This window comes from Anomaloglossus baeobatrachus, chromosome 1, assembly GCF_048569485.1.
Source record: "Anomaloglossus baeobatrachus isolate aAnoBae1 chromosome 1, aAnoBae1.hap1, whole genome shotgun sequence".
NCBI lineage: Eukaryota > Metazoa > Chordata > Amphibia > Anura > Aromobatidae > Anomaloglossus > Anomaloglossus baeobatrachus.
Genome location: NC_134353.1, coordinates 644,501,589 through 644,573,677, shown reverse-complemented (window position 1 = coordinate 644,573,677; position 72,089 = coordinate 644,501,589). Strand labels below are relative to the sequence as shown.

At 43.7% G+C, this 72,089-nt stretch overlaps 1 protein-coding gene across 1 annotated transcript; it reads left to right on the top strand.

The window, feature by feature from the left end:
• The first annotated feature begins 19,250 nt into the window (after nucleotides 1-19,250).
• On the top strand, nucleotides 19,251-68,035 carry LOC142244659 (platelet glycoprotein VI-like). The gene is made up of 7 exons (XM_075316942.1): nucleotides 19,251-19,277; nucleotides 30,229-30,270; nucleotides 30,394-30,438; nucleotides 39,887-40,174; nucleotides 52,844-53,131; nucleotides 63,611-63,685; nucleotides 67,956-68,035. Exons 1-7 carry the CDS (start codon nucleotides 19,268-19,270, stop codon nucleotides 68,033-68,035), a joined length of 828 nt encoding a protein of 275 aa, XP_075173057.1. The 5' UTR covers nucleotides 19,251-19,267.
• The last annotated feature ends 4,054 nt before the right edge of the window (nucleotides 68,036-72,089 follow it).

Below are 72,089 nucleotides of genomic sequence, written 5' to 3'. Positions count from 1 at the left end.
GCCCAGTCAGCGACATGTAACGTCCCTATCCATGCTTACTGGTCCAAGTATCGGTGGTGAAATGCACCTGTTCACACACAGAGTTTCTCAAGGAAGCGGTGATGTTGTGTGCGACATGCTGGTGTAGCGCAGGCACACCTTTCTTAGAGAAGTAGTGGCGACTGGGCATCTGGTACTGGGGCACAGTGACAGACATAAGGTCTCTAAAATCCTGTGTGTCCACCATGCGGAAAGGCAGCATTTCCGTAGCCAAGAGCTTACAGAGGGATAAAGTCAACCTCTTAGCTTTGTCATGGGTCGCAGGAAATGGCCTTTTATTTGTCCACATCTGAGGGACAGAGATCTGGCTGCTGTCTGTAGACGGTGTTGAGTAGGGTGCCCTGGAAAAATGCAGGTTTGTGAGGAAAGTGTAGGCGGAGACATGATGTTGCCTTCATCTTGCCTTCAGATCTGTTCATCTTGTATCATTTTTAAAAAACACAGCAAGCAAGGGTTACTCCAAGCGGAGCCTCCCTTTTTTCCAAAAATTGTGCCCCACACACACCCACCCATTCAGTGGCAGCACTTGTGCCCTAGTTGCAAACAGGATGTTTTGATTTGCATCAAGCACATTCCAAATCCACAAGCATTTACTCTCCCCAGGATGACACAGGGGTAGTAAATTCCTTGTGGATCCATGACTTGTTCATTTTGATGAACGTCAGTCTGTCCACATTGTCACTGGACAGACGCGTGCGCTTATCTGTCAGCACACACCCAGCAGCACTGAAGACACGTTCAGAGACAACGCTGGCAGCTGGACACGACAAAATCTTCAAGGCGTAACTGGAGAGCTCTGGACATTTTTCTAGATTTGAAGCCCAAAAGGAGCAAGGCTCCATTTGAAAAGTCATTGCATCGATGTTCATTTGGAGATACTCCTGTATCATCCTCTCCATCCGTTGACTATGTGTCAGACTTGCTGTCTCTGGTGGCCTTGCAAAGGAGGGTCTAAAAAAATTATTAAAAGATTCCATAAAATTGCTGTTACCAGCACCAGATCCGGTCCTACTGGTACGGGTAGACTGTTGAAGATGACGAGGCCGTCCCATGTTTGTCAAGTTACAACTGGAAGAATCACTCCCTTCACCTGCACGGTTGTTTGGTGGAAAAGCCGAGCTAAGATCGAGTAACAGCTTCTGCTGAGACTCCTGCATACGTGCGTCCCTTTCTATGGGTGGAATTATGTCACAAAATTTGGACTTGTACCGGGGATCTAATAGTGTGGCAAGCTAGTAGTCATCATCACTTCTAATTTTGACAATACGAGGGTCATGTTGGAGGTAGTGCAACAAGAAGGCACTCATGTGTCTTGCGCAGCCATGCGGGCCAAGTCCACGCTGTGTTTGTGGCATAGAGGTGCTAACCATTCTTTCTTCCTCTGACATCTCCCCCCAACCTCTTTCAACTGAAATTTGACCAAGCTCCCCCTCATCTGCTGAGTCTTCCATGTCCATGGACAGTTCGTCCTCCATATCTTCATGTCCTCCTGCACCTTCCTCAACATCTCGCCTGCTACCATGCGCCCTTGTTGATCCCTGTCCCCCATGGTCCAATGCCTGCCGCGTTGGTGATGATGAACGTCTGGACCTTGGTGATGTTGTTGTGTCTTGCGCATATGAATCCTCCTGTAGTTCCTCCCCTTCCTGTTGTCCCACCCCCTGACTCCGAATAGTGTTTAGCGTGTGCTCCAGCATGTAAATGACTGGAATCGTCATGATGATAATGGCATTGTCAGCGCTAAACATATTCGTCGCCATGTCGAAACTGTGCAGAAGGGTGCATAGGTCCTTGATCTGAGATCACTCCATCAGGGTGATCTGCCCCACCTCTGCATCTCGTTGGCCCAGGCTATACGTCATGACGTATTGCACCATGGCTCTGCGGTGCTGCCACAGTCGCTGTAACATGTGGAGAGTTGAATTCCAGCGTGTCGCCACATCGCATTTCAGGCGATGAACCGGCAGGCCGAAAGACTTCTGGAGCGATGCAAGTCGCTCAGCTGCGGCGCTTGAACGGCGGAAGTGAGCAGACAGTTTTCGTGCCCTGTTCAAAAGGCCATCTAGGCCGGGATAGTGTGTTAAAAATTGCTGGACGACAAGGTTCAACACGTGAGCCATACAAGGTACGTGTGTCACCTTGCCCAGGCGAAGGGCCGCACCCAGGTTTGCAGCATTGTCGCACACGGCCTTACCAAGCTGCAGGTTGAGTGGAGACAACCATTTATTAAACTCGGACCGCAGAGCTGACCACAACTCTTCAGCTGTGTGACTCTTATTCCCAAGACATGTCAAGCTAAAGACCGCCTGATGCCGTTGCGCTCTGCTGCCAGCATAGTAATGAGGGTTGCGTGATTCCTTCTGCGCAGTGAGAACGCTGGTGGCCTGACCAGGCAGGCTTGGGGCGGAGGTGGAGGACCCAGATGAGGTGGAGGATGCAGAAGCAGTGGCGGAACTTGGACAGACAGAGGATTGACACACAAGTCGTGGGGACGGCAAGACTTGTGCAGCCGACCCTTCACCATCTATCACCATAGTTACCCAGTGGCCAGTCAGCGACATGTAACGTCCCTGTCCATGCTTACTGGTCCAAGTATCGGTGGTGAAATGCACCCGTTCACACACAGAGTTTCTCAAGGAAGCGGTGATGTTGTGTGTGACATGCTGGTGTAGCGCGGGCACACCTTTCTTAGAGAAGTAGTGGCGACTAGGCATCTGGTACTGGGGCACAGCGACAGACATAAGGTCTCTAAAATCCTGTGTGTCCACTAGGCGGAAAGGCAGCATTTCGGTAGCCAACAGCTTACAGAGGGATAGAGTCAACCACTTAGCTTTGTCATGGGTCGCAGGAAGTGGCCTTTTATTTGACCACATCTGAGGGACAGAGATCTGGCTGCTGTGTGTAGACGGTGTTGAGTAGGGTGTCCCTGGAAAAATGCAGGTTTGTGAGGAAAGTGCAGGCGGAGACATGATGTTGCCTTCATCCAACGTTGGTGCTATCGATGTTTGAGAGAGCTGTACACAATCACTTGTTTCCCCTTCCAAACCAACTGACGACCTACCAAGCAAACTGCCTGTTGCGATTACAGTGGTGGAAGTTGTGGGTGGAAAAACAGGTGTGACAGCTGTCCCCACAGTCCTAGAAGATGACGAGCGCGCGGATGCACTGGAAGGGGCAGGCGGTGGATGGTTGGCTCCGCTAGGCTGCATTGCAGCACGGTGAGCTTCCCACCAGGCCATATGATATTTATTCATGTGACGATTCATGGAAGAAGTTGTCAAACTGCTGAGGTTTTGACCTCTACTAAGATAACCATGCCAAATGTTACAGATCACATAATTAGGGCGATCTTTTTTTATGTCAAAAAAGCACCAGGCTAGGCAAGGCTTAGAGGCCATGCGACCTGTTGATCCACCCCGAATAATGCTCAGAGGCAGAGTGGTGGCTGAGGATGCAGTTGTAGACGTGCTACCAGTGCTCCGACTGTGTCCAGGAAGGCGCAAGGTTACTTCGACGTCGGTTGCATCCTCCTCCACCGCCTCTGTTGACCTCCTCGAGTGTCTGACTGTGGGTTGACAGTAGGTGGGATCTAGGACTTCATCATCAATTGTTGTGTTTGCACTCCCCTCCCCCTCAGACCGAGCCTCTTCTTGCCCTGACCGAATATTTAAGTTGTCATCCCAATCGGGTATCTGCGTCTCATCTTCATCAGTATGTTCCTCATTGTCTATAACCACAGTTGTTGGAAAGGCAGCATTTTGGTAGCCAACAGTTTGCAGATGATGAAAGTCAACCTCCAAGCCATGCCATGCCCTTCTAAAAGCATGTAAAACACAGCGAGGGGACTCCAACCACAGTCTCCCTCGTTTCCACTAACTGGGCCACACACACCCCACTTGACTGGCATCGGTTGAGCCCCCTTTTGAAAATGAAAAAGATGCTTTGCATGAAGCACTCTCAAAAATACGCGTGCCTTTCCCGTCCCCTGGCTGACCCAGGGGAAGAAAAGTCCTCTGAGAGCCATGACTTGTTCATCTTGGTTCTTTTAGAGACACAGCGAGGGGACTCCAACCACAGTCTCCCTCGTGTCCACTAACTGGGCCACACACACCCCACTTGACTGGCATCGGTTGAGCCCCCTTTTGAAAAAGAAAAAGATGCTTTGCATGAAGCACTCTCAAAAATACGCGTGCCTTTCCCGTCCCCTGGCTGACCCAGGGGAAGAAAAGTCCTCTGAGAGCCATGACTTGTTCATCTTGGTTCTTTTAGAGACACAGCGAGGGGACTCCAACCACAGTCTCCCTCGTTTCCACTAACTGGGCCACACACACCCCACTTGACTGGCATCGGTTGAGCCCCCTTTTGAAAAAGAAAAAGATGCTTTGCATGAAGCACTCTCAAAAATACGCGTGCCTTTCCCGTCCCCTGGCTGACCCAGGGGAAGAAAAGTCCTCTGAGAGCCATGACTTGTTCATCTTGGTTCTTTTAGAGACACAGCGAGGGGACTCCAACCACAGTCTCCCTCGTTTCCACTAAATGGGCCACACACACCCCACTTGACTGGCATCGGTTGAGCCCCCTTTTGAAAAAGAAAAAGATGCTTTGCATGAAGCACTCTCAAAAATACGCGTGCCTTTCCCGTCCCCTGGCTGACCCAGGGGAAGAAAAGTCCTCTGAGAGCCATGTCCACATTGTCAGTGGACAGACACGTGTGCTTATCTGCCAGCAGACCCCCAGCAGCACTGAAGACAGGTTCCGAGAGAACGCTGGCTGCAGGACACGACAAGATCCCCAAGACGTACGTGGCGAGCTCAGGCAATTTATCAAGATTGGAAGCCTAAAATGAGCAGGGCTCAAGTTGCACAATAATGGAATCGATGTTTCCTTGGATATACTCATATATCTGTGTGTCCTCCTCTTTTTCCTTGTCCAGCTCTTTTGTTTTCACATGAGTATATGTCCTTGTCACTTTCCCATGTGTTGTGAGTTGTTTGTCACCTTTTGGACACCTTTGAGGGTGTTTTCTAGGTGTTTTTCTGTGTTTGTGATTGCCTGCCATTGTTTCCTATGTAGTTCGAGTTCGGTTCGTCGAACGTTCGACGAGCCGAACTCGAACGGAAGCTCCGTTCGGCGAACCGACCTCGAGCCGAACCGGGACCGGTTCGCTCATCTCTAAACATAACTACATTGTAAATAACAGATTATATAATTGACTTTCTCCATAGTAATGTTTGGTCCTTATGAATGTTATTTTCCATGCCAGTGGACAAATCAAACTTATAGAGAAAACATTAGAGAGCGGTTTTACTGAAAGTTCCTTCAGGATCCTGTGAAGTTCTCCAAAATTTGGACCAGACAGAACTGAAAGGGATAAATCCAAAGACAAACACTCCCATATTATGAATAAAATTAATTTTTCTTTACTGCATAACACTCATAAAAAACATTAAAATCAATAGAAGATATGGAAATTGATACAAAAAAAGACACCAGGGCAGTAATTGTAGACAAGTATTATTACAGATTGATAAATTTACGGAATTATGCGTGGTAGATAATAATTATACAAAAACTTTACAAGACATTTTTAATATTGTTGGTTTGGTCTCCTGATGAATCAATATAAATATGCCTATTTCAAAATACAATCAATTATGTCAAAATTACATATAAAAAATGTATTGATTCATATAGAAAATACACTAATAAAAAATTCAATAAGGATATGTTTTAAATAGTACGATATTAGTATAAATAATTACCATATATCAAAAAATGCAAATGCAATAAATTATATCAATTTAAAATTAGTGTACATCTATTAAGTATCATATAGTACAAAAGAGAACCTAGAACCCAGTGTAGGATAAAAGGAGTAAATGGAAATTTGTATATAAAAAGATCAAATCACATAAATTTAAGAGCAGTAAAAGTAGCCCCCTAAAAAAGCCCTTAGAACTCACTTATAAATGAGGTGCAAGTATAATATGGTATAAAAAAATATATATAAATATATGTCAATGAGCACCAAATAAATATAAAATAAATAAATATTTATATCAAACTATATAAATGAGAAAGTTTTTTTGTTTTCCAGGACTCTCCAGGGTGATACAATGACAGCTCAATAAATATGTGAACCATCAATCTATCCCACTCCTTAATTAGCTAGAACACCAATATATGCCTGCATACAATCAAATGAGTCTCCAGGGCAAGAAATGGGGAGGAACACAGCATAAAAAATATATATAAATTCAGGGTAATCCCATAACAAAATAACTGCTGTGCTCCACCTCACCGTGTCCGAGAACACTCCAGGTAATTATCCCACAGTCATACAAGAAAACACCAATACATTACCACTGCATTTCTCTGCCACAGGTGACCCCCTAATGTCCATTGCGTATTACCACTTCACCAGAGAGGTCAACTGAAAGGGAACCTGAAGCATCCAGAGGGCACTGTTACGAGGGGGACCCGGGGAAGCGTGCCAAGATGGGAAATGGACTGCTTCCGCCGGTCAAGGTCCACTGTGCGGTGTAAGGGACCGCCGCTATGGTGGGTGAAGAGTGAGCGGGTTGCTGCTAGCGATCGTCTGGAATGTCACAGACGATCTATGTACACCGATCTGCCCTAACCCGTGAGGGTTGTATGGCACAGATCTCACGGCTCGGTGTACCTGTTGCACGGGGAAGCACAGAGGTGCCCACGCACGTGTGCCAGTGGAAGTCACGAGAATATGGCACGAGGGTAGCACAGAGGTGCCCACGCACGTGTGCTTTCAATAACCAGGTGAGTCCAATGGAGACTTGAGGAGCTCACCTGGGACAGGAACACGGCCTGTTGACGGGGGTACTGCCGGAGCAGCAAGGCAGGAACACGGCCTGCAAACGAGGTACTGCCGGAGCAGCAAGGGCCAAGCCCACAAGAGACAGTGATGCCTGAGCAGTGGCGTGGCAGCACGCTGCCAGACATCCAAACATAGAAGGACGGTCGCACACCGCCATGATGGCAGGGGGAGCTTTTAAGGAGGTGCAGCTCCACCCGAGGGCGGGCGCGAGGCGGAGATGACGGACTTGACCCAATCAGGGTCCACGACGTCCCAGCCTGGCCAGTCAGGATTCACCACGTCACCAGCCTTGTCATCAAGCCGTGTGACGTCAGTGAGCGAATCAGGACCCACCACGCATTGCACATGCTCACCCTCCTGCCTCTGGGAAATAGAGGCGGGATCCTCGGTCTCACAATGTGGAGAGATAACGGGAATCTCACTGCTTCCCTGAGCAGTAAACCTCTGCACATTGCGCAGCCTCGCAGACCTTCGGGGCCGCTGAGCAGGAGAGTCTGCGGCAGGCCAGGAATGGGAGACCGCTTCACTCCTTGTAACAGGAGAACCACTAGGTGTCACCCTTCTGCTGCCTCTCTGAGAAGGTATCTCCTGCACACTGCGCAGTCTGGCAGACCTTCGGCGCTGCTGAGCAGGAGTGCTCGTGGCAGGCAAGGAATGGGAGACTGCCTCAGTCCTTGCCTCAGGAGAGCCACGAGATGTAACAGGGCACCTGTTGTAATGGCGTCATGGCTAGCAGACTGTGTTGTTACTGTTACTTGTTACATGACTGTATTCTCCACATCCAAGAAAAATTGTCTGATTATCCTAATCAGACAGACCAGACTGTCATCAGGGTTTGATCAGAGTTAGGGGTACTTTGCACACTACGACATCGCAAGTCGATGCTGCGATGTCGAGTGCAATAGTCCCCGCCCCCGTCGCAGCAGCGATATCTTGTGATTGCTGCCGTAGCAAACATTATCGCTACGGCAGCTTCACATGCAGTCACCTGCCCTGCAACGTCGCTCTGGCCGGCAACCCGCCTCCTTCCTAAGAGGGTGTGTCGTGTGGCGTCACACGGCAGGCGGCCAATAGAAGCAGAGGGGCGGAGATGAGCGAGACGTAAACATCCTGCCCACCTCCTTCCTTCCTCATTGCAGTTGGGACGCAGGTAAGGAGATGTTCCTCGCTCCTGCGGTGTCACACACAGCGATGTGTGCTGCCTGCTGGAACGAGGAACAACATCGTACCGTTGCTGCTGCAAAATTATGGAAATGTCGGACCCTACACCGATCATACGATAACGACGCTTTTGCGCTCGTTAATCGTATGTAAAAGGATTTACATACTGCGATGTCGACAGCGACACTGGATGTGCATCACTTTCGATTTGACCCCACCGACATCGCACCTGCGATGTCGCAACGTGCAAAGTACCCCTTAGAGTTTCTCTATTTTGTTAGTTTGTGTGAATCGTACCATACTCAGATATCATATGGTCTGATTATTTTCACTGACCCAAAACTTGAATGTTCGAGTGCCATCAGATTCTTGGAGGCAAGTCGTGCATACTGCAAATTTTTAACCTCAGACCACAAGGTCCGTGGGAAAAAAATTGTACATGTGCACACAGGGCCTCATTTAATAACATTTGTTTAAGTATGATTTTTTAATGAATAGCACTTTGACCAATATACGGCTATCTGTAAGCCTGCAAATTCTATGCGTGTGTCACAGCAGATACATTAGATATATTTAAGAGACTGTGAATACCTGTATAAAGGGAATCTGTAAATTCCTTTTGCTATATTAAACTGCCCCCATGTCTTGTTAGTGATGCAAATATAAAGAATACCCCGCCACACTATTACTCCCAAAAAAAGAAAATCATGCGACTGTTCATATGCAAATTTCTTTTTATTGATCAAATTGTGCTGTAAATTATGAAGTATGATTCGTCCAAATAAGTCGACGTTTCGGCTGTGGGCCTTCGTCAGACTGGACTTTATCACTGTTGGTATGACAGTATGAAATCACATCAAGGCGTGAGCCAAAGAATAAATGGCGGAGGACAATACGTCAATTGTGACATGTACTGTTATAGAGTTTATATGATCATGCTGATAGTAAATGTTAACCAAGGACTATTATGTAGATGTTGGAAATGCATGTGTCACATGCTATGTCAATGAAGATATCACCCCAGAGGGTTAATAGCAGGTTCCAGGACCTAGTGTTAAATGTACAAAGGATCACCTTCACATGCCTCACATATCACAGCCGGACTGTTGTGGGGTCCATATTCTGCAGGTCAGTGGGAGGGGGTGTGACTGGAGATTGCTGGGGTGCAGACCAGTGTATGGTATGTAATATAAGTGAGCTCTATATTCAGGCCGATTATATGTAATGAAACCGAAAAAAGAGTGTTTCTGCATATAAGGATTTGTCAAAGAATCCATTCAATATCCATCATGATTAGAAAAATATCAAATTTTATTCAATCATAATTAATGATTATATTATATGTAATATCACCGGTAGGACCGGAGACGCCAGAGGCCGTTACCTGATCATATATCTGTAGCGGCGAATTAGTGATGCTAACCAGTAAGAGATATCAGGCCGTTTATGTATAATATCACCGGTAGGACCGGAATCGCCAAAGGCCGTTACCACACTGGTGCTGGACGTGCGGTCTGTGAGTGCAGGATCCTCCACTCACAGACCGCACGTCCAGCACCAGTGTGGTACTGAGGTGCAGTACCTCTGTGGCGACGGAAGCCTTAGGGGCGCCACATATGTCTCCAACTTCATTTCATATATGTGTATTCTCCTGAGCCGTCGGGAGTCAGTGACTATCTGAAGTCTTCTTGTGAGCACGCATGCTATGCTCTACATTCTGCTCTCACTGCTCTGCTCGCAGCTCTGGCGAATGCGCATATATGAAATGAAGCTGAGGACATACACCCTGACTCAGTGAGCATGCCTGGATCGCTGATGGCCAGTGCACAAGCACTGGTATATCTGGTCACAATATTAATGCACTAGCACTGGTATATCTGGTCACAATATTAATGCACTACAAGATGCAGAAGACCCCCATGATAAAGGTGAATGGTGCTAAATACTAATGAACAACCACTCACATATACAGTATCATCCATCAGGTATGTGATAATACTATGAGCATGGCACTGCGGCTTAGTCATCATTCCAAAGTGAATTCCATTTTTTCTATTCATTTTAAGATAAATATTACACTGTATCCATTTTACAAATCTGTTGCTGTTTTATTTAAATAAAAACAGAACTTTTGGGGCACAATGCCAAACAATATGTTTGGCGTAAAAGCAACACAGCTCATCACCCTGAACACACCATCCCCACTGTCAAACATAGTGATGGCAGCATTATGGTTTGGACCTGCTTTTCTTCAGCAGGGACAGGGAAGATGATTAAAATTGATGGAAAGATGGATGGAGCCAAATACAGGACCATTCTTGAAGAAAACCTGTTTGGAGTCTGCAAAAGACCTGAGACTGGGACGAAGATTTGTCTTCCAACAAGACAATGATCCAAAAAATAAAGCAAATGGAATTCTACAATGGAATGGTTCACAAATAAATGTATCCAGGTGTTAGAATGGCCACGTCAAAGTCCAGACCTTAATCCAATCAAGAATTTGTGGAAAAAGCTGAAAACTGCTGCTCACAAACGCTCTCCATCCAACCTCATTCAGTTTGAGCTGTTTGCAAAGGAAGAATGGGAAAGAATTTCAGTCTCTCGATGTGCAAAACTGATAGAGACATACCCCAAGCGACTTGCAGCTGTAATCACAGCAAAAGGTGGTGCTACAAAGTATTAACTTAAAGGGGCTGAATAATATTGCACGCCCCAATTTTCAGTTTATTATTTTTTATAAAAGTTTAAAATAAGCAATACATTTTGTTCCACTTCACAATTGTGTCCCACTTGTTGTTGATTCTTCACCATAAAATTAATTTTTTTTATCTTTATGTTTAAAGCCTGAAATGTGGGAAAAGGTTGAAAAATTCAAGGGGGCCGAATACTTTCGCAAGGCACTGTACCTGTTGGAAGGTCAATCATTACTATGATGTGATGTGTTCATCATGCATAGAACATTGTAACGATGTGACTAAAGGATAGGGAGGGACAGAGGCTTCTATGCTGTTCCTCATGTTGGGGAACCGTAGGCTATCCCTAACCTCAGGGTTACCTCTAATAGTGGAGATGCTTGAATCTTGTGCCTGACTTTGCTCCTGACCAGAACTAATCTGATCCCCCCTTCACACCTGGAAAGGAAGGGGCAGAAGTGAGATGGAAATACAGATAAAGCTATACAGGGGAAAACCAAAACTCACATTGCAAACTCACAAGGAACAAATACTGAGAGACTCCAGAAAAAAAGCAAGAGCAGGAAGATAGCAGCAAAAGACAACAAGGGTTAACATCACAAACAAACACAACACCAAGTAGTACAACCACCTGACACTCTGGATCAAAACATCTCACCAGACCAGCTAAATTAAACTATAGCTGGCATAGAAGAAAGGATCTAGCCAGCATACATAGGAGGGGAGCAGATGTGATAGGCTCCGCCACAACATGTGATCAAAGGAGCCTAACAAGCAGACCAGCAGAAATTAACTTTTGCTAGCCTGCTAAAGAACTACCACTCGGTTGGTCGACGCCCAAGTCTGTCAGCTCTGATCACAGACATCAGAGTAATTATCAGGTGGCGTGTCAAAATCTTTGCCATCAAGCATGAGGTTTTCTTCTTTTTAAGTATTTTCAGTTGTCTCAGCCTCAGTATATGTCTTAGCTTTTAGACGTTTGGTGATAAGGACAGGAGTAACAGAGCCCTTGTCCATGGCCTGCATGGTTCTGGCATTTGACGACTGAGCGAGTGTTGGGGAATCTTTTGACAAGGAGTCGATTTGGTGGCAATTGTTGTAGCAGTAGAAGCAGAAGCAGCAGCTATGGAGGTGGCATTGTTGCCTTGTTTTTTTTTCTTTTTTAGGTACAGTCGTCAAACTTGAAATTTTAACAAATGCACTGATGCTAGGAATGTCAATCATTGTGATCAGAGAGTCTGCGTGCGTTGTTACTTTACTGCCATTCACTGTGAGATCTGCAGTGATGGAGCCTTCGCTTATCAGGAGTGCCAAGACAAGCAGCAGCCAGGAGATTCCGAGTCTCCACGATGTCTCAGTGGCAGCCATGATGCACTAGGAACGGCTGTGTTGGTAGATACCCGGCTGTATGACGTCACACACCAGCCTCTATGTAAACATGTGTAAACATGATGCAGTAGGAAGGGCCATGTTGGCAGATACCCGGAAATACAACGTCACACAGTATCCTCTATGTAAACTACATGTCAGAATCTGTAATCTGAACAGATCTCGACGACGCCATGACAGTCAGCGATGATTGTAGCAACCTCTGTGTGACAACATGTAGAGTTTACAAGTGATTACAAGGAACATAAAAGGCAACCTACAACTCACTGTCACTCTAGTCATTATCACATACAGGCATCTCTCCATTTTTTAAATTCCAAGAAAAGTTGCTAAGCTTTCTGGATTCTTAACACCAGAATTGGAGGCCGTAAAATATTTCTTGTACTCATTAAGTACAATATAACTGATAAATTTCATCTTTCAAACAAATCCTATTTATGAAAAAATATGAAAAACTGTACCTACTATTGAATCATTTAGGAAATATTGTTCTTTTAACTTTTTTTGATGTTTCTATTTATCTTCCAAAAATGGTAATAATTGCACTTAACCAACGTCTGTTATCTCTGTTCCTTATTTAGAAGCTGAACATTAAAACAAATTGCATGTGTTAAACCTTTTGCGGCTGAGCCAAAAGAAGGAAATAAAAATGCTCATGTCTATCTACAGAAGCAAGTGAATCGCTTGTAGAAGGCCTTCTTTTAACAGTTTAATCTCAGCAATACACTCAGCTCCAGAAAACTGAAAACTAGAAGCCATTAATCGGTGAGTAAATGCAATATCTCAATATTTTCTTACAATATCGTGTTTCTATTATGATAGTAAGTTAAGATATATATGTATGTGTAAAATGTATAGAGAAATATACCATTGTATATATATATATATATATATATATATATATATATACATATATATATATATATATATATATATATATATATATATATATATATATGTATACATATACATATATAATGATATATTTCTCTATACATTTTATTTTCCTTACTGTATGTTTATTTATATGTTAAAGTTGCATTTGACTTTTATGTAAATATAGCCGAATATTAAAACTATATCTTATTATCATTTGATAATTGCAATTTATTTACATAAGTCTAAATAACTCTTACATTACCTTTTTCTTTTTGTTATTTATAGTCTCTTACATATTGTCTACACCTTTTTATCCCCATATAAAGTGAGATTTAGAGTTATTTTACAGGTCTTGACAAATAACAGTTATTTCCACCTGTAACTGGTTGAAAATCTGCTCTGCTTAATATGTAAGCAGTTGATTTGGGAAGATACTTTATATTAGTGTAGTCCGTTAATTCCTCTCAGTCTACGGGATCCGGTATCATTGTGGCAATCATAACAGTTGAACAGTCAGAACCAAATTGATTTTCTTTTCTATATTTGCACGATTTTTGTGAAAACTTATGTCAAATTAGTTGGTGAAATGTCTTCATTTTTATGGGACAATCTAGTACCAAAGTGTAGTTGTTTATGCTCATTAACAGGCATGATGTAAAAAAAAAAAATTACAAGTCCACCCTTCAAGGAGTTACTTGGCACCGCTGACTTCTGATTGCGAACATGGACTTGGGCTCAACTGGTGGGTATCCTGCATCCGTACATTAAAATAGGACACATGCATGATACATGCTAATCATGCATTTGTTGTGGTGGGTATCTGCTGATCAAGCAACCGTCAGCGTTATCAGAAGAATCTCACCTACTAGCTCAAGTGAGCGGCACAGAGAGAAGCCTCTAAAGGCAGAATCAGTTTTGGCCTTAAAGCGGTTGTCTGGTGGTTGGATTTGGTACACACAATAAAATAAAGCATTGCCACCTGTGGTCCTTGCCATGCCATTCAACCAGATACAGGACCTCTGTAGTTTGTGATAGACTGCAGCAGTCAGGGGACGTGAACTGGGCATTATCAGATGTTTTCTGATGATAAACAGTTTGTGACCTGATCGGTGCAGCCTATCATGAGCTATAGCGATACTGTTGTTTCCGGTGCTGGCACAGAATTTGGAATGGCCTGAGGTGGACACAGGAGAGTGACAACTGATGAATATGGTTTACTTATTATCTTTACAGAATCATACCCTCACAGGGTTATAAGAACCCAGACAAACCCTTTAAAGGAGCTCTCCAAGAATTGTTATCAATTAAATATATAATTCACAACTAAATATTTGTTTTTCTAAATATCTTTATTTAACAAAAAGGTATGCTTTCCCTAGTCAACTCTGCCAGGATCTTAAAGATGGCAACTGCCATAAATGTGTGTGGCCCATCCTAGAATTCAGAGGAAATGCAGAAGGGCAAGTTGGATAATGAGCAGCTGCTTGAGACAGATGTAAGGTCACAGCCGCGTCCTGTCAGGCAACGTGAACTTGCATTTCTCTGTTCAGTCAGCCTGACACGTCACTGAGAGGAGTGGACTAAAGGAGAAGATAGACACCTCTTTTTTTTTTTAGCTGACTGAAAATGAACATCTAGCTTAGTCAGCCTGACAGTTTTAGTGCATTACAGGGAGTACTGCTGTCTCTCTCTTCTTCCAATCTAGGACACTATTAGATGGAAGCTGCTATCTTTAATATCCTGGCAGAGTGCACTACATAAAGCATACTTTTTAACTTTCATAAAGTAAATGTTCATAGACTTTGTAGTCTGTTCTTTCCACTGAATCCATACTCTGCTCTGTGTGCGCATTCAGACAGGAGCCGTGCTCTCTAATCTCTACAGCCAAGTCTATCAGTGGGAGTCTCAAGACGCAGACCTTCACCGATCTGGACACAATTACGGTAAATTTCATGTAAAGCACCAGTCCAGCATGAATAACTTCTTGTGAAAAGATTCCTTTATTCCAAAGTACATATTAGCATGTAAAAACTATAGATAACCACAGCTTCATGGTGATTTTAAAAACAGACACGTTTCAGCATTACAACCATATTCACTGTAAATGAACATTGTAAATGAGGGAGAAAGCTAAATATACTTCTTATGTTAATCAAATTACATCCTCATAGTAGGGAGCAAGTCCTTTGGAGCTGTATCTATCTACATGTGGTAGGTTTAACAAGATTAGAGAATATCACTATTTGAGTAAGGATCATCTGAATAGTTTATATAGTCTTAATGTAAACCTGATTAACACTTGTAAATGATTTTCAATCATAGTAATAAATTAAATTCTGGCAGACATTAATGTACTCAGGAACTCTGGTCTTTAAAGGGAACCTGTCAAGTCCCCTGTGTCCCCAGAATCACTAGCAATTCTGTGCAGATATCTATGATCCCTGCCTATGGGTGCACGCCCACGATCAGGGTTCACAGAGGTTTCGACACAGCATGGGATTTATAGAAATTCCATGCCCACTGTGTGTGTACTGCCCACAGCGTAAACTGACCTGCAGTGCGGCTTTCCAAGCCACAGCATATCAATTCTTTCCGATAAGTCACCCACTAAGCATGTTATCACGCCCTTGTAGATGTGATTGTCGCGGGCGGGGAGGGCGCTGCGCTCACCACGCTCGGGTCCGGCGCTGCTGCTGCTCGGTGGCTCGAGCGGTGGGTTGGATCCGGGGACTCGAGCGGCGCTCCTCGCCCGTGAGTGAAAGGGATGGTTTGGTTTGGGGATGTAGACCGTGACGCCACCCACAGTTTGTGGTGATAATGGGACACCACCGCTGCTCTGGACAGGGATCCCGGGAGCGATGACAGGGAGCAGCTGAGATGTTTCTCTCCCCTCCATGGGTAGGGGGTTTGATGGTCCCGGGGACCGGTGATAGCGATTGGAGAGTGTATGGCAGGAGTTGGGGAGGTGCAGGGTCGCGGGGGCAGCGCAGTGCCAGACGGCATGGTGGTACTCTCTCAGCCAGTAACGTACACAGAGTCTCTGGTAAAACAAACGTCTGGATGGACGGGTCCCACAGATGGCTGCGGTGGTCACTCCCGGTAGGTTGGCGGTGACTGTCTCTCCCTGCACCTTTGATGTGTTTTCGGCCCCGATGGCTTCCCACCGGTGACCCGCTCCCCAGCGGTGTATTTGCCAGAGGAGCCCCTTTTGCCCGCAGACGCTGGCCCTGGGAACTCTAGCTGTGGCGGCAGCTGTATTTCCCTTCACGGTTGAGTGGTTGCCTTCAGTCGGGTCTTTGCTGCTGGGAAACCCCGGAGGTTTGACCGGTTTAACGGCGACTCCAAGCCTGGTCGGGGTCCGTAGGCCCTGCCGAAGGGGGCTGGCTTCTCTTCGCTCCCCGGTCCGGTACCGGCGGGCCACCGGTCCTTACGGTTGTGTGTCAATCGGCCTCGCCTGCAGACGGTCACCACCGTCTGCCAACCTTGCTGTAGGTGCCCGGGCCACGTACCCGGACACGGTCAGACTGCTCCTTTACTACTTCACTCCTTCACTCTCCCTGTCTCTCACTGTTCTCCCTTCCTTTTCCCGCCTCCAGGACTGTGAACTCCACGGTGGGTGGAGCCAACAGCCTGGCTCCGCCCCACCTGGTGTGGACATCAGCCCCTGGAGGGAGGCAACAAGGATTTGTGTGTGACTCTGGTGTTCCTAACCGGGGCGTGGGGTGTGTTGTTGCTGTACCTGTGACGTCCTGGCTTGTCCAGGGCGCCACATGATGACCTGCTGTGCAGCAGCCACCATCATTGGGAGCGCGATGCAAAGCTGCACATGCGCAAAGTTTTGTACTCCTCAGCATTGAGCTTTTCTGATTCCGGATGTATGCGTCCAGCTTCAGAGAGGGTCTGTACATGATCAGAAGCTGTCCGCACTTCTGGTCAAGCGCACTACTCTGAATCTGAGTGTGTGAGTCCCAGCTTCATAGAGTGTGCGCATTACCGTAAGTGTGGATGACTTTTGATCATGTGCAGTGAGCCTACACTCAGCATCTGAAAAGCTCAATGCTGAGATGTACAAAGCAGTGCGCGTGCACAGCTTTGTATTCGTGCTTCCAATAACACTGGCTGATGTAAAGCACGTTATCACTCCCACAGGGGTGTGATAATAACATGCTTGGTGGGTGACTAGTTTGGGAGCAAACAGCTTTCAACTAGTCACAAGCCTAATTAGCATCTCATAAACGGTCTTTAGAAATACCTTTTTTAAAGATCTATCTATGTATGCTACTAGATGAAGGGACTGTTTGCAGGAAATATAGATACGTGCACAGAACTACTCGTGGTTCTGGGTACACAGGGGACCTGATAAGTTCCCTTTAACTGGTAAATTTGGCACGTTTCCCTATTTGTGAGTTTTCTATTTATGTCATCATCATGAAGGGAGATTTAATCCTTTCAATACTTTTGACTTCAAAAGAAGACACATTGCCATCATGACTATTGATAAAGTGCTTTGATATTACAGAGCTTTTATGTGTAATTGTATTTGTCGCATCTGACAGATGATTCAAATAAATGTCCTGCCAAAGGTGAAAAATTGGCTACTTTTTAAGGATACAGTTTATATCTATTAACCCCTTCATGACAGATGAATTACATGTACAGTTAAAACCAGAAATTTCCATACACTCTCTAAAAAGACCCATCTGCAAGTTTTTCTCACTATCTAACATAAAATCAGAATAAACCTTTCCTTTTTTAGGTCAATTAGGAACCAAAATTATTTATATTTCCCAAATGCCAGAATAATGAGAGAGAGAATCTTTTAACCCCTTCATCCCCAGGTGATTTTCAGATTTTCGTTTTTTGTTCCCCTTATTCCGAGAGCCGTAACTTTTTTATTTTTTCGGCAATCTTGCCATATAAGGGTTTATTTTTTGCGGGATAAGTTGTACTTTTAAATGAAACCATGAGTTTTACCATATAGTGTACTGGAAAATGGTAAAAAAAAAGTCCAAGTGCGGAAAAATTGCAAAAAAAATGCAGTCGCACAATTGTTTTGGCGATATTTTATTCACCGTGTTCACTATATGGTAAAACTGATGTGTCGGTGTCACGACGAAGTTGCAGATTCCAAACATGTATAGGTTTAATTTTATCTAAGGGCTTAAAAAAAATTCAGAAGTTTGCCCCAAAAAAGTGGCGCACTTTTTGCTCCATCTTCCGCAACCATTTTAACTTTCCAGGATATGGGGCTCAGTGATGATTTCTTTTTTGCATCTCAAGGTGACATTTTTAACGGTACCATTTTTGCGCAGATGTTAAGTTTCGATTGCCTGTTATTGCATTTTGCTCAAAATTTGCAACTACCAAAAAACGTAATTTTGACATTTGGAATTTTTATGTCGCTACGCCGTTTACAGATCAAATTAATTGATTTTATATTTTGATAGATCGGGCATTTCTGAAAGCAGCAATACCAAATGTGTGTAGTTTTTTTTATTTTTTTAACACTTTAATTTTCAATGGGGCGAATGGGGGTGATTTAAAACTTTTAGTTTTTTTTTCTTTTTTAAAACTTTTTTTGGTTCCTTTTTTTTTTTACTTTACTTTATAGTTCCCCTAGGGGACTATAAGGATCAGCAGTCTGATTGCTTGTTAATTTGTGTTGATCAGAGCTGCACAGCTCTAATCACCAGAAAGCAGCCTTCCTGTTAGAGCTGCTGCTCTGTCGGCTGTAACAGGAACTACATCATAATAGCGACAGGAGTCATTCCATGACCTGCACTACCATGGCAACCATTGGTTCCCCATGATTGCATCATAGGGCCTCCAATTTAAATTGCGCTGTCACATTTTTCTCCATCCACGCCTGTTAGCCGCATGTCTGTTTAAATTAGAAGACATGTGTAGGGATCGCTGCCAGCTCACTGCAGCAGTTTAACCCTTTGTCAGATATAAATTTTCTATTCAAATATTTAATATATTATTAACATAACCTTTTATTAAATTTTGCTAATATTCACCCATAAACAAACAAAATCATATTGATATAATTAGGTATTAATATACATATCGGAGCTGATATAATAATCAGACATATAGATATACACTTAAATCCCCAGAAGTTGATATCACTGCTACCATTAACCCCCAATCATACCTAAATTGTCCAACAACCCAATCCCCTTTAAACCTCCATTGGCTTCACACAGTAGTTCAATAAAGAGATATTGATAGAAAAAAGAAGGGGAAAGAAATGAATGAAGGTAAGAGACGATTAGGTTAGTGAGAACATCTGGTATAAAAGACCTTATTGTACAAATATATACTTTTTTGGACAAAAGTTATAAGGCAAAAAATAATTTAACCTCTTTGAACTGTCTCAATATACATAGATGTAATACCCAATTAATGATAATTAATTACAGTGATTACCCGTTCATGATTTAGGACATACTGTTACGTCCTCTGTTGTGAAGGGGTTAAAGCAAAGTCAAAAGTGTATATACATTTCATTAGTATTTCGTACCATTGCCCTTAAACTGTATGACTTGGCTAATGACACATTCTTACCAGCTTCCACCAGCATCTTCACAATGTCATTTGCTTTTGTTCTTGGGTTGATATGCACGTCTGACCAAAGCACGTTCATCTCTGGTACACAGAACCCATCTTCTTTCTGAATGGTATGATGGCTGGACATTCCCATCTTGTTTGTACTTGCATATAATTGTTTGTACAGATGAATGAGGCACCTTCAGCTATCAGGAAATATAACCTAAGGATGAACTAGGCTTGTGCAAGACCACAATTCTCTTCCTGAGATCTTGGCTTATTTCTTTTGACTTTCACATAATGCTACACAAAGAAGCAGTGTGTTGCATCCCCAGGTGTGTCTCTAATTAACTCAGATGTTGCCAATCAACCTATCAGAAACTTCCAAAAACATGACATATGTGCTGTCCCATATTGTTTAAAGGCATAGTACTCTAAGGGGTACTTTGCACGCTGCGACATCGCTAGCCGATGCTAGCGATGCTGATCGCGATAGTACTCGCCCCCGTCGCACATGCAATATCTTGTGATAGCTGCTGTAGCAAACATTATCGCTACGGCAGCTTCACACGCACTTACCTGCCCTGCGACGTCGCTCTGGCCAGCAACCCGCCTCCTTCCTAAGAGGGCAGGTCGTGCGGTGTCACAGCGACGTCACACGGCAGGCGGCCAATAGAAGCGGAGGGGCGGAGATGAGCGGGACGTAAACATCCCGCCCACCTCCTTCCTTACGCATTCGCGGTGGAGGCAGGTAAGGAGATGTTCCTCACTCCTGCGGCTTCACACACAGCGATGTGTGCTGCCGCAGGATTGAGGAACAACATCGTATCTCCTATTGGTGTGACAATATGAAAATGTCTGATGCTACACAGATCGCCAATTTTCAACGCTTTTGCGATCGTTTATCGGCACATCTAGGCTTTACATGTTGCAACATCGTTACCAGCGCCAGATGTGCATCACTTTCGATTTGACCCCTGACGATATCGCAGTAGCGATGTCGCAACGTGCAAAGTACCCCTTAGAGTTTGTAGACGTTTGACTTTACAGAAAGTAATAAAAATGCCTTAAAACATTCTGTCTCTCTATCATTATTCTGGCATTTGAAAAAAATATAAATAACTAGCTGTAGTACCCAGACGTTGCCCAGGATAGTAGCTGTGTCTCTGTCTCTCTTTGAGTTTCTGTCTGTCTCTGTCTGTCTGTATCAGTTTCTCTGTCGGTCTCTGTATCAGTTTCTCTGTCTTTCTCTCTCTATCTCTGTGTCTCTCTATCTCTATGTTTCTCTCTTTCTCTGTGTCTGTCTGTGTCTGTCTGTTTCTCTCTATCTGTCTGTCAGTCTCTTTTCCTGTCTGTCTCGTTCCAGGTCTGTCTCTTTCCCTGTATGTCTCTTTCCCCATCTCTTTCCCCGTCTTTCTTTCCCCGTCTGTCTCTTTCCCCATCTGTCTCTTTCCCTGTCTGTCTCTTTCCCCGTCTGTCTCTTTCCCCGTCTGTCTCTTTCCACATCTGTCTCGTTCCCCGTCTGTCTCGTTCCCCGTCTGTCTCGTTCCAGGTCTGTCTCGTTCCAGGTCTGTCTCATTCCAGGTCTGTCTCTTCCCCCGTCTGTCTCTTTCCAGGTCTGTCTCTTTCCAGGTCTGTCTCTTTCCAAGTCTGTCTCGTTCCAGGTCTGTCTCTTTCCATATCTGTCTCTTTTCCCATCTGTCTCTTTCCCCGTCTGTCTCTTTACCTGTCTGTCTCTGTCTCTTTCCCTGTCTCTTTATTTCTTTCTGTTTCTTTCCCTGTCTAGTTACTTGTCTCTGTCTCTTTCCTTGTCTCTGTCTCTTTCCCTGTCTCTTTCCTTGTCTCTGTCTCTTTACCTGTCTCTTTCCCTGTCTGGCTGTCTCTTTCCCTGTCTGCCTGTGTCTTTCCCTGTCTGTCTGCGCCTGTCTCTCTGTCTGTCTCTTTCTTTGTCTCTGTCTCTTTCCCTGTCTGGCTCTTTCCCTGTCTGTCTCTCTCTCTCTGTCTTTCTGTCTGTCTCTTTTCCTGTCTGGCTGTCTCTTTCCCTGTCTGTCTATGTCTCTCTGTCTGTCTCTTTCCCTGTCTGCCTGTGTATTTCCCTGTCTGTCTGTCTACCTCTGTCTGTCTCTATGACTGTCTGTCTCTGTCTGTCTCTTTCTGTCTCTATCTATCCATCTCCCCACCGACATCATATTACCTTACACATAAGCTTCTTATACTAACAATTAATTTTATTCCTATAGCAACCACTCACAGCTCCTATTAATAACCTAATAGCTCGCAACTCCATTGACTTTAATGGAGGCAGGATTTTTGGAGAGTATCTGTAAAGCACAGGGTTAAATTTTCCCACCCAAACATAGTTTATAACATTCCCTGAGTCACATAGAGTGTCTGTGCAAAATTTCGTGATTGTAAATGCAACGGTGCGGATTCCTTTAGCGGACATACATACACACATACATACATACACACATACACTCAGCTTTATATATTAGATTTTGGTAATCCTAATTGACCTAAAACGGTAAAGGTCCATTCTGATTTCTTGTCAGATAGTGAGAAAAACATGTTTATGTGTCTTTTTAGATAATGTATGTAAACTTCCGGTTTCAACTGTACATCATTGACTGTGTGCCTAGATGGATAGATAGATAGATAGATAGATAGATAGATAGATACAGTACCGACCAAAAGTTTAGCATTTTTTTTACAGCGTCATTACTTCTGGTTGTTGTGATGACAATTTCCTGGTGATGTATTGAAAGTGTATGTAAACTTCTGGTTTTAATTGTACCTACGATAGAAATTATAGATATCTCCATTTTTTGTAGTGGGGAAAACTTGCAAAATTGTCAGTGTATCAAACTTATTTTTCTCACGGTAGATATGTAGATAGATTTTATGGTTATTAACTAAATAAATAAATAATTAATTGAAAAAAGGACAAGGCACCCCCATTTTTTAATAACCAGGAAAGGTAAAGCAGACAGCTGAGAGCCAATATTATCAGACTGGGAAGGCTCATGGTTATTGGGTCCTTCCCAGGCTACACAAAAAAACAGCCTGCAACTATCCCAATCCTGGTGCTTCACCTTGGCTTTTCCCAATTGCCCTGATGCATTGGCAGTCGGATGTTGATGTCAGTTGATGTCAGCTGTGCAGTGTCAGCTGGCATCAAGCCCTGGTTTTACCAATGGAGTGGCATCTCTCAGACATCTCCATTACCAAACCAGTAATCCAAAAATAACATTCACGTGAAAAAATAATTGATTTCAGCAAACACTCCCCGAAACTTTCCCTCATTTACCATTTAATTAAGAAATACAAAACAATACAGCTATGCCATAGTCCAGGGAATCCGACGTAGTCCACCGAATCCGTCTTAGTCCAAAAAAGGATATCTGAAAAAATGCACAAACATACAAACAGAGAGAAAGAAAACAAGACATTTATTTTTCTTCAGCACTTTACTCAAAAGAAGAAAATAATTCCCAGCTGATCAAATGTAGTCCAGGGATTCTGACGAACAAAGTTTATGGAGCTTCATTCTGACACTCCATAGACTTTGCTTACAAACAATTCTGGGTCACCCTATGCAGAGTGACAATCGGCAAATCTGAAGAACGGTGACATCAGTAATGTTACTGCTGTTCAGGTTACTCTAGGTCACGTAGCGCTACATGAGACCTGATGCCTGTCAAGAGCAGTGACATGATTAATGTTACCACTCATCAAAGTGACTGAGTGATCCAGAGTGACCTAGCAACCCTGAACAGCGGTCACGTTACTGATGTCATCGCTCATCAGAGGTGTCGGGTCTCAGGCAGTGCAGTGTGACTGTAATACTTATATATGTTCTGAGGATTTCGATAGCGTAGGGCAATGACAATCAGAGACGAGTTCCTGGTACAAGATGTTTTATAATATGTAACCACGGTAGATACACAACGGAAAACACAGCAGTACAAATACACAAAATACCTTTCCGAAACGGAGCGAAGGGAATTCCCGGGGCCACGCACCGGACTCCCCCAGGGAGACCACCAGAGCGAACCCCTATACAGGGACTGTCCGGCAATCACCCCGGAAGGCCTAAATGCGCCGCAGCCGGGACACAAGGGGCAAGCGGTAAAAGTCCAGGAGTGTCCGTACGGAATGATTGTCCAGAGTGGTTACGAACCAGAGAGAACCGGGCAGAGTGCTGACCGAAGATGGCAGACGGAATCCGGGCACAGCTTAGAGAAACCGGGTAAGGTCCAGAGTCGGTCGGTCGGTAGTCTTTAGGAGGATCCAAAGGCAATCAGGATTAGCAGCAGCAAAGCAGGAGCACACAGCAAGCAGTATACTCAGGCACTGGACTAGGCTTAGAGGCGGCCTTTTAAGCAGCTGGACAGGAAGTAGGGCAACAGAACAGTAAACTCCATGTTAACCGAGGGCAAGCTCATTCAAAAGAGAACTGGAAAACCTGGAAACCTGACATTACTCCCCCCCCCAGAGACGGCCTCAGGACGGATCAGGGCCTGGCTTGTCCGGGAAACGTCGATGAAACTGGGCAATCTTCCGGGGTGCCCGAATGCTACCCACCGGTTCCCAGGAATCGTCCTCGGGGGCGTACCCCTGCCAACGTACCAGATACTGGAGCCGACGACGATGGAGCCGGGAGTCAATAATGTCCTCAACCACGAACTGCTCCTCGCCGTCGACCATCACAGGCGGAGGAGGGGGCACAACACGACCATGAAACGTATTAGGGGAAACGGGTTTGAGGAGAGACACATGAAAGACCGGGTGTACCTTTAGATGGTGCGGTAACCGTAGCCGACAGGCCACAGGGCTCACGATCCCGGTGATCTTGAACGGACCGATGAATTTTTGACCCAGCTTCTGCGAAGGAACACCCAATCTCAGGTTTTTGGTGGATAACCATACAGAGTCCCCTACCTTGTACATGGGTGCCGGTTTCCGGTGAGTGTCTGCCGACCTCTTGTAACGCTCCTGGGCCATAGCCACAGTGTCCTTTAGAACCTCCAGATTTTGTCGTAGTTCTGTCAATCTGTCCTCCACCGCTGGCACCGAAACGGCAACCGGTGACCTAGGCAAAACAGTCGGATGGTAACCCAGGTTAGCGAAAAAGGGCGTTACCTTAGTGGAGCTGCTCTGAGTGTTGTTATATGAGAACTCCGCCAATGGAAGCATCTTCAACCAATCGTCTTGGAGATGGCTGACATAACATCGAAGGTATTGTTCCAGGGTTTGATTCGTCCGTTCGGTTTGCCCATTTGTCTGAGGATGGTATGCAGAAGACAAACAGACATCAATCTGGAGTGCCGTACAAAACCCCTTCCAGAATCTAGACGTGAACTGCACGCCCCGGTCAGAGATGATCTCGTCTGGTACCCCATGCAATCGGAATACGTTCTGGATAACCAAATCCACTGTCTCTGCGGCTGAGGGAAGACCGGTACACGGAATGAAGTGAGCCGCTTTAGTCAATCGATCCACCACCACTAAAATGGTATTGTGCCCGCCTGAGACTGGCAACTCCACAATGAAATCCATGGAGATAGACCCCCAAGGGCGAGATGGCACGGGTAACGGTTGGAGGAGTCCCGTAGGAGCCACACGAGGGACCTTGCACCGGGCACAAACCACACATGAGTGGACATAGTCCTTCACATCTTTTAAACAGGTAGGCCACCAGAAGAAACGGCTCAGAAATTCCTGCGTCTTCTGTACCCCCCTATGACCAGCCAACACGGAGTCATGGACCAACTTGAGAACCCGAAGTCTTACGGCCTCCGGGACATAAATGCGTCGCTCTCTCAACCACACACCATTCCGAAGAACAAGTGTTACATCATTCGGGGGGGCAGCAAGAAATACGTCACCATCATAGGCCAGCTTGATGTCCTTCCACAAGTCCTGGTCCTGGATTACTCCAACGAAATTGGCATCCGATAACACGGTCTGAGACGGGGTTCCAGGTACGGAGTCCACGGCGTGGATTCGGGACAAGGCATCGGCTTTCCCATTACGTGAACCTGGACGGTATGTAACGATAAAATTGAATTGGTTAAGAAATAGGCTCCAACGGGGTTGCCGTGGAGACAGGCACCTGGCAGACTTAAGAAATTCCAGATTACGATGATCTGTGAGTACTATCACTTGCTGCGCGGCTCCCTGTAAGTGGTGTCTCCATTCCTTGAAAGCGGAAATAATCGCCAATAATTCCTTGTCCGCAATGTCATAGTTCCTTTCTGCAGGGGACAACCGGCGGGAAAAGAAGGCACACGGATACAAGAGACTCTTGTCCCCGGTCCTTTGAGAAAGAATGGCCCCTAATGCATAGTCGGAAGCGTCGACCTCCACGATAAAGGGAAGTGCGGGATTCGGATGTACTAATATTGGCGCTGAGGTAAAACATACCTTGAGACGATGGAATGCTTCCTGGGCCTGGGCGGACCACACAAACTTCTGTCCTTTCTTGGTCAACAGAGTGATGGGACGAACAATCTCCGAAAAGTTACGGATAAAGCGTCGGTAAAAGTTGGCAAAACCGACAAAGCGTTGTACCTCTTTGATGTTTCCCGGTTCCGGCCAGTCTAGAATGGCTTGTATCTTGCTAGATTCCATGTTCAGTCCCTGAGGAGAGATGACATAACCTAAGAATTGTATTTGTGAGCAGTGGAACTCGCATTTCTCCAGTTTAATGTATAGGCGGTTTTCCCTCAGACGGGTAAGTACGGTCTTGACGTGCTCCTGGTGGTCCTGTAGAGAATCAGAAAAGATTAGGATATCGTCCAGATAGATCACCATGAATTGGTCCATGATATCCCTAAAAATATCGTTAACTAGATGTTGAAATGCCGCTTGAGCGTTACAAAGTCCAAAAGGCATCACTAGGTACTCAAAATGTCCGTACCGACATCGGAACGCGGTCTTCCACTCGTCTCCGGGACGTATACGAAGCAGATTATATGCCCCACGGAGGTCTAATTTGGTGAATATTTTTGCCTGTTGGACCCTCTCCAATAGCTCAGGAATCAACGGTAACGGATACCGGTTCCGGATGGTTATCTTATTCAGTTCCCGGTAGTCAATACAGGGTCTTAGAGTCCCCTCCTTCTTTTTCACGAAAAAGATGGGTGCCCCTGCGGGTGAGGTAGACGGACGAATAAATCCCTTGGCTAGGCTTTCATCAATATACTCTTTTAGTGCTTCTAGCTCAGGTGCCGCCAACGGGTAGACATGACCAAACGGAATCTCCGCCCCTGGGAGTAAGTCTATGGGGCAATCATACGGTCTATGCGGGGGAAGCTGATCGGCTTTTCTTTTGTCGCATATATCAGCGAAGTCACGGTAAACCGGGGGTAAAACAGGTACCTGTACAGTGCCCTCCGTATTTGGTGTTACTGGAACCAGAACGGCTGGACAAATGGTCGGACCACTCTGCGGTGGGAAGGATATTTCCTTAGTCTCCCAATCGATGACCGGATTTGTAGACCGTAGCCACGGAATACCTAAAATAATCGGAAAATGAGGAGAAGAAATTATCATGAAAACAAGGGTCCCCTGCTGACCTGGCTTCATCACGCATTCGAGCGGTACTGTTTCCCGATCCACTGGTCCAGAGATTAACGGAGATCCGTCTACCGTCTCCATGGTAACCGGTGAGGATCTTTGCTGAGTCCGGATACCGTGTTTCCTGGCAAAGGAAGAGTCCATGAAATTTCCCCCTGCCCCGGAGTCTATCATTGCAGAGGTAGGAATTAGCTGTCCCTCCCAACGGATCTGAATGGGGAGTAAGCAATGGGTATATTTCCCCTCTGAGTCCTTCGGTGAGGTAGACATTACAGTCAAGGGAAATACCGCATCCAAGTGTCCACTTGCCTCAGAGATATCGGACTCTGCATCCGTGTTGTCACACTCTGCCATGGCTGCCAATACCTTATTTGGGCGATTTGGACGTTTCGGGCAGTCGATCAAGAAATGGTCCGATTGACCGCAATAGAAACACAAACGCTCACGGAGCCGGTGTTCACGACGTTCGTTGGTCTCTCGTTTTTGCAAAGAGTCCACTTGCATAGGTACGTCCTCGGCCTCCCGTGGCGTCCTGAGAGCGGGTTCTCTGGAAGGAAACGCAATATTGTTTACACGGTTTACAGCTGCCCATTTTTCCTGTCTACGTTCCGTCAAACGAGTATCAATGCGCACACAGTGCTGGAGAAACAGTTCAAAATCCCCTGGAGATTCGGAACGGGCTAACTCGTCCTTGATGGTACTGGACAAACCTTTTCTGAAAACAGATAATAATGCATTGTTTCCCCAGTCGGTGTCTACCACTAACCTCTTGAACTCAGTGGCATATTCAACGACAGAACGCTTTCCCTGACGTAAGGAAAGGAGAGCCGATTCAGCGGTAGCACGGCGATTCGGATCATCAAACATTTGCGCCATTGCGGTCAGAAAGTCATCCAGGTGGTTCAAACGGATGTCCCGATTCTCTATCATGGGATTAGCCCAAGCCAGTGCTCGTGAGGTTAATAACATGATGATACATAACACCTTTGACCGATCAGAACGGTAATAATCAGAATGTACATCGAAAAACAGTATACATTGGTTAACAAATCCACGGAACTGACTACGATCACCATTGAAACAGAATGGGGGTAACCTAGGCATACCGGCAGCTGATACGGACGTAGTGGGGACGGCTTCCTGAGCCTCCACTCTGACTTGCAAATCCTGTATAGCCGGCCCCAGTACCTGGTGATCATGGCCCAGCTGTGCCTCCACATCTCTAAGTTTATTCTGCACCGCCTCCATCTCCTGCTGCAGGGAGTTAATCATGGAGAAGAGCTGATCTACTCGTGTCTCAGTCATTGCCCCAGCGAAATCCTCCTATGGCCTGAGTATAATGTAATACTTATATATGTTCTGAGGATTTCGATAGCGTAGGGCAATGACAATCAGAGACGAGTTCCTGGTACAAGATGTTTTATAATATGTAACCACGGTAGATACACAACGGAAAACACAGCAGTACAAATACACAAAATACCTTTCCGAAACGGAGCGAAGGGAATTCCCGGGGCCACGCACCGGACTCCCCCAGGGAGACCACCAGAGCGAACCCCTATACAGGGACTGTCCGGCAATCACCCCGGAAGGCCTAAATGCGCCGCAGCCGGGACACAAGGGGCAAGCGGTAAAAGTCCAGGAGTGTCCGTACGGAATGATTGTCCAGAGTGGTTACGAACCAGAGAGAACCGGGCAGAGTGCTGACCGAAGATGGCAGACGGAATCCGGGCACAGCTTAGAGAAACCGGGTAAGGTCCAGAGTCGGTCGGTCGGTAGTCTTTAGGAGGATCCAAAGGCAATCAGGATTAGCAGCAGCAAAGCAGGAGCACACAGCAAGCAGTATACTCAGGCACTGGACTAGGCGTAGAGGCGGCCTTTTAAGCAGCTGGACAGGAAGTAGGGCAACAGAACAGTAAACTCCATGTTAACCGAGGGCAAGCTCATTCAAAAGAGAACTGGAAAACCTGGAAACCTGACAGTGACCTAGAATTGCCTGTATGCAAAGTCTATGGTGTGTCAGAAAGATGTTACATAGACTTGTTCGTCGGAATCCATGGACTACGTCGGACCAACTTGTAATTTTTTTTCTTTTTAATAAATTGGTGAACAAGGGCGTCTTGTATTATTTCTCTGTGTTTGTCTGTGGGGGGGTTTTCTGATATGCTTTTTTTGGACTATGGAAGATTCTCTTGACTATGGCGGAGCTGCATGGGTTTTTTTTCTTTAATAAAAGTTTGAAATTTTAAAGTTTAATTTTTTTTGCGTGTGTTTTTTTTTGGGGTGGCATTATTGTGTTAGTAATGAGGGGTGCCTGATAGACAACTCTCCATTACTAACTCCTGGACTTGATGCCAGCTGAGACTACACAGATGACATAAACCTCGTAAGTCATTACCCCAATTGCCAACGCACCAGGGTAATCAGGACGAGCCAAGGTGAAGCACCAGAATTAAATGCACCACTTCTAGGGCAGCTGCAGGCTGATATTTTTATCATTTATCATCTATCGTTGCATAACCTTAATACCTAAAAAAATTAATTTAAATGTCATGCATTTTTTCCAGTATGTGTCACACTGATGTCACACACGCACACGGATGGCACACAGATAGCACACTAATGACACATGGATGACACCTACATACTCACAGATGGTCACTCGAATGGTCAAAATGGAAAGTGCCGCACTTGCAATTTTTTGCAGGAACGCGTGAAGGGGGCCTTAGGTGGATTTTGAAGCTTCAGGGCCCAAATGCCTTATCGAAAACACACTCCTCCACCTTATTTGTGTCTCATTTATTATTACAATCTTTTTATGAGAAGTATTTGGAACCTATTGCTTGGTTGCGACTGCTTCTCCTGCACCCTATAGCTACCCTCTTGGCAATTTTACATCCAAGTATGGTTAAAAATACAAAGGCAAACTGAAATTCTGGAATTTTAACAAAAGGGAACTCACACAACAGCAGTCTATATTTTTATTTTAGCTTGAATAAATGAAAAATCAGCTCATTATAAGTAGAATGTAATCTTCCTTTATAAGATCTATACCAAAATCTTCTTTTTTTTTTATTACAGGTTGCCATAGCAGAATGAATATACACATTGACATAATAATGAGTAAGTAAAGCCTACTAAAGTTTATGGTGATGGCAGGAGTTTATCTAATGGAATAGCAGATATACTACATATGGCACAGCTTGTATACAATCACAACAATGCTTTGTATGCTCTTTGTTTCAGCTGCACTTTGCATGGGGATCCTTATGACGAGCAGTGGTGCTGGACGTAAGTTCTTATAATATTTCCAATGATTATAATACTCGTAGGCGAGTTCACAGTCTTTGGTGACATTTACTGGACGGTTTAAGCTTCTTTAAACTACGTTTCCACAATGAGTATTTTGTGAGTTTTTAATTTTCTATATTTGCTGCACTTACCGGCTACATTAGGTTAATTGCGTTTTCTTATATGCGTTTTTATTGCATTTTTATCCCTGCGTTTTTTGTCTCATTTTGATGTCATGTTTTAAACCACATCTACAGCTTTTTTTTAACTTTTATTTTACTTTTTAAATTTCTCTGTTAGGGATCACGTATGTAAGTGTAGTGCATGTAGTTATATACTCACTGGTCGACATTTACGTCTGTTTTTAGCCTCACTTCGCCATAATGTAATGGATTTTCAAATCTGTTGCATTATTTAGGCATCTCTGAAAAGTCACTTTTCCAGTACAAGTCTATTCAGAAGCCTCATTTTTAATTCCCATAGGCTGGGATTGAAAAGATTTTAAAATTTGATCTGCGCTTCACACATCTGCATCAGCCTTGTGATTTGGCAGATCACAATTGCAGTCGTGTTGTACCACAATGTAACTGAGGACAGTGTCACACTTGCTTGTGACTCTCTGGACAGGAGTGTGCAGCTGCATAGAAATACAGTGTCCGGACAGTGGCTGGCCATGACGGGTGATGTGACTCGATTCTCGCGTGAGTCACTCGCAAATGATTGATTGCTCTCAGTGAAACAAAATCATAATCTTCTGGTTCTGATTCCTTTTAATGGCTAACTAAAATAAAATAAATGATGTAACAAAGCAAGCTTTCGAGACTTGTTAGGTCTCTTCATCAGGCATCATTATCGTGCCTGATGAAGAAACCTGAGAAGTCTGGAAAGCTTGCTTTGTAACATCATTTATTTTATTTTAGTTTGCCATGAAAAGGTATCTCAACTACAAAAATTATAATTTTGTTTCTCTCACTGAGAGCAATCAATTATTTTTCAACTGGCTAACACGGTACCCAAACCTTTTTTATTTTCACTCGCAAATGTGACACCGGCCTGAAAGCGAGTGTAGACGGCTACAGGTGAATATAAAACTACATGCATTACACTTACACACATGATCACTAACAAGGAGATAAAAAAAAAAATGGATACATCCCGGAATTTGGCTCTGACAAATCTTTATTCATATAGTCATTTGTGAATAACATTTGCTGAAATGCAGTAACAACACAAATAAGTTTTTTACCTGTGGATTTTCTGTATCTAATACAATTCTATGGGGAAAACTGCAAACAAAACTAAGCATACCCAAAAGAGAAATGAGCATGCTATAGATTTCAAAAATTTGCCTCAGGTCAGTTTTCACAGCATAATAAAAAAGCACAGTGGGCATGTAATTTCTAGAAACCCATCCACCTTGTTAGAACTGAAACAACCGATTAATGAACAAATAATGTAAAGGCTAACTCCAAATTCAAAAACTCTTACAAAATTATACAGAGTTGATAGCCAAAAATAATTAGAAAAATTAGATCTTCATTGAAACGATTTATAAAAACACAATAAAAGGGTATACGGGGATAAGAAAAAAAAACCATTCCTTTCTCATAGCTTCCTTTTAGTAGACACGTACATCAAGGGACTATATAATCATCAATAACATGGATGTTCAGAAACTGTCCACTAGGGGTCACCAGTATACAGAGTAAATGAAAAGGTATAAAGCAATGAACAACCACTAACCATGTAAGTATATGTGGGTTAGTGCAAAATAGTTCATATCTATCTAACCAAAAATACAAAAAGAAAAATTCCTTTTTTTTTTTAAATGAAAGAAATATAACTATTGCACAGCCCAGAATGCAAAAATATGGAAGAATATTGCACAAAAACGAGCACATAGGCAAATAATATACAAGCAAGAAACAATCACATAACCTTCCTAACAGTGCATATATAATAAAAAATATTATGTGTAATATATAGAAAAATGTATAATGGTCTCTATATTAGCCTCCAAACTCTATAATGGCCCCATATTAGCCTCGTTAAAAACTGTATAATGGCCCCACACTTTGAGGGCATTCAACATTAGTCCCTATAATGTATGAGGGTCTCTCCCACACTTTGAGGGCATTCAACAGTAGTCCCTATAATGTATGAGGGTCTCTCCCACACTTTTCAGGGCCCATTACAGTAGCCCCCACAATGTATGTTGGTCCCCAATTGTTTTTCTATGCCCCTGCAACCCACCACAAGTTTTAATTAAAATAAAAAACTTTATATACTCACCTAATCCACTTTGACGTCCTGTGTGTGCGCCTGTGTCTCAGCCATTGTATCTACTGTTGTACTATAGACTACAGACTTAAATGCCCTGCGGTCTACAGAACAGATAGTGGTAGTGCAGGGAGATGCTGTCCTGTAATTTGCATGAAAAGCAGCAAAAAAGTATCCTGTGAGCATAGCCTAAGACACTGTATTTTTGGTGCAGTGAATATATGCAGCATCAAAAACTCATCAAAAACTTATTGAGGGAACTTAACCTTAAAAAAACTAAATTAATATCTGTATAGAATGATATACACCTACCTTATCATTTATTTATTGCATGGAAATACAGTCATGGCCAAAAGCAATGGCAGCAGGCTGGTGTGAGTGCTTCTGCACGCACTGTGAGGCGGAGACTGCTTGAGCAAGGCCTGGTTTCAAGGAGGGCAGCAAAGAAGCCACTTCTCTCCAGAAAAAAAATCAGGGACCGACTGATATTCTGCAAAAGGTACAGGGAGTGGACTGCTGAGGACTGGGGTAAAGTCATTTTCTCAGATGAATCCCCTTTTCGATTGTTTGGGACATCTGGAAAACAGCTTATTAGGAGAAGAGGAGGTGAGCGCTACCACCAGTCTTGTCTCATGCCAACTGTTAAGCATCCTGAAACGATTCATGTGTGGGGTTGCTTCTCAGCCAAGGGAATCGACTCACTCACAGTCTTGCCTAAAAACACAGCCATGAATAAACAATGGTACCAGAATGTCCTCCAAGAGCAACTTCTCCCAACTGTCCAAGAGCAGTTTGGCGCCCAACAATGCCTTTTCCAGCATGATGGAGCACCTTGCCATAAAGCAAAGGTGATCACTAAATGGCTCATGGAACAAAACATAGAGATTTTGGGTCCATGGCCAGGAAACTCCCCAGATCTTAATCCCATTGAGAACTTGTGGGCAATCATCAAGAGACGGGTGGACAAACAAAAACCAACAAATTCTGGCAAAATGCAAGCATTGCTTATGCAAGAATGGACAGCTATCAGTCAGGATTTGATCCAGAAGTTGATTGAGAGCATGCCAGTGAGAATTGCAGAGGTCCTGAAGAAGAAGGGTCAACACTGCAAATATTGACTTGCTGCATTAACTCATTCTAACTGTCAATATAACCTTTTGATACTCATAATATGATTGCAATTATACTTCTGTATGTGATGTAAACATCAGACAAGCACAATTAAAAAACAGAGGGCAACAGATCATGTGAAAATATAATTTTGATGTCATTCTCAAAACTTTTGGCCATGACTGTACAGTTTAGGAAGTGAGTACATAGAGAAGTAGGTTCAGTATCAGTTACCATGACACTATTGTAGTACAAAACTTATTTGTGGAAAAACCACAAAACATAAAAAAAATCCTCTCACACACATTGTAGTAAAAAAATTGCTGTGGCATTTGAGACATTTCCATGACCCCAGACCGTGAAGCCCATATAAGTCAATGGGAACCCAAACTTCTGTGCTGTAAAATGGCCATAGTACGTGATAAGGGGCTGCACAAGGAACCAAAATGGGGCAATTGCCCTGCAAACAGATATGGAATGAAAATTTTTAAAAAATGATGTGGGGTATTTCTCATAACCAACGCAGATAAAGCAGAAAATTGCAGGCTGCAACCCCCAGCAGTCTGCTTCACCTTGGCTGGTTATCAAAAATAGATAGAATCCCAAGCTGATTTTAACATTATTTAAGTACATAAGAAAAAAAAACAGCCTGGGCTCTGCCTTTTTTTTTGATAACCAGCCAAGGTAAAGCAGACAACTGGGGGCTACTATTATGAGGCTGGGAGGGCACATGGTTATTTGTCCCTTCCCAGCCTAAAAATAGCAGCCCACATCAGCCCCAGAAGTGGCAAATCCATTAGATGTGCTGATTCTGGTGCTTGGAATTTCAGAAAGACCTTCCATGTAACAGCAATAGGGTCATTCCATGATAACTTACGTTACATTCTCAAGTCAAAAACTGAGTTAATAATGGCTGCAGACTGTTCTTTGAAGGCAGGCACAAAAATGAATGAATGTATATTGTACATTGAATTATTCTCAATAGATTTCAACACAGTTTGATTTTTCAAAAATACAAATTAAATACAAAATGCATTGTTATTACTTGGTAACTTACATTCCTTTTTGTGTAATGTAAGTTACCAAGTAATAACATTGTATTTTGTATTTAATTTGTATTGTTGAAAAATCAAACTGTGTTGAAATCTATTGAGAATAGTTCAATGTGCAATATACATTTACTCATTTTTGTGCCTGCCTTCAAAGAACAGTCTGCAGCCATTATTAACTTTATTTACTTATTATTTTGGCCTGTGGATGTAACGTAAGTTACCATGGAATGACCCAATAGGCAAATGCTACACGTGCAAGTCAAAACACCACCACTAAAACAAAGGAAAATATCATAAAATAAATATTTTATTAAATATTATTAAAAAATAGAAATAAAAATAATACAAATAGAAAATATTTCTCAAGTGAAATTACATTATCTAGGGTCAATATATTGGAAGATAGGGTTTCTCAAGAATTGCAACAACAGAAATTGATGATAAATAGAAGACCTCAACAGGAACTACATTATAAATAAACCCAAAAAATGTTTGTAACAGCAATCACATGAAATAGTATGAAACTTAGTAATAAATCAGTGATATGTAAGACTATAAAATTAAACTTAGAGATTCATGTGGTGCTGTTATAGTATGAAGCCATCAGTGTAAGTAATTGTCCTGTGACAAAAATGGCATGTTTACATAGGAAGGGGTTAAAGTATTAATTACCTGGATCGAAGTCTGTTAAGACTGTGTGCCTGCGACCCGACGTGCATTTCGTCGTAATATGAGTTACTCCGGGGGGGGAGGTTGATGTGAAAATGAGTGTGGGTTGTCAGGACTCGTGCTTTTAAACACGATTATATTTAGCGCACGTGCGGAGGGATTTCAAATTGCCGCTGTGTGGTTACCGGATATCAATCAAAAAAGACTGCTGGAACACCATTGTAAATATGAACAGGGTGCTAGCCAAAATATACACAATGAACAAGCATAACTGCTTTATAATACATAAGGAATGAAAAATACAATTAGCCATATGAAAAATTGAAAACTTGAAATGCGACATTGCATAACTGCTGAGGATTATTTGAAAAAAAAAAGAGATATTTAGCTAATGTATTGATCAATTCATTACTGCCCCATAACCACTTCATGGTAATCTCTTATTTATGGGGTCCCTAACCAAATATTACCTCTATATGCGGTTGAAACCTGCTTATGTGTATGGGCACCTAACCAAAAGTTACCTCTATGTGTGGTTGAAACCTGCTTGTGTATGGGAAGCCAGGGACCTGGCTATATAGGAAATTGAATAAACATGGCTAAAGGGCAGCACTGGGTTCTCAGACAGAAAGAACTGCATAACAATCAAAAAAGACTGCTGGAACACCATTGTAAATGTAAACAGAATGCAAGCCAAAATATACACAATCTATATAAAGTGAAAGCTGCACACCAAATTCAGAGAAATATGAACAAACATAACTGCTTTATAATACATAAGGAATGAAAAATACAATTAGCCATATGAAAAATTGAAATGTGACATTGCATAACTGATGAGGATTATTTGAAAAAAAGAGATATTTAGCCAATGTATTGATCAATTCATTACTGCCCCATAACCACTTCACGGTAATCTCTTATTTATGGGGTCTCTAACCAAATGTTACCTCTATATGCACTTAAAACCTGCTTGTGTGTAAGGGTACCTAACAAAAGGTTACCTCTATGTTGCATTCAGACGTGCCCCCAGCCTAGCACACAGGCTGGGGGCACATCTGACTGCAACCAATCACAGATACCAGATGGGGAAAGCAGTGCATCTGAAATGAAGGTAATGAGGGGCCCAGGAAGTGAAGGATAGGCCTCAAAAACAGTGCACAGCATGCGCAAGAGCAGTGTGACAGCTGCCCTGGTGAATCGGTGAGTATGAAGCACTTGCTCCTACCCCTTTGCACCAGATTCCAAATGTATTTTTCGAAACGTGGTGTTTGTGGGAAAACTGAACGCCAACTTTGAAGTGTTATGCTCGTGTTTGCCGAGCCAGAACGAACAAGCTCAGGCTCGTACTGAACCTGAGTTTCACGAGCCTTTATTGAACAGGTTCGCTCATCTCTAATCCTGTACACAAGTAACAATTTATAACTTGTAAGATTATGTTATACATGGCTATATTAAAGAGGTTGTCTACTACTTTAACATTGATGACCTATCCTTGGGCTTGGTCATCAATGTCTGATCGGCCAAAAATCGGCACCCCCACCGTTTGGCTGTGTAAGTGCCGTGGTGGCAGCAATTGGCAAGAAGTGCTCAATTCCGGATCTGCTCCATCTTCTGATAGCGAGTACTGCACATCACTACACTGATTTGAATAGAAGGCGGATGTGCAGTACTCAGCCGCAACCACTGTCAGAAGGCAGAGCAGATCGGTAACTGAGCACTTTGGCCTGCCTACTGCTGCTGTCGGCACCTAGTACATCCGACTTGCGGGGGTTCTACAGCAATCAATTGTATCACATGAACCTTCAATTTTCCTTCAGTCCGTAACAATAGTAAGGAATTGCTGGGGGTTGTTTCTATCAATAATTACCAAATTACGGACCATACAGGAACCACAGTGCTGAGGTGCAGGCAGATTGACAAATAAACATTTACATCTAGGTACCTTAGGTGACATCTCTGACGAGACATTCTTCTTTTCTCCTCTATCTTGTCCAGACGCTATGATGACTTTTCTCTGGTCTGCAGCACATCCCGATACAGTATCCTTAAAAATTACATTGTGATTATAATAATCCTGAAGAAAAATATCTGCCCTACTCTATACCTTTCAATAAATAATTGCTCCCTGCATAAAATATGACCCCCACACTATCCCTCTTATGGTACATGGCCTTCACACTTTCCACTCCGTTCCATACTGGGCTCTCTCTTCAGTGTGTCCTTCCTACATGTCTCAGTCTTTATACTGTTCACTCATCTTACACTCCCCCTACTTGGCATACTGTCCCCTTCTTATTGTGCCCTCACACTGGCCTCCCATGCTGCCCTTTTTCTATACTAGTCTACCCTCATACTTTTTTACCAACATGTCCACTCACACTTTTCTCCCACCATACCTTTCTCCAACATACTGTCTCTCACACATCCCCCTGCTCCCCATACTTTCTCCTCACATTTCCCTCCTCATTTGTCATACTGTCTCCCCACACATTCCTCCCCCTTGTTCACCATATTGTCTCCTTACACATTTCCCTTCTCATACTGTCTTCTCAAACTCCTCACATCCAACCCTTATGCTGTACTCTTACTATAAAGTACTTTACAATAAGTCTTTGGGTTCTTCAGCTCCATTGGAGAGGTTGCCAGACTGACATTCATTGTCCCTATGCGGCACAGCAGAGTGACGTCAGTAGCATGATCTGCAGACCTGATCATGCTGCTGATATCACCCTGACCTGGAAGTGTCAGTGGTCAGGTTTTCAATTATAATTGGGCCTGAAAGATGCAACTACAATTGAAAGCTGGCAGGCAGTGTATTATATCTTCTCTGAGTTGGCTGTCAGCTTGACAGCTCTGAGAACAGCGGAATCCCATTCCCAGGGCTGGCAAAATACAGCCGCCAGGAAGACACCTCTTAACGCCACATTAGGCAGCCCGATGGCACCTTCCTGCTGGCTGTGCCTGGGCAAATGCCTCACCTGCCCCCTCGTAGATACACCTCTGAACCATATCAAGTGGCAGATTTTAGCCTTCAGCTACATTACAAGCAATCATTGTGGAAGAATCAAGTGGCTTTCCTGGGGTATAGTACAATCATTATCTGCTTCAGAACATTAATGATTATAGAAATAAACTGAACAGCAACAACTGAGAGGTCATATAGCACAAAGAGGCACTATATGTACAAAAATTATAAGGCTATGTTCCCATGTTGAAGATTTAGGTGCAGATTTTCTGCATCTAAAACTGCATCTCTTAGCAGGAAAAACGCTGCCGAAAAAATGTGCATTTTTTGCCACGTTTAGGCACTTTTTCATGGCTTTTTTGTCTATTGAGATAGGGAAAAAGCTGGGAAAAATGAAACAATTGATATGCTGCTTCTTTTTTCAGCACCAAAATCTGCTAAGAAAAAAGAAGCAACGTGGGCACAGCAAGTCAGGATTCTCATAGACTTTGCTGGGATGCGTTTTTCCTTGCAGTATTGATTAAAATCTGCAAGAAAAAAAAACGCATGAGAAGCACAGTAAAAACGCAGTGTGTGTACAAGGCCTAACAGTTATCACAGCTGCTCTTTACTCAAGATACTTCTTTAACAGCAGAAACCTGTAGTTGTGTACCTCAACAATGGTTAGGTTAGTGAAAATCTCAGTTGGGTTGGTGAAAGCCTAAGTGGAAAACCTCCAAAAAATGTAACACTGTCAAATGATTAGTAAAAGACTTTCATTGGGTCAGCCCTTTTAAATGTAACGTAACATGTTGAATGTAAAGCACTCTAATATTTGTCTTTTCCAGATAATATGTCTTCCCCAATCCTCAGTGCATCACCTAACCATTCATTATACTATGAAGGAGAAACTGTGACTCTGACATGTGCCGTCCAAGGAAACTACAGAAATCCTTACTTTAAATTTTATAAGAGCTCTCAATACATCCCAACCGATAAAACGCACATCTATAAGATCCATGGCATGACTTTATCTGATATTGGGAGCTATTCCTGTGATTTCTGGACTGGCAGTCAGTCATCTCCCAGAAGTAATGAAGTTTTACTAGCATTTTATGGTAACGATCTACTAATTTATTCAATAGAGAATAAAACTAAACAAAATCTTGTCTATGCAATATTAGGTTTTCACTACTGTAATATAAATAATATACAGTAATATGTGTTGCATTAATGTGTTTCATTAGTCACTGCCAGAGGTTTCTGATTTTATGCATCCTATAATAAGTACTTTCCAAAGAGGGACAAGGAAACTAGTCTAGATACTGTATATACCGTAGTTTATGTCTTTTATTCATCCAAGGTCATAGACTAACACTTTATTTTACAGACAAGTTGCCACCGCCAATTATTTCTCTGGATCCTTCACTCTCTGTGTACAATATGGGAGACTCAATCACCATATTATGTTCTCCTCCTAAGCCCTTGAAGGTGAAGATGATTCAGTTTTACAAGGAGGGATATATACCACCCTTAAAGGAGGCAGAAGATAACACGTATGTGATCCCAATATCCAACAAAGGGAATGGTGGGAGATATTCATGTACCTACAGCACAGAAATACAAGAGAAATTGATGACTTCATTGTCTAGTGAACACGTAATAGTGAATGTATCTGGTAAGTAGTCAACAAACAATGGTACTAAAAAAAGTCTATAAAATAATAGTTGTGGTATTGTGCCAGGTATTCCTTACCACCTGAAGGGATTGCAGAGAGATATTCAGCACAGAAATACCAGATGGATCATTTATTTATGTAGTAAATCTAAATTAGTGAATATTTCCGGTAGGTTTCTAAAACGTATTGGTAAGAGGGAAGGAAATGTGCACTAATAGCACCAACAACTCAGTATAATGGAAAAAATAAAAGCTGAAAGTTAAAAAAATAAAAAATACTTTTTTTCTGAAAATCACAATACAGGTGCAGATAGTAGTTAAAAACATTTAAAAACAGACAATCACATAACTCCTTATGACATAAACAAGGGGTGAAAACCAATACTCCCTAGAATCCAGAGAACAATAATAAGTCTAGAAACAAATATACAGTTTGGTCTAGAAATATATGGACAGTGACACAATTTTTGTCATTTTAACTGTTAACCAAAACATGTTCAAGATACAGTTATATAGTTAATATGGGCTTAAGGTGCAGACTATCAGCGTCAATTTGAGGGGATTCCAATCCTAATTTGAGTAAAGGGTGCTTTACACGCTGCGACATCGCTAGCGATTGCTAGCGATGTCGGATGCGATAGCACCCGCCCCGTCGTACGTGCGACATTTGGTGATCGCTACCATAGCGAACATTATCGCTATGGCAGCGTCACATGCACATACCTGCGCAGCAACGTCGCTGTGACCACCGAACAATCCCTCCTTCAAGGGGGAGGTGAGTTCGGCGTCACAGCGACGTCACCGTGACATCACTAAGCGGCCGTCCAATAGAAACGGAGGGGCGGAGATGAGCGGGACGTAACATCCCGCCAACCTCCTTCCTTCCACATTGCCGGTGGACACAGGTAAGGAGATGTTCGTTGTTCCTGCGGTGTCACACATAGCTATGTGTGCTGCCGCAGAAACGACAAAGAACATCATACCTGCAGCAGCAACGATATTAAGGAAAGAAGGAATGTGTCAACGATAACCGTTTTTGGATGATTTTGCGATCATTGATCATCGCTCCTTGGTGTCACACGCTGCAATGTCGCTACCAGCGCCGGATGTGCGTCACTAACGACATGACCCCGACGATATATCGGTAGCAATGTCGCAGCGTGTAAAGCACCCTTAAGAGTTTATGTAGCTGATTTTTTTCAAAAGACCAAAAGTAATTGGGCAAGTATATTAAAAGCTCTTTAATGGGCTGCATGAGTTATTCTCTCATTAATCCATCATCCATTAAGCAGGTAAAAGGTCTGAAGCTGATTCCAGGTGCGGCTTTTGTATTTGGAAGCTGTTGCTTTGAAGCCACAACATGCAGTCAAAGGTGCTCTAAATGGAAGAGAAACAAATCAACAATAGGCTAACAAAAAGAAGAAATCCATCAGATAGATAGCAATAATGTTAGTTATTGCCAAATCAACAGTTTGGTACACTCTGCAAAAAAAAGAACACACTGGTGAACACAGAAAGTCTTGCACAGCCACAGAAAACCACAGGGGTGGTTGATTGCAGAATCCTTTCCATGCTGAAAAAAACACTTCACAACATGCACATAAATGACAAATACTCTCAAGGAATTAAGTGTTTTAGTATCTAAATCTACCATAAAGAGAAAACTTCATGATAGCAAATACAGGAAGTTCACTTAAAGGGGTAAATTATTAATCAGGCTTAAAATTAGAAAGGTCAGAGTACTCATTGCCAAACAACCTCTAAAAAAGCCAGTCCAGATCTGGAAAAGCATTCTTTTTACAGATGAAACTAAGATCAACCTGTACCAGAATGATGGGAAGAAGAAAGTATGCAGAAGGCTTGGAATTGCACACGATCCTAGGTGTCGCGGATGGGTGCCTCTTCCGCTGCGGCAACTGGGGCTGCTCAAGTGACGCTCGGATCCGGGATCGCGTCTGGGGCTCGAGTGGTGACCGGACCCGGGGCTTGTGCAACCGCCCATCCTTGCAACAGTGAAAAGGGGGGCTATTTACAGGGGAGATTGTCTGTGACGCCACTCGTGGTTTGTGGTGATTGGATGGTGGCACCGCCGCTGCCTCTCTGGGCCGGTGTCCAGGACCGATGATGTGGGGGCAGCAAGGTGGTATCCCCTCTACAGGTAGGGGGGAGGTGTAGTCCTGGGGCCCAGGTGTAGGTAGGGGAGCAGGGCTGGGGAGCCGTCGGCAGGTTGGACCGGGTGACACCAGTGTGCTCACACTTAGGAAGAATTCAGACAGAGTCTGTATTGTAAGCCAAGGCCGGATGCCGGTTGCCTCTGGAGGAGTGTGCTGGTCCCGCACACAGGTTGGCAATGTAGGTGCCCTTCCTCTTGCACTTGTGTCTTGCTGTGTGTTGATTAAACCCGCTTGGAACAGGAAAAATCCACTCTCCTGCAGCTTTGGATGAAGATGGAGCCGTTGCCCGCAGACTCTGACCCGTGGGATCTCAATGGGTTCTTGGCAGACACCCTATCCCCCGCATTGGGCTGCCGGTCTGCTCTATCTGGGCTTCTCTCCTTGGAAACAAGGCCTCGTATCTTGTTCCTCTGGTCAATTAACAAGGGGCTTGAAGCTTGCCTCATCCTAGGTTCCAGGTACCCCGCCTGTGCACGGCCTCCGGACTGGAATCCCGCTGTCAGTACCGGGGGGCTACAAACCTGCCCCGGTACATTTCAGGTCTTCCGCGACCGGATCTCCATCGCCTGTGGCCCTACAATGTCATCTGCCACCTAGTCGGTCCTCCCGTGGTCCAAGGGCTCCAACCCTGACCACACTGCACTTCAGCTCACTATCCTATCCACTGAAACTTAACCGAAAACTGACTGGTTCCCACCCCTTGTCACATCAAGTCCCCTAGGTTGGGGTTCCCATCCGCCTGGTCCCGCCCACTGGTGTGTCCTGGCTGCCATGGGGGGGCGACTAGGATTTGTGGCTGGTGTTCCTATGTGTGGGACGTGTGGTGTTACTTCCCAAGGAGGAGGCGATTCCTGTACCCTTGGTGGGGGGTACAGTCATCTGTGACTACCTGGTTTTACCAGGGCGTCACACTAGGCACACCACATCCTCTGTAAAACATAGTGGAGGCAGTGTCATGGTCGGGCATTCAAGGCTTCCAAAGGCACTGGATCCCTAGTGTTTATTGATGATGTGACTGAAGACATAAGCAGCCAGATACATTTTGAAGTGTATAATGATTTTACTTCCTGCTTAGATTCAACCAAATGCAGCAAGGTTGATTGGATGGCTCATCACAGTACAGATGGACAATGACTTAAAACAATGACCCAAACCAACCCAGGAGTTATTTTTAAGGCAAAAAAGTGGGATATTCTTCAATGGCGGAGTCAATCATCAGATCTGAACCCCATCAAACATGCATTTCACATACTTAAGACAAAACCTAAGACAGAAAAACCCACAAACAAGCATCAACTGAAGTCAGCTGCATTAAAGGCCAGCAAAGCATCACAAAGTAGGAAACCCGACGTTTAGTGATGTCCATTGCTTCCAGACTTCGGGTAATCATTGCCTGCAAAGAATTCTGTACAAAGTTTTAAAAATGAACATTGTATTTATGGTAATGTAAATTTGTCCAATTACTTTTGAGCCCCTGAAATGAGGAGAGATTGTAGAAAAATGGCTGTGATTCCTAAACGTTTCACAGAATACTTTTGTTCAACCCCTTCAATTAAACCTGAAAGTCTCCACTTCAATTACATCTCAGTTGTTTCATTTTAAAATAAAAAAAGTGTGACATACAGAGCCCAAATCTCAAAGATTCTGTCACTGTCCAAATATTTCTGGACCTAACTGTAGGTAGCAATATGGGTATGGTCACAAGAAATAAATGCCATTGAAGATATAAGCAATCATTATAATAAAAAGCTAAGTACATATGTCGTGGGCGGGGAGGAGGCCGCCGCCGCTGCGCTCTCGCTGACGCTCGGGTCCGGTGCTGCTGCTGCTCTGTGGCTCGAGCGGTGGGCCGGACCCGGGGACTCGAGCGGCGCTCCTCGCCCGTGAGTGAAAAGGGGATAGTTTTTGGGGTTTGGGTAGTCAGTCCGTGACGCCACCCACGGTTTGTGGTGAGGTTGGGACACCACCGCTGCTCTGGACGGGGATCCCGGGAGCGATGACAGGGAGCAGTCGAGATGTTTCTCTCCCCTCCGTGGATAGGGGGTTTTGGTGGTCCCGGGGCCCGGTGAGGGTAACTGGAACGTGGATGGCAGGGTTTGGGTGAGGTGCAGGGTCGCGGGGGCAGTGCGGTACCAGACGGCACGGTGGTACTCACTCAGCCAATAAAGTATACGGAGTCTCTGGTAAAACAAATGGCTGGATGGACGGGTCCCGCAGCTGGCTGCGGTGGTCACTCCCGGTAGGTTGGCGGTGACTGCCTTTCCCTGCACCTGTAGTGTGTTTTCGGCCCCGATGGCTTCCCACCGGTAACCCGCTCCCCAGCGTGGATAGATGCCGAGGGAGCCCCTTTTGCCCGCAGGCTCTGGCCCTGGGAGCTGTAGCCTTGGTGGTGACTGTACTTCCCTTCACGGTTGAGCGGTTGCCTTCAATCGGGTCTTTGCTGCTGGGAAACCCTGGAGGTTCCCGTCGCTAACGGATTTGACCGGTTTTACGGCGACTCCAAGCCTGGTCGGGGTCAGTAGGCCCTGCCGGATGGTGCTGGTTTCTCTTCGCTCCCCGGTTTGGTACTGGTGGGCCACCGCCCATCCCCGGTCCTACAGTTCCGCGTCGATCGGCCTCTCCTGCAGACGGTCACCACCGTCTGCCAACCTTGCTGTATGTGCCCGGGCCACGTACCCAGACACGGTCAGACTGCTCCTCTCCTACCCCTTACTCCTTCCACTTCTCCCTAACTCAACTCCTGTCCTTTTCCGCCTCCAGGACTGTGAACTCCTCGATGGGTGGGGCCAACCACCTGGCTCCACCCCACCTGGTGTGGACATCAGCTCTTGGAGGGAGGCAACAAGGATTTGTGTGTGACTGATGTGCCTAACCGGGGTGTGGGGTGTGTTGTTGCAGTACCTGTGACGTCCTGGCTTGTCCAGGGCACCACACATATAATCCAGATGAAAAATAAATCATAAAGTGGTGGAAAAAATTCATGAAGAGATTACATAGATACTTAGACCAGAATAGATATGTGGCCTGCACAGCAATGACCCATAAAAGAGTAGGGAAAAAGGTTAAGAAGCTTCTTATGGTCTGATTGTTTTGATCAGACTTTAATCAGAGTTTGAATGTCTGGTCCAAGAGTCATCCATTTTTCTTGTGCGTGCAGAAAAAAAAGTTTCCACTTTCTTCTATTTGACAGTTTGTGAAAATCAGACTGCACTCAGATGGCATCCAAGTGTGGTCAGATTTTTACATGGACCCACAGACTTGCATTACCAATTTTGATGTGACCCTCAGATCAAAATCGAACATGTTTTCACAATTTTCTGTGGACCTTTGAAAATATGAGTGACCACAGAGTATCACAGGTATGAATACTATGTGAAAAACATAAGACAGCACTCTGACACGAAAATCACACATCTGAATGAGGCCATGGACACCCGATGGAGTGTACAAGTAGCCTTTGTTTTATTTTGATTTGTGCAACAAAAGGCATTGGAAAAAAATTTTAGGATAAATTTATCAAGGTTTGGTCTTAGCCAGTTACATCCAAAAAAGAAAAGTCCACAGCACCTTGGTAAAAAAAAACCTATGTGCCTGTGCAACAGCACAATCAGCACCTCAGGAGCGCACGTCCATGATCAAGGGATCACTTGAAATAACATACCAATAGTAAAGATGACAGCGCTCCTCCGGGTGAAAAAACATGCAATTCTTTATTCCATCAGTTGTGTAACAGCAACGTTTCGACCTGGTGGTCTTTATCAAGCATGCTTGATAAAGACCACCAGGTCGAAACGTTGCTGTTACACAACTGATGGAATAAAGAATTGCATGTTTTTTCACCCGAAGGAGCGCTGTCATCCTTACTATTGGTCTTAGCCAGTTGTCTGAATGTCGGGTGAAGTGGATAAAGACTCACTGAGCATGACTAAGTAAACATATCACATTTTTAAAGAGTATAATTCCCTCCCTATTCACAACTCTTTTATGCTCAGTACAAGGGTGTACATAGACATCATGGGCACAGCAAAAGTCCTAATTGTGCCCCCCCCAGCCCCACCCAAAAAAAGGCAGCAGAGTAAGCAGGGTCAAAGCCCCTAACACATAGTTAAGGTCATTCAAAGCTCTCCACACTTTATGATGCCATCACACACCACTAGACATAGTATGATGACCCCCACAGTATATCTCCACACATAGAATAGCAGCCCCATGCAAGTACTCATTAATAATATTTAAAAAAAAAGAGAGCGAAAACCACTCACCTCACCCCACTAACCCATTACTATGCACTCAGCAGCATGTGGACTGAATCGCTACACAGCAGCCACAATGTAGTGACATTATCATGCTTGTTGCAGTGAAAGTCAAAGTTGAGCCTGACAGATGGAATGGTGGAACAGTGACCTGTCCTATCATTCTGTAAGGGACTTGTTTTCACAGCAAACCACCATGCAGTCATTAGCCAGAGAGCAAGATAATTGGAAGGTCTTACACCTTCACAAAGCAGTTTCATACTGAACACGTGGATCATCAAAAGGGGAAACTGGAGAAAAACAGGTTTCTTTGCCGCGCTGAAGACCATGAACATCGATGTCAGATAAACAATTCTTTTATTTCATTCCTACGTGTTTCGGAGACCCCAACTGTTTCATTCTTCAGGGAAAGGAATTTTTCTCCTTTCCCTGAAGAAGGAGACAGTTGGGGTCTCCGAAACACGTAGGAATGAAATAAAAAAATTGTTTATCTGACATCGATGTTCATGGTCTTCAGCGCGGCAAAGAAACCTGTTTTTTTCCAGTTTCCCCTTTTGATGATCCACTTTGCAACAGGGCTGCTGCTGGACCGTTTAGGTACTCACTTATGCCATTGAAGGAGTTGTGACTGGCACAACCCGATCTTCCTTATTACTTTCACCCAGTAAACCGCGTAAGACCCTATTGCACCTTTTCTCTCCCGCTTTATACTGAACACGTGAGAGATATAGAATTTAGAATTGTCTGGAGACATGGAGAACGTTAGCTACATGGTCCAGCATGTCCATTTTGGCAGTGAGTCAGTGATGGCCTGATGAAACATATCCATGTAAGGTCCAGTAAAGTTCCACATGATATACAGCAATATTCTGACTGATGTTAGGTTCCAGAATGAAATCCACCATTGTTAAACCTTGCTGCTCTGGGTTCCTACTGGTGCAGGACTTTGCCGGGTTTCATGAGACAATAGTGTGTAGACAGTTCCTAGTTGATGACGGCATTGATGCCATTGATTAGCCCATAAATACCCTAGATCTGTATCCAATTTTGAACCTGTGGAGCAGAATGTATTGGTGCATCTGGCAATAAAAAGTGATCCATAGAATGTCTAGGAATTCAGTGATGACCTGATCCAGATCTGGGAGGAGATCCCCAGAACAACATCTCATATATGATGCAAATAATGAATTCACACAAATTGGATCAACCTGTAATTTTTCATTTTTCTATTTTTATTTTTGCGCAATATGTAATCTAGGCAATGGGATGTTGAGTCTTTAGTAGTGGAGGAACACATAGATTTTAGTTGGTGTTGCTGAGATATGGTTACATTCTTTACATAATTGCCTTGTAAACTACTGACCCTCAACATCTCTGAGGAGTTGGAGGATCGACTGCACAAACAAAGGGTGCATGCTAAACAGGCTGGTACAATAGTGTTTGGATATGTTAGATGGTCATATATTGACTGGTGTCAGGGTTCTGTTATCGCTGCAAAAATTTGAAGGTTTCTCCTTCTTGCAGGATTATTTTATAAGCCAGTTTATGAAAGATTAATAAAAATACTTTTCTGGATCTGGTCTATTCTAACAATGCAGAGATTGTTGAAAATGTCACTGTTCGTGAAAACAAGTGATCAGCGAACCCACGGATATTGGTGATCGGCGAGCAAACTTGACTCCGAACTTAACCCCGAACAATGAACCCCATAAAAGTGAATGGGAAGCCCAAGTTCAGGGCTGTAAAATGGTTTGTAGTAAGGGCTAGCGGGCTGCAAAAGGAACCTGAACAGAGATGGATTTTAGAGATTCTTCAAAGACCTACAATTCAAAAAAAACAAAACATACAGAGCCTGTATTCCCAATTCAACCACACAGTCAAGACTGCTAGACTTCCCCCACAGAGGAATAAGTTTAACCAATTTCCCCTATATAGCCTGTATCATCAGTTTACCCACACAGTCAGGACCAGAGCCGGCTTCAGGTTTTTGTAGGCCCTGGGCGAAAGTGTCTCAGTGAGCCCCATCCACATATAGACATGCACAGATATATACACATACAGGCATACGTACACATACATATTTAAAGGGAAATTCACAAAAACCACATATAAATAGACAAAAATCTATACACAGTCATATACACTGACATACATAGATACACATCATACATGCACACACAGACACATGAGAGATTTCTAATATTGGGAAGCCGGCAACAGCCTCATTCACCTCCCCTGCTTGTCTCCATCCAGCTCCTCCTGGGCATGTGTCTGTGCCACGCTGATTGGTGGTCGTCACTAACAGACATGGCCGCACATAGAGAACACTAACACTGCTGTATATACATCACAAGAGAGGCTGGGGACATACACATTACTTGGGGGCATACATATAACTGAGGAAAGGGATATACAGCAATGGGAGCCATACAGCTCCAGAGGGGGGCATACAGCTCTAGAGGGGGGCAGTGGCTCTGGGGTGGGGGGACAAACAGCTCTAAGGTAGTAAGGTAACATGCAGCTCTGGGGGGTATACAAAGCTCTGAGGGGGTATACAGCACTGGGGTGGAGGGGACATACAACTATGGGGGTATAGCAGTATGCAGCCCTCATATTCCTCCATATAGTGTTATGAAGCCCCCATAGTTATCTATGCAGCCCCCATATGGCACTATGCAACCCCCATATAACATTAAGCAGCCCCCATTTAGCACAATGCTGACCCATACAGCATTAGGCACCCTCATGTAGTATACAGCCGCCATACAGCACAATGCAGACCTAGATAGCATTAGGCACACTCATGTAGTATACAGCCGCCATATAGCACAGTGCAGACGCACATAGCATTGGGCACCTTCATGTAGTATACAGCTGCCATATAGCACAGTGCTGACCCAGATAGCATTATGCACCTTCATGAAATATACAGCCCGTATATAGCATAGTGCAGACCCAGATAGCATTAGGCACCCTCATGTAGTATACAGCCGCCATACAGCACAATGCAGACCTAGATAGCATTAGGCACCCTCATGTAGTTTACAGCTACCATATAGTACAGTGCAGACCCAGATAGCATTAGGCACCCTCATATAGTATACAGCCCGTATATAGCACAGTGCAGACCCACATAGCATTAGGCACCCACATGTAGTATACAGCCACCATATAGCACAGTGCAGACCCAGATAGCATTATGCACCTTAATGTAGTATACAGCCCGTATATAGCACAGTGCAGCCCTAGATAGCATTAGGCACCATCATGTAGTATACAGCCGCCATACAGCACAATACAGACCTAGGTAGCATTAGGCACCCTCATGTAGTTTACAGCCGCCATACAGTACAGTGCAGACCCAGATAGCATTAGGCACCCTCATGTAGTATATAGCCCGTATATAGCACAGTGCAGCCCCAGATAGCATTAGGCACCCTCATGTAGTATACAGCCGCCATATAGCACAGTGCAGACCCAGATAGCATTAATTAAGCACCCTCATGTAGTATGCAGCCAACATATAGCACAGAGCAGAGCCAGATAGCATTAGGCATCCTCATGTAGTATACAGCCCCTATATAGTACAGTGCAGATCCTGATAGCATTAGGCACCTCCATGTAGTATACAGGCTGCATATAGCACAGTGCAGAGCCATATAGCATCAGGTACCTCCATGTAGTACACAGCACCTATATAGCACAGTGCAGACCCTGATAGCATCTCCATGGTTGTCTGGCCACCACGATTACATAAATACTCACTTCTCTTCGTTCCCCCGCTGTTCCTGTCTCCTCGGCGTGTTCACCGCTGTCGCTCTGACCTCTCAGCAGGCGCACAGTGATGACGTCACCGCGCTCTGCTGCTGAGCTGTCAGAGGCTCAGAACGCTAACAGTGTCAGACATAGTGGGGAGAATAGTGAGAGAGGGAGCGTGCCGATCCGTCTCTCATCATTGTTTTCAATTGTATCGGCAACTGCGAAGCCGATACAATTGAAAGTGCGATCCTCAGCAGGGGGAAAGCCTGTGACAGTGTGACAGCGCGGGCATCGGGCCCCCCTGCCACCGCGAGTGGGCCACCCGGTAGCCCAGGGCCCCGGCATTTGATCAGGTTTGCCGGGTGCTGATGCCGGGCCTGGTCAAGACTATCAGTTTAACCAAAGAGTATAAATTTCAAACAGAGCCACTTTCAACAGTTGCCCCTACTATAAAGGAGAAACTGTGACTCTGACATGTGCCGTCCAGGAAAAATACAGAAATCCTTACTTTACGGTAATTTTTATAAGGACTCTAAATACATCTCAACCAATAACACGCACATCTATAAGACCCATGGCAAGATTGTATCTGATATTGGGAGCTATTTCTGTGATTGCTGGACTGGCAATCAGTCATCTCCCAGAACTAATGAAGTTTTACTATCATTTTCTGGTAATTTTTTGTTAATTTATTCGATAGAGAGTAAAACTAAAAAAAAATATTGTCTATGCTACATTAGGTTTTAACTACTGTAATATAAATAATATACAGCAATATGTGTTGCATTAATGTGTTTGATTAGCCATTGTCAGAGGTTTCTAATTTTATGCATCCTATAATACACCATGTTCCAAATTATTATGTAAATTGATTTTAAGTGTCATAGTCATTAATTTTTTTTTTTTTTCAATGAAACTCATTGATGGTATTGTGTCTCAGGGTTCTTTGGATTACTGAAATCAATCTCAGATACTTGTGATAATTAGTTTGCTAGATGAGCCCTAAAAAAGGAAAACTGGATGTTCCACAATATTAAGCAGGCCACAGTTTTCAAGTAACATGGGAAAGAAAAGGGATCTCTATGCTGCCAAAAAGCATCAAATAGTGCAGTGCCTTGGACAAGGGATGAAAACATTAGATATTTCACGAAAACGTAAGCGTGATCATCGTGAAGAGACCTGTAGCTGATTCAGAGCACATACGTGTTCGTGCTGATAAAGGCAGAATGAGGAAGGTTTCTGCCAAGTAAGTCCATCTGATTAAGAGAGCAGCTGCTAAAAAGCCATTACAAACCAGCAAACAGATATTTGAAACTACTGGTGCCTCTGGAGTCCCTCGAACCTCAAGGTGTAGAATCCTTCAAAGGCTTGCTGTGGTGCATAAACCTAATATTCGCCCACCCCTAACCAGTGCTCACAAGCAGAAACAGTTGCAGTGGGCTCAGACATACATGGAGACTAAATTTCAAACAGTCTTGTTTAGTGATGAGTGTCGAGCAACCCTGGATGTTCCAGATGGATGGAGTAGTGGATGGTTGGTGGATGGCCATCATGTCCCAACAAAGCTGTGATGTGAGCAAGGTGGTGGAGGAGTCATGTTTTGGGCTGGATTCATGGGGAGACATGTGGTAGGCCCCTTTAGGGTTCCTGAAGGTGTGAAAATGACTTCTGCAAAGTATATAGAGTTTCTGACTGACAACTTTCTTCCAAAAAGCAGAAACATGCCTTCAGAAGCAAAATCATCTTCATCCAGACAATGCACCATCTCATGCTGCAAAGAATACCTCTGTGTCATTGGCTGCTATGGGCATAAAAGGAGATAAACTCATGGTGTGGCCACCATCTTCCCCTGACCTCAACCCTATAGAGAACCTTTGGAGTATCATCAAGCAAAAGATCTATGAGGGTGGGAGGCAGTTCACATCTAAACAGCAGCTCTGGGAGGCTATTCTGACATCATGCAAAGAAATTCAAGCAGAAACTCTCCAAAAACTCACAAGTTCAATGGATGCAAGAATTGTGAAGGTGATATCAAAGAAGGGTTCCTATGCTGACATGTAACTTAGTCTGTTAGGATGTTTTGGATTTAAATATCTTTTTATTTCAGTGGATTTGACCTCCTAATGCTGCAAATTCCACAAATGAGCATGTTCAGTTCTTTAAAATGTTTAGAAACTCTTCTGTGCCTAATAATTTAGAACAGAGCATTTTGAGGGTTTTTTTTTAATTTTGAAGATTATACTGTTATCATTGGGAGGTTTCTTCAATAAAATTCAATGTATACTCTAACGGGTGATGACTTTTATTAGACTGACTGTCATTTCCACCGACCATTTAGGAAAATCATAGAAAAATATAATTTGCATAATATTTTGGAACATGGTGTAAGTACTTTCCAAAAAGGAACAAGGAAACTAGTCTCGATATTATATAGTTTATGTGTTTCACTCATCCAAACTCATAGACTAATGCTTTATTTTACAGACAAGTTGCCACCTCCAATTATTTCTCTGGATCCTTCACTCTCTGTGTACAATATGGGAGACTCAATCACCATATTATGTTCTCCTCCTAAGCTCTTGAAGGTGAAGATGATTCAATTTTACAAGGAGGGATATATACCACCCTTAAAGGAGGCAGAAGATAACACATATGTGATCACTATATCCAACAAAGAGAATGGTGGGAGATATTCATGTGCTTACAGCACAGAAATACAAGAGAGATTGATGACTTCATTGTCTAGTGAACACGTAATAGTGAATGTATCTGGTAAGTATTCAACAACCAATGGTACTAAAAAGTATATAAAATAACAATTGTGGTATGAGAAGTGGTAGTATGCCAAATATTAGTACTATTTATCACCTGAAGGGATTGCGGGGAGACATTCATTCATTTACAGCACAGAAATACAAGATGGATCATTTAATTATGTAGCAAATCTGTAGTAATAAATATTTCTGGTAGGTTTCTAAAATTCATTGTAAGAAGGAAGGAAATGTGCACTATTAATACCAGCAACTCAGTATTATGGAGAAAAATAAAATCTGCCAGTTGAAAAAAATACAAATTACTTTTTTCTGAAAATCACAATCCAGATGCAGATAGTTAAAAACATTTAAAAACAGACAATCACATAACCCCTTATGACATAAACAAGAGGTGAAAAACAATACTCCCTAGCAACCAAAGAATAATAATAATAATAATAACAATAATAATAATAATGCTGGAAACAAACATATACAGTTTATCCAGAAATATTTGGTCAGTGACACAAATTTTAGCTGTTTACCAAAACATATTCAAGATACAGTTGAATAATTAATATGGACTTTAAGTGCAGACTATCAGCTTCAATTTGATGGGATTCACATCCAAATTGGAGCAAGGGTTTAGGAATTACAGTTCTAAAAATGTAGCTGTCTTTTTTTTTCAAAAGACCAAAAGTAATTGGACAATTATCTTAAAAGCTATTTAATGGGCTGCATAAGGTATTCCCTCATTAATCCATCATCCATTCAGCAGATGAAAGGTCTGGAGCTGATTCCAGGTGCAGCATTTGTATTTGGAAGCTGTTGATTTGAAGCCACAACATGCAGTCAATGGAGCTCTAAATGGAAGAAAAAGATCCACCATAGGGTAAAAAAAAAAAAAAAATAGGAAATCCATTAGATAGATAGCAATAATGTTAGTGATGGCCAAATCAACAGTTTTACATGAAAAAAAGGGGAAACTGAGCTTTTTATGGCCACACATAGTAAATAAATAGAGGGTGCAACTATATTGTATATAAATTAATTAATTTTATTAATACCAAAATACAGTAAGAAGCACTGTCATATTACATAAGTCAAGTTGGTAAAAACACACAGGATGAATGGAGATATAGAGATCAGAGTATTCCCTACTTAGGACCTCAGCAGCATATAAATATAATGGGTAAGCAAAGTGGCCCCATGTATTAATAAGTGGCCAGAAAGCATGCATAGGGAGATCTGTTAAAGAAGCCCAAGAGGGCATACATATGGAAAGAATCTTTCCCCTATGAAATACAAGGGACAACGCTTACCCATGAATAAGGTGCATGTGCAAATGCTGGATTGAAAGTCCTGTGGAGAGAAGGGGGAGCCCCGACGCGTTTCACAAATGCTTCCTCGGGGGACACGATTCTTTCCATATGTATGCCCTCTTGGGCTTCTTTAACAGATCTCCCTATGCATGCTTTCTGGCCACTTATTAATACTTGGGGCCACTTTGCTTACCCATTATCTTTATATGCTGCTGAGGTCCTAAGTAGGGAATACTCTGATCTCTATATCTCCATTCATCCTGTGTGTTTTTACCAACTTGACTTATGTAATATGATAGTGCTTCTTACTGTATTTTGGTATTAATAAAATTAATTAATTTATATACAATATAGTTGCACCCTCTATTTATTTACTATGTGTGGCCATAAAAAGCTTAGTTTCTCCTTTTTTTCATGTAACATTATTCTGAGTGGCTCTTTACATGATATTGAATATCCATCTTTTATCCTTTTTTTCTGCTTATCAAATCAACAGTTTGGTACATTCTGCAAAAAAAAGCACACTGGTGAGCTTGGGAACTCAAAAACTCCTGCATGTCCACAGAAAAACTCAGGGATGGTTGATTGCAGAATGCTTTCCATGTTGAAGAAAAAGGTCTTCACAGCATCCATATAAGGGACAAATACTCTCAAGGAATTAAGTGTTTCAGTATCTAAGTCTACCATAAAGAGAAGACTTCATAAGAGCAAATACAGAAGGTTCACTTAAAGGTGTAAACCACTAATCAGGCTTAAAAATAGAAAGGTTAGAGTAAATATTGCCAAAAAACCTCTAAAAAAAGCCAGCCCAGATCTAGAAAAGCATTTTTTTACACATGAAAGATCAACCTGTACCAGAATGATGGGAAGTAGAAAGTATGCAGAAGGCTTGGAATTGCTCATGATCCAAAGCACACCACATCCTCTGTAAGAAATGGTGGAGGCAGTGTGATGGTCTGGCATACATGGCTTTCAATGTCACTGGCTCACTAGTATTTATTGATGATGTGACTTAAGACAGAAGCAGCCAGATGAATTCTGAAATGTACAGGGCTATATGTTCTGCTTAGATTCAACCAAATGCAGCAAAGTTTATTGGATGGCGCATCACAGTACAGATGGACAATGACCCAAAACAATGACCCAAAGCAACCCAGGAGTTTTTTTTAAGGCAAAGACGTGGAATATTCTTCAGTGGCTGAGTCAGTCACCACATCTGAACCCCATCAAACATGCATTTCACATACTTAAGACAAATCCAAAGGCAGAAAGACCCACAACAAGCATCCTCTGAAGTCAGCTGCATTAAAGGCCAGCAAAGCATCACAAAGGATGAAACCCAATGTTTAGTGACGTCCATGTCCAAGTCCTTGCTGTGTTTGTGGCGGTGAGGTGATAACCGTGCTTCCTTCCTCTGACATCTCCCCCAACCTCGTTCAACCGAAATTTGACCAAGGTCTCCCTCATCTGCTGAGTCTTCCATACCCATCGAGAGTTCATCCTCCATTTCTTCCTGGTCTCCTGCACCTTCCTCAACATTTTGGCTGCTACCATGCGCCCTTGTTAATCCCTCTCCCCCACCGTCCCATACCTGCCGCCTTGGTGATGCTGAACGTCTGGACCTTGTAGATGTTGGTATCCTTTGCGCATATGAATCCTCCTGTACTTCCTCCCCTTCCTCTTGTCCCACCCCCTGAATCCGAATAGTGTTTAGCGTGTGCTCCAGCATGTAAATGACTGGAATTGTCATGCTGATAATGGCATTGTCAGCGCTAAACATATTCGTCGTCATGTCGAAACTGTGCAGAAGGGTGCATAGGTCCTTGATCTGAGACCACTCCAGCAGTGTGATCTGCCCCACCTCGTTGGCCCAGGCTATACGTCATAACGTATTGCACCAGGGCTCGGCGGTGCTGCCACAGTCGCTGCAACATGTGGAGAGTCGAATTCCAGCATGTCGGCACATCGCATTTCAGGCGATGAACCGGCAGGCCGAAAGACTTCTGGAGCGATGCAAGTCGCTCAGCTGCGGCGGTTGAACGGCGGAAGTGAGCAGAGAGTGACCGTGCCCTGTGCAGAGGCCCATTTAGGCCGAGATAGTGGGTTAAAAATTGCTGGACAACAAGGTTCAACACTTGAGCCATACAAGGCACGTGTGTCACCTTGCCCCGGCGTAGGGCCGCACCCAGGTTTGCAGCATTATCGCACATGGCCTTCCCTGGCTGCAGGTTGAGTGGAAACAACCATTTAGTAAACTCGCTCGCAAGCGCTGACCACAACTTCTCAGCTGTGTGACTCTTATTTCCAAGACATTTCAAGGTAAAGACCGCCTGATGCCGTTGAGCTCTGCTGCCAGCATAGTAAGGAGGTGTGCCGGATTCCTTGTGCGCAGTTACAAAGCGGGTGGCCTGACCAGGCCGGCTTGGGGTGGAGGTGGAGGACCCAGACGAGGTTGAGGAGGCGGAAGTAGTGGAGGAAGTTCGACATACAGAGGATTGACGCACAAGTCGTGGGGACGGCAAGACTTGTTCAGCAGACCCTTCTCCATCTTTTGCCATAGTTACCCAGTGCCCAGTCAGAGACATGTAACGCCCCTGTCCATGCTTACTGGTCCAAGTATCAGTGGTGAAATGCACCCTGTCACACACAGAGTTTCTCAAGGAAGCGGTGATGTTGTGTGCGACATGCTGGTGTAGCGCAGGCACACCTTTCTTGGAGAAGTAGTGGCGACTGGGCATCTGGTACTGAGGCACTGCGACGGACATAAGGTCTCGAAAATCCTCTGTGTCCACCAGGTGGAAAGACAGCATTTAAGTAGCCAAGAGCTTACAGAGGGATAACGTCAACCTCTTAGCTTTGTCATGGCTCAGAGGAAATGGCCTTTTGTTTGTCCACATCTGAGGGACCGAGATCTGGCTGCTGTGTGGAGACGGTGGTGAGTAGGGTGTCCCTGGAAAACTGAAGGTCTGTGAGGAAAGTGCAGGCGGAGACAGGATGTTGCCTTCATCCATACTTAGTGCTCTTGATGTATGAGGGAGCTCTACACCAGCACTTGTTTCCACTTCCAAAACAACTGACGACCTGCCAAGCAAACTGCCTGTTGCGGTTAAAGAGGAGGAAGGTCTGCGTGGAAAAACATGTGTGACAGCTGTCCCCACAGTCAATGAGGATGAAGAGCGCACGGATGCACTAGAAGGGGCAGACGGTGGTTGGCCCGCTCCGCTAGGCCGCATTGTAGCATGGTGAGCTTCCCACTGGGACTTATGCTTGTTATTCATGTGACGATTCATGGAAGAAGTTGTCAAACTGGTGAGGTTTTGGCCTCTACTTATAGATTGGCGACAAATCTTACAGATCACATGATTTGGGAGATCCTTTGTGATGTCAAAAAAGGACTAGGGTAGGCAAGACTTAGAGCCTATGGGACCTGCAGAGCCACCCCGACTTGTGCTCAGAGGCAGAGTTGTGGCTGAGGATGCAGTTGTTGACGTGCTTCCAGTACTCCGACTCTGTCCAGGAAGGCGCAAGGTAACTTCGTTGTCAGTCGCATCCTCCTTCACCACCTCTGGTGACCTCCTCAATTGCCTGACTGTGGGTTGACAGTAAGTGGGATCTAGAACTTCATCATCAAGCGTTGTGTTTGTACTCCCCATTGCCCACAGACCTAACCTCTTCCTGCCCTGACTGAATAGTTAAGTTGTCATTCCAATCAGGTATCTGAATCTCATCGATTTGTCATCAGTATGTTCCTCATTGTCCCCACCAAGAAGTGTTACAGTTTGTGAATGGGGTCTACATTATGCTCAGAAACTTGGTCATCAGGGCCTGAATCAGACTCACAAAGCTTCTGGGCATCACTGCAGATCATTTCCTGGTCTGTACTCACTGTAGCTTGGGAGCAGACCTCTGTTTCCCAGACTATAGTGTGACTGAACAGCTGTGCAGACTCAGCCATCTCTGTTACACCATACTCTGCAGGGCGGGTGGATACTTGAGAGCTGGGAGAAAGCAAGTACGATTGGGGTGACAACTCAGAGGACTGTTGTTTTTTGGATGTTGAAGTTGAGGTAGAGGAAAGGACACTTGTTGGAGCACTTGAGATTCATTCAAGTATCTTCTTTTTTTGTGCATCATCTACCTTTGTTTCAGTTGTTCGGTTCAGTAAAAAAGGGAGCACATCCGATTGTCCACGGAAACTAGTAGACATCTTACTTTTGCTGGAAGATGGCCTTTCTTCAGCAGATGTTAATGTAGCTTTCCCACCTTCCCCACGGACACAAACTTTTTTTCCGTTACCAACACGCCTGTTCCCCTTTCCACCAGCATCTGTCCTTTTTCCACTCATTTTGTTAGCAACAAGATTGGACACTTAAATGTGGTAGCAAAAATGGAGAGGTGGTGTAGATTGCAGAGGTGGTCTAGCTTTATTGACAGCTGAAGAACCAACACTGACTATCCCAGTCAATTTTAGTATGCCCCTAACAGTGGCAGCACAGTTTGCAATTAGAATTGCGTAGCAAAAATGGTCAGGTGTGTACAATGCAGAGGTGGTCTAGCTTTATAGACAGCTGAAGAACCAACACTGACTATCCCAGTCAATTTCAGTATGCCCATAACAGTGGCAGTACAGTTTGCAATTAGAATTGTGTAGCAAAAATGGGCAGGTGGGTAGAATGCACGGGTGCTGTGGGTCAGTGGACAGCAAAGGAACACTAACTTAGTATTCCAGACACTTTTAGGATGCCCCAAAAAGTGGCAGCTCTTTGGGGAAATAAAATAGCGTGGCAAAAATGGGCAGGTGGCTAGTCTGCACGGGTGCTGTGGGTCAGTGGACAGCAAAGGAAGCCTCACTTTCTATCCCTGCTAATGAAAAAATGCAGCAAGGAATTGCCTTAGCTGAGGTAGCCATACGCTGTTATCTAAAGCCCTACTGTCACGCTGTACTCTAAGATGTACAATAGCAGTACAGCGCAGTAATGTGGGACTGAGAGGATTCCTGAAACTATCTGAGAAGGTAGTTAGCTGGTAAACCACTAGGGGGCGTAAAAGTGGAGGAAACGTATGAGCAGGGAATTCCCTAGCAGAGGTAATACTAGTCAAGCCCACCAGATGGCAGTAGAATCGTCAGAAAGCCGTGTCACAACATGAGGTCTTGTAAGTACACAAGGGCAAAGTCTAAACGTAGTATGAGGGAAGCAAATAGTCAGTAGCCAGGAAATCAGAGCCTAGAAGCGAGGGGGAGTGGGAACACAAGACAGAATTAAGGCAAACAGATAAGGAATGAACAGGGAGAAGGCGGGAGAGACACTGATGGAAACAGACAACAGAGGAGGTTAACAGGTCAGGTGAACACGGAGGTCAGGAGGGGGCAGGGCAGACAACAGGTCACTCAAGAGCAGAACACAGCAGAGCCAGAAGTATCACTGGCGAAGTCCAAGAGAAACAGTGCCCTAATAAAGCAGCCTGACTTCCAGAACGAGGCAGAAAGGATTAACCCCTAACGTGACCTGCATCAGAAGTGAAACTAAAAAAAAAAGGCTCAGCTCCAGCTGAGCCAGGAGTCAATCATGACACCTACACAGTGTTTGCATGGTCCTGCCTAGCAGCTATGGCTATGAACACCTGTAAATCAGCCCTGAAAAGGGCTGAAATAATCAGTAGTCCCTAATCCCTAAAGCGCTGTGTAGATTGCACTATATCTCTATAGCGCACACAGCAGCAGCAGCAGAGGGAGCTGTGACTGTCACCCTCACGCAGCATTGACATAATGGCGGCGACGGGGAAAATGACCGTGTCTTATAAGGCAAGGACATGCACAGCCTATGACACATGCCCTTGCTTGCCTGGCAAAAATTCACTTTGCAGTGTGTGTCTCAGTGATTTGCTGACAGCCTGGCCCGCCCCACTGTACGCGCGGTTAGGGAAAAAAAAAAATGGCGATCGGCATTCTCTCACCACTCAGCAGCAGCACTGATCTAAACCTCATCCCTCCCGCACACTATACGCTGAATTTTGATAATAGAGTGATTCACAGTGACTCATACTATTACAGTGGAAAGCCAGGTAGTAACTAGCTAGGCTTTTTGTTGATCGAACCGTTCTCGAACGTAACTCGAACTTCGAGCTTTTAGCAAAAAGCTCGAGTTCATCGAACGTCTCGAACACCCCCCAAAACCACTCGAACATGAAATTGGCGAACCTCGAACATCGCTCATCTCTAGTGCAGAACAAAAAGTCAATCCTTCAAGAAATCACCCCTTCAAAAGTGAACTACTTATATCATGCGAGATTTCACATAGTTTGATGCCTAATAACAGGCAATACTGTCAGGGGGAACTCTTGCTCAATAAGGCACACACATGGATGCGCTCCACTGTGATAAAACAAATGTGATATACGTGAAATTCAAATATCTCAAGTGGTAACGCAACATGCTATATTTAGTACAATTTCACAACCCACATCATTATTAGCCCATAGACTAAAGGGTACTTTACACGCTGCGATATCGGTACCGATATCGCTAGACAGCGTACCCACCCCCGTCGGTTGTGCGTCACGGGCATATCGCTGCCTGTGGCGCAATACATCGCTAACACCCGTCACACGGACTTACCTTCCCTGCGACGTCGCTCTGGCCGGCAATCCGCCTCCTTTCTAAGGGGGCGGTTCGTGCGGCGTCACAGCGACGTCACACGGCAGCCATCCAATTGCAGAGGAGGGGCGGAGATGAGCGGCCGGAACATGCCGCCCATCTTCTTGGTAAATGAACGACCTCTCATATACCAACGATTTTTGTCTCTTTTGCAATTGTTTAAGGTCGCACCAGCCTGTCACATGCTGCGACGTCAGATGCCAGAACCATGAACTAACATGCTAATAAATACGCAGCTGCGCCGCACATACCCCGCTGTTCATGGTGGCCGGCAGAGGATGGATGCATACTTGGCATGAACCGGAGTCCCTGGGACTTCCGGTCATGTGCACTGTACCTAACTGTAGCCGGGAAGCTTACACCCGGCATCAGTTTAGTGCGCATGATCAAAAGCCTCGGGTATTCCAGATCATGCACACTGCACATCCATCCTTCGCTGGCCGTCATTAACAGTGAGGTATGTGCGGCGTCGCTGCGTATTCATTAGCATGTTAGTAAACACACAGGAGTGTGCTAGCATGCTATGTGGACCGACTAGCTAAGGGAACAAACGCCCTTGGGACTAGTCCCTGCACTAATTAGCATAACATAAAAGATCTTTAGTAATACTTTTTCTAAAGATCTCTTTATCTATGCTAGTGTATACAGGGACGTTTAGGCAGAGATTAGTAATATGCACCCAGACCTGCTCGTGGTTCTGGGTGCATATTGCACCTGACAGGTTCCCTTTTAGTCATTTATAACCAACAATGTTGTGTGTACTGAGGAAATCATCCAGCCCTTTTTTCAAATCTGTTATAGTAGCTGCCATTACTACCTCTTGTGGTAGGGCATTCCACAGTTTGACTGCTCTAACTGTATAGAACCTTTTCCTATTTTGCTGCTGGAATCGCTTTTCTTCCACTCGCAGTGTATGTCCCCTGGTCCTTTGTATTGTCTTTGGAAGGAAGAAGTCATGTGCCAGTCCTTTATATTGACCACACATGTATTATACATATGAATGAGATCTCCTCTGAGACGTCTTTTTTCTAAGCTAAACAAATCTAACTTTTTCAACCTCTCATCATATGGGAGGTCTTCCAGTCCTTGTAGTAGTCTAGTTGCCTGCCTTTAAACTGAACCTAACTTTTGAATATTCTTTTTAAAATGTGGAGCCCAAAACTGGATCCAATATTCTACATGTGGCCTTACAAGTGATTTATAGAGGGGTAACAATACGTTGGGATCACGTGATCTAATCTCTCTTTTTTTATACACCCTAAAATCTTGTTTGCTTTTGCAGCTGCTGCTTGACATTGAGTGCTGCTGCTCAGCTTATTTGTAATGAGAATACCCAAGTCCTTCTCGTGTTCTGTAGTCCCGAGTTTTCTTCCATTTAATGTATATGCAGCATTAAATCTCATTTGCCAAATATCTGCCCATTCTGACATCTTAACCAGATCTTTTTGTAATATTGTACTATCAAGGTCAGTTTTTAATATTCTACATAGTTTGTTGTCATCAGCAAAGACTGACATTTTACTATCAATCCCATCCACAAGGTCATCAATAAAGAGATTAAAAAGAATCGGTCCTTGCACAGATCCCTGCGGCACCCCACTGGTGACAATCATTTAGAGATTGTACCATTTATGACTACTCTTTGTTTCCTATCTTTTGCCAATTCCTTGCCCAGTTGCATATAGTTTCCCCTAATCCTTGCTTCTGAAGCTTCAGTATAAGGCTATTATGTTTTACAGTATCAAATACCTTTGCAAAGTCCAAATAAATCACATCAGCTGCATTACCAATATCCAGGTTTGCACTTACCCCCTCATAGAACCCCAACAGGTTGGTTAGACACAACTTATCTTTCATGAATCCATGCTGTCTGTCAGTTATTATATTATTTTCTGCAATATATTTTTGCATGTCATCCCTTAAAATGCCCTCAAAGCTTTGCATACTACTGATGTCAGGCTTACTGGACGGTAGTTGCCTGGATCTACCCTCTTACCTTTCTTAAATATCGGTACCACATCAGCAATCCTCCAATCCTGAGGCACCAACCCTGTTACAAGCGAGTCTAAAAAGATGAGATACAGCGGTCAGTTAATTACTGAGCTCAATTCCCTCAATATTCGTGGACAAGGAAACACACATATTCTCAATCTCTGTGTATCCCTTTTGTAAAATAATAACACTTATACTCACCTCTAGTGACAGAGCCGTTCCAGAGGTTTTGGCACTGCTGTCCTGCAGGTTGAAGGACATTATGTCTTGAGATCCCTGCGGCCAATCAGCAGCTGCTTCACTCTTCCCTCCTTTGGATTTTTCTAATGCATCCAGAACAAGGCCAACTCCAGAGGTGAGTATACGTGTTATTATATTACAAGGGGGATACATACAGATTGAGAAGGGGATGTTTTGGGGGTGGACAACTCATTTAAGGCTTTGTAATCCATTTCTATGCCTAAACAACCCTTGTAATAGTTAGTATTTTAAAAATATGCTAGGTATAGCAAACTAATTTTTTTTTCAGCTTTCATAGAACGAACTACAGAAGCCACAACAGTTCATGAAACGTCTACACTTGACATGAGAAGCAAGACATCGAGTGAGTATAATTTTTTAATATATTTGCTATAATATTTGAATAATTTATTAATATTTTTGTGCTTAAATTTACCCAGTGAAACAAAGTGTATGGCCATTTCTCAACCTGACATTGATTTCTAAAATGAAAAAATAAAATCATACTTTACATATTTGCTAGCAATTGTTATCAGGCAGAAACCGTTATTGATTCAATAGCTAATCACTAATTGAATAAGAGATAAATTCTCCATACATTGTGTACTTTTTTTGATGGCTGCAGTTCAACTCCCATTCACTTCCATGGGAGCAGTTGAATTGTAGTACATGAGACCAGACACTACACAGATTGGTAGTGCTCCAGTTCCTTAAACTGTGTAAGGCTGGGGCCACACGGGGTCTACTGCGATCCCCTTGCATGACACTCGGCTCGTGCTGGCAGTACAGCAGAGCCAAGTGTCATGCGTGTGTCCTTGCAACTGAGGTCCGTTCGTGCGAGCAGACCTCAGCTGCGGGGGGCAGGCCGGCACTCAGGAGGGGTGGGAGGGATTTCTCTCCCTCTCTTCTGCGTAGCCGGCTATTGCCATTCTCGCACTGCACTAGCAGTACACCGGTGTACCGCGAGTGCAGTGCGATTTTTCTCTCGCCCCATTCACTTGAATGGGTGCGAGAGAAAGAGTCTCGCATTACAATCGCAGCATGCTGCGATTGTTTTCTCAGTCCGATTAGGGCTGAGAAAATAATCGCTCATGTGTGCTGACACACAGGCTAGAATTGGTCCGAGGGGAATGCGATGTTTTATCTCACTCCACTCGCACTGTTTTTCTCGCCGTGTGGCTTAGGCCTAACACTTATGAAATGACACAATGTATGCACTAGTTAATGGGTGATGATGATCAGACCAATTTTATATTGTCTTATAAAACGTTTAAAAATACCTTATACCCAGACAACCCATTTAATAAATATTTTATACCAAAAACCGCTAGGTATTGGGGGTGGCAGGGGGCCGTAGTTGTGGGCAGAGGCGAGCTCCTGATTCTAGGCAGCGTCTCTCTTCGGTGCTGCACTCCTGCCACCTCCATAGTACAACCATAGACACTGCAGCTTCTCCTCCTCAAGACAAATTTAGACAAGAAGTCCAGGATAACGTTTAACACTTATTCACTGAATAACTAGCAGTTTCTGTGGTGCACATCCACTGCGGGCACATAGCTGCGACGTTAGAGGCATGTTGCGGTTTGGTTTCATTTCACATTTCCCTGCAAACTGCTCCCTCCTGCACACCTCTCCGGCTACTATAGAACTGTATGTTTCCACTGGCAAGACCACAGTGGCAGCTAGTAAATTCATGGAGTCCCACATGGATCTAATCGTTTCCCCTCCAACAGGGATTTGATACACCACCGGATGGAGTTCCTTTGTATCGTGGCGCGGGGTGGTAGTCGTGGGCGAGGCAATCGTCTGCTGCACGGTGGCATGCTACATGAAAATGGAGGTCCTGCCTGGGTGTGTGGTGTTGCACTCTGGAGGCGATACGCCTTTGCAGGCCGCATGTTGTCAGTGGTTTTTGCCGGCCAGGACCAGATGGTACACAGTTTATTGAGGGAGACCACAAGTTCATAAAAAAACATAGTTTTACTAAACATTAACTTGGTAACAACAACGTAACACAAATCTTCGTGCACATTTCAATATCACAGATGATCATTAAGTACATTCATCACTTTAGTTATTCCAACCTCCATTAAGTCCTTTTCTTCCCAACACTCCCCAGCCCAGCACCACATCACAGTCCTTGGAAGTCATTCTCCTCCTAAAGCAGTTCCACGTCTTTTCCCTCTTAGAGAGATTTTGCCAATATGGCTGGACTGAGCTATAAGCTAAGACGCCTCAGAAACACTCGCTTACGACACGTTCCTTGTCCTGCTCTGTCTTGCGCCAGGACCCGTGTTTCTCAGTCACTCATTCTTTTGGTCAGTGCGCTGACCCTGCTCCACTAGATCACTCCGTGTCACGGTCACCTCCTTCTCTTTCTCAGTTGTTCCCTCTTTTCCTCAGTCACACTCTTCTATGTAATGGTCTCCCTCTCTTCATGACACCCATATTATACGGCACTGCTGCTCCTCAGACCTGACGTCTGTTCCTGTCACAGGCTGGGCCCTAACTGATGTTTCAACAGCAACCGTTTCGCTCCCTCAGCACTAGCTACTCCCTAGTTGGCTAATCCCAGAATCCCAACTGTCACCTGTCTGTCACCGGGCAGATTTAACTTTTCACCTGCACCTATAACACTAATAATACCGTATTAACCCCTTCAGCCCCCGGGCACTTTCCGTTTTTGCGTTTTTGTTTTTTGCTCCTTTTCTTCCGAGAGCCGTAACTTTTTTATTATTCCGTCAATCTTGCCATATGAGGGCTTGTTTTTTGCGGGACGAGTTGTACTTTTAAATGAAACCATAGGTTTTACCATATATTGTACTGGAAAACAGCAAAAAAATTCCAAGTGTGGAAAAACTGCAAAAAAAGTGTGATCACACAATAGTTTTTGGGATGTTTTATTCACAGTGTTCACTATATGATCAAACTGATGTATCTATGTGATGCCTCAGGTCGGTGCGAGTTTGTAGACACCAAACATGTATAGGTTTACTTGTATCTAAGGGGTTAAAAAAAATTCACAAGTTTGTCCAATAAAAGTGGCGCACGTTGTGCGCCATTTTCCGAAACACGTAGCGTCTTTATTTTTTGTGATCTGAGGCTCAGTGATGGCTTATTTTTTGTGTCTCGAGCTGACGTTTATAATGGTACCATTTTTGCGCAGATGCTACGTTTTGATCGCCTGTTATTGCATTTTGCGTAAAACTTGCGGCGACCAAAAAACGCAATTTTGGCGTTTGGAATTTTTTTGCCACTACGCCGTTTACCAATCAGATTAATTGATTTTATATTTTGATAGATCGGGCATTTCTGAACGCAGCGATACCAAATATGTGTATATTTATTTATTTTTTAACCCCTTAATTTTCAATGGGGGGAAAGGGGGGTGATTTGAACTTTTAGGTTGTTTTTTTTTTTTTTTTATTTTTTAAAACTTTTTTTTTTACTTTTTTTTTTTATTTTACTAGTCCCCCTAGGGGGCTATAGCAATCAGCAATCCGATCGCTGATCGCTATCTGCTGATCACAGCAATACAGCTGTAATCAGCAGATTCAGTCACTTTGGTTTTCCCTCTGCTCTCGGCCGAGGGAAAATGAAAGTGAAACATCATAGCAGCAGGCGTCATCACATGACCCTGTGCTACGATGGCAACCACCGATAGTCACGTGATAACACACGTGACTTCCGGTGGGGGCGGCGGTAAGTAACAAACATGGCCGCGCGCATTTAAATCTTGCTGCCAGACTTTGGCAGCAAGATTTAAGAGGTTAATGGCCGCGGGTGGAAGCGATTCCACCCGCGGCTAGCAGGCACACATGTCAGCTGTTGAAAACAGCTGATATGTGTGCCGATCCACGCCGCCTGCCCGCGGCAGGGGGCGGGGCTTAACGGGACACGATCCTGGACGGATAGATCCGTCCAAGGTCGTGAAGGGGTTAAGTATCCTACATTATATACTACATAACATTACACCTTATACCGCATCACATAAATATATATATATATATATATATATATTTAAGAACATATTTGCATATTTGGTGTCTTCAGGGGTAGGAACTCGACCACCATCTTACACCTTCACCACTCTCTCTGTGATCACCCATTTGCTCAGGTCTATGTTACCTCACACCTAGACCGTTCCCATTGGAGTCAGTTGTTTCCCAGAGATTCCACTAGAATCAAGGCCCACAACTTCTGGGCCTGTCCGTGCCTATTACTGCGCCCGGCTACTGAACAGTTTACCTTTGTCTACTTGATCTGGGTTTCCTGGGGTGACCCTGAGGGTCTGGCCAAGTTACCCTGGGCTTCTCTAACTATACCTCCGTCAGGTACAGCTTCTTCTCTCTACTCTACTGTACCTATCTGACTAATCCCAACTGTCAACTCACTGTTGCTAGGCAGATTTACCTTTAACTCCTTCAGCCCTGTTCTCCATCCCAACTCCAAGCTAAGGGACCAGGGAGCAGTGACACCTAGTGGTGCCTGAAAACAGTGTACCCAAAAGCACACACATAAACAACATTTCCCACACATAAAAACACAAAATAACCATGACGCCTTCAGGGGGCTGCAGGGCACCAGTCACCCTCCTACAGTATAGTAATCTATAATTATTATTTTTTTTTTAGTATCCACAGGACAAACTACCACAGCCACAATGCTTCAACAGACATCTGTACGTGACAATGAAGTCAAGAGAACAAGTTGAGTATATTATAACCAGATCACAAAAATCCCAGCACCACTCCTGTAGCTCCGAGCTTGTTGTTAACAGCTCTCCATGCAGTCATTCAGTACAAGGACAAGATGGTTTTCCAAAGCACCGGATGGATCAAAAAAGTATTCACAATAGTTACAGACATGGCAAAAATATTAAACTTTGGCCAAAAATGTCCTTTTTCAAGCCAAAAAATAAAAACAAGCACCAGAAAAATATAAAATGTATGCAGGCATATTTATCTGAAGTGGGCATGTCGACGATTATTCTTCCTCTACGTTGCAGACACGATCACACAGAGTAACTAAAAACCACCATGATTAGTATTGTTACAATCACAGCATCATATAATACAAAAAACAAGATCATAAGCTGCTCCGTATGAAGGGACAATGTATAGGTCAGTCCTCCATAGTGCTTAATTCAGCCAGTATATCATATATTATTATTAGGGATGATCGAATACCTCAAATATTTGGCTTCGCGAATATTTGCCGAATAGGTCGCCGCTATTCGACTATTCGCGAATATTCGATGCGCAATGTAAGTCTATGGGAAGCCCGAATAAAAACTATTCGGAGCTATTCGTGCTTCCCATAGACTTACATTGCGCATCGAATATTCGTATAGTGGCGACCTATTTGTTGGATATTCGCAAAGCCGAATATTTCAGGTATTCGATCATCCCTAATTATTATCTTCAGTTTGTGCATAATATCATGGCAACCTAAATATAGCTTAATGACATGTACGAGCCTTTTTACATAAAATCAATTTTGACAATCCAGAGGTACAGTATGTTAAATTGTTTTTAGTATTAAAACCCCCTCACCCTTGGGCAATTTTCCGTTTTTTCCCCTCCCCTTCTTCCGAGAGTCGCAACTTTTTTATTTTTCCATCAATTTTTGCCATATGAGGGCTCATTTTTTGCGGGACGAGTTGTACTTTTGAATTAAACCATTAGTTTTAGCATATAGTGTACTGCAAAATGGCAAAAAATCCAAGTTCAAAAAAATTGCAAAAATGTTTGACTGCCCAATTGTTTTTGGGATATTATATTCACAGTGTTCACTATATGGTAAAACTGATATATCTATGTGATGCCTCAGGTCAGTACGAGTTCGTAGACACCAAACATGTATAGGTTTACTTTTAACTAAGAGGTTAACAAATTCACAATTTTGTCTAAAAAAAGGCTCACTTTTTGTGCCATTTTCTGCAATCCATTGTGTTATAATTTTTTGGGATTTATGGCTCATTGTCGGCTTATTTTTTGCGTCTCGAGCTGACATTTTTAAAGGTACCATTTTTGCGCAGCTGCTACATTTTGATCGCCTGATATTGCATCTTGCGCAAAATATGCAGCAACCAAAAAAAGTCATTTTGGCGTTTGGAGTCTTCCCTAGAAGCCTACCTTAGGATATTTAACACTAGAACTACTGAGGTAGTCATTTTGACTACTTTGCACCATGTATTTCTATATAGGTGTCACGAGTCCAGTAGTTCTAGTGTTAATATGTGTAATTTTCTTGCATACTCACCTATGATTAAGGACTTGTTTTTATTTTTCGTCTGAAACGCGTAAGGTACTCTTATGTGTGTCCTCTCACCTTATGGATCCCTTTGAAGATTTTAAGATGTCCAAGAAAGTTTTTTCATTTATATATATATATATATATATATATATATATATGGATTTTCAGCGCTGGGTCCATTTCCCTCAATCCTTTTCTCCCTCATCTGAGAGCAGCATAATGTAGAGACAGAGATCCTGATTCCAGCTATGTCATACTGAGCTGTTTGCTGTCATTTTGATAAAATCAATGTTTTCTCTGCTGCAGATCTAGCAGCTATACAGAGCTCATGAATATGCTGGACCGCCTGGCAGCACACCAAGTAGTCCTCTAATGATAATATCCTGCTGATTAAACAGTGATTTTATCAAAACTACACTAAGCAGCCTGTAAGTGACACATCGCTGGAATCAGGATCTCTGCCCCTACATTATGCAGATTAGGTGGCAAAAACCTGGTCACAGATTCCCTTTAAAGAGGTTGTCCGGTCTAGATGAAAAGTTTGCAGTCACTCTGTGAGATACTTTGTATGACTGTGAACTTGTGAATTCTCCCAGTGCCCATACTGTGTTGAGAGAATGAATCGGTGTCTGATCCGGGAATGGCATTCAAGTATGCGATTTACATACTCACAGCCAGAACCCGACCAGTGAGCGCAACTTCACTGAATAGAAGTGTATTGATTGAGGTCATGCCCACAAGTCGGGTTCTGGCCAAGAGTCTACATATCATGTAACGTGACTGCCATTGCCGGCGCAGACACAGAAGAATCCTTGCAGCGCACAGTGCATGCGATGGGAGGATTCACAAGCCACATAGTGGGACACATAATGGCAGGCTTTTCATTCTAGAACAGACAACCAATTTAAAGTAATGCTTAGGAGGACAAAAAATGAAGTTTATGGTCAAATTGTGAGCCTATAACCTATCCTTGCTATAGAATCTGCGCTGTGTGTGTGCGATCAGACAGGTGTGAGCTCTTACCTCCTAAGCTGCGCACTGTTTGAGGGTTCATTGAGTGATCAGTGAGGGTCTCAGACCAAGACCTCACCAATCTGCAGGTAAAGTGTCAAATACGGAAACACAACCTAAAATTTTAGTTACTCCTTAAGGATTAGTTACCATGTCTTTGCCATAACAACCCTCTTAACAAATCTTTATTGTTTAAAAATGCTGGGAATAGCAGATTAAAATTTTTTTTTTTTCAGTTTTCATAGGACAAACTACAACATCCACAATAGTTTATGAGACGCCTATACCTGACATGAGAAGCAACACATCGAGTTGAGTATACTATTTCTAATATTTTTGCTATATTTGTATGATTTAATAATATTTTAATTTAATTTTTACCCAATGAAATAAAAAAGTATTCAGCCATTTTTTCCAGTTAACATTGATTTTCTAGTAATTGTTGTTGGGCATAATCTTTATAATTAGTGGTGTACCGCCAATGGTGGCAGACCACAACCGCGTGAGTCAGGGGGGCCCAGTGCCACCCGACCTCTGCTAGGTATTGCACTTTCAACTGTATCGTCATCTATTCAATATAGTTGAAATATTCGATATAGTTGTTTTTTTGTTTTTTTGTTTTTTTTTTTTTATATTATATAGAATTTTTTTTCTCCCGGTTTATTAATTTAGGCTGTACCCAAATAAGTGAGATGAAAATATATATTGTGTTCAAGCAGAGGCCACCAAATCGTATTGTGAGTTATAATTATCTGTCAGATAGTACTGACAGAATAACCAAACTCTAAAAGTGCCACAACTGGATTTTGCAATGCATTCATTTCTGATTACAGCATTTGGGATTAAATTTCAACAAATCCTCTGTGTCTGCATGATGAAATAAAGACGTGATTCTTTGCCTGAAGAGCTGGACATCCACTTTTTTCTGCAAAGTGAGTGATGCTGGAGCTGGATGTTGCAAACCCCACTTGTTCAATTACTAAAGAGTGGTAATGTTTCTTATAACACAAATTTTACTCTAGTCCCTGACTGGAGTAAAAATTGTGGGCAGGCATACGCCACTTATCCGATGCTCTTGTTTCAATAAGAAATGTACTTCTCTTAATGAATCGGGAGTGGCTGTATCATGATCCATGCCTGGCTCAGCCGCCGCTGAGCCATTGCTGGTATCTTATCTCAGGGTAACAGGTCATGGGAGGGGTTAATTCCATTCTGCCTTGTTCCGGAGGACAGGCCGCTATATCCTGGTGCTGGTACTCCAGGACAGCGCCAGTAATAGTTCCTGCTCTGCATCATGCATGCCTAGCTCCAGTGAGTTAACCTGATCTATCCTGCCTCCCTGCCACCTAGTCCTCACCAGCGACCTCCTCTGTTCATCCGTCCCTCGTTTCCTGACTTCCCATTCCTGTCTGTAGTTGCACCAGTCCTATCTGTCCGACCCTGGTCCGGACCTGTGTATCCTCCACCCCTGTACATTACCCTGACATCCGACCTCTGAC

Excerpts from the sequence above, each read along its gene's own strand:
- LOC142244659 (XM_075316942.1), top strand. Across the intron at positions 40,175-52,843 it reads CGTAATAGTGAATGTATCTG|ACAAGTTGCCACCTCCAATT; the intron begins GTAAGTAGTCAA and ends TTTATTTTACAG. Across the intron at positions 63,686-67,955 it reads CATGAGAAGCAAGACATCGA|TATCCACAGGACAAACTACC; the intron begins GTGAGTATAATT and ends TTTTTTTTTTAG.